Below are 70,865 nucleotides of genomic sequence, written 5' to 3' on the forward strand. Positions count from 1 at the left end.
TCAAACAAAGGCTGGAGTGTAACAAAAGCCCACCAAGAGTTTTGCCTAGACCTTTCCTGGCCCTTAAATCATGACAAAATAATTAAGGAATTCTTAACAGAACCCGTTTAGGATTAAACAAGTTTTATTGGGGGTCTGAAAAAACTCTCCAGGCCTCCACAAACAAGTTTATTGGGGGTCTGAAGAAACTCCCCAAACCTCCGTAATTTAGCAGGAGACAAGATAAGGGTAATCACCCCAGCACCTGGACCCATTTAGATTAAATACGTTTACTGAGGCCCCAGTGACAGTCTTCAAGACTCAGACCTTAGTTACAGATTAGAAGTTAATCACGCATGTCTTTAGAGAAATGCACACTTACATGTGTACATATAGCTTAGAAGGTATACAAACTCTGGAAAACTCTGTAATTTTGAGTTGGTCTGCAGATAATTTCCAGGTCTTCTCCCTGTAACTGGTTACAGAAATTAAAACTCCCTTCTCTCTCAGTTCATCTGCATCTCATTATTGGGCTGCAAGAATTAGCAGCCTGACCCTTGGTTTGATCCGGGAACAAACTCAAAAATGTGTGAGCACATACACGGTTTTTAAAAATCCTATAAGGGGATTACATAAACAAAAATGTTTGAAGAGTATAATTCTAAACTGTTTGATCTTTTACCTTTTCCGATCATGTTCAGGTTATCACTTGCTGTGTAAGAAATATAGAATGGCATAAAACAACAGGTACATATTTTATTGTAGATAGTTATTATAAGTATTTTTTTTCTTATAGTTCTGCAGTGCTGGGGTCACTGGCCTCAGCCAGGTGTTCTTGCTCAGGTCTTTTAGGCAGGTGTGGTCAGGTGGTGCCCGGGGCTGGAGACATCTCAAAGGCTTCCTCACACAGACGTCTGATGGGTGGCGGTGGCTGTCAGCGGGGATGGCAGCTATTGGTGGCAACCGCTACTCAAGGCCTGTCTCTGCAGCCTGGGCTTCCCCACAGAATGGTGGTATATACCAAGTAAATGATTTTTGAAACGTCCAGAGAGAGAACCAGGCAGAGGTCACGTTACCTTTTAAGACGTAGTCTTGGAAGGCACAGAGGGTCACTTCCTTTCATTGCATCTGTGAAAGGGAAATAAATCTTGGGGTCTCAAAATCACTAAGCTAAAGGGAAAAGTCCAGCTGGAAACTGCGTAGGGCAAACCTGCCTCCCTTTCTATTCCAAGTCACCCCTCTACTCACTGGGGTAAATACAAATCTGACTGCCTCCTCTGGAGAAGCCCATCAGAAACTCAAAAGATGCGACCATTTGTCCGAGTCATCCCTCCTTTGCTTTGAGTTGTCCCGCCTTTCTGGACCGAACCAATGTCCCTCTTATGTATGTGGGTTGATGTCTCCTGTCTCCCTAAAATGTTTAAAACCAAACTGTGCTCTGAGCACCTTGGATACATGTCCTCAGGACCTCCCGAGGCTGTGTCATGGGCGCACATCCTCAACCTGGGCAAAATAAACTTTCTAAATTAACGGAGACCTGTCTCCAATATTCGGGGTTCACACATCCTAGTGCAGGTAATCACGAAGTCCAGCTCGGCTTCAAGGGCAAAAGACACAGACGCCTCGCTCCTGTTGCAGGAGTGGTGGCGAGGTTCTAGAAGAGCATGTGGGGCCAGAAATATTTTTGCGGCCACAGACATACAAACGGCCACAGATCACTGCAGGGAGAAGGAAGACAAATGCCTCCTACGGACTGATTCCCTCGTGGCAGAAAATGGAACGGAAAGAGACCTCCGCTCCATGCTGGATGTGCCTCAGCTTGATTTTCAAGAGCTGCTCATCTAGAGCAGGAGGGGGAGTTACAGAACACGGAACGGAGCTGAAAGGATCCCTTCTTTTGCTTCCAGTGAGACTGAGCGCCAGGTTGTGCAAACGCTCGCTTGCACCTGACAGGGAATAGCCGAGAAAGGGGTAAGATGCCAAGAGCCACGATCGCTACCACCGCTGTCACCAGTTTTGTGTCTAACGTTGCTTCTGTGGGGTTAGCATAGGGCAGGAAACTGTCTTGGTGGAAAATATTTGAAATCAAGTAGGAATTTTCCTTCAACACGGAGGCCTGCAGCTTCTTTTGGTGTCTAATTGCCTCCATTCACTTCCCCCGGCCCCCCGTGATTTTCACTTAGTTGGAAAATGTCACTTAAAATTCACACCCTTACTATAGTGAAAGAGATGTAAAAAATAGCAATGGCGTTCTTTCCCGACACTGTCACCGTGTCTTGCATGTGGCTTCCAGTAAGAGTGTTTCTTTCTTTCTATTTCACTGATGACTTGGCTGTGGAATCTCAGAAATCTTGGGCTCTTGCCTATAACTAAGAATATAAAGGCCTTCCACGGAAAATGTTGAAGTATATAAAAATCTTCAATATATGCTATTTTTGGATTGCATATCAACATAAGATTTAGGATTCAACTGCCTCGCTTTCTCTATCTAGATGTTACCAGAAGACGACCACCTTCCTAGGCTGGAACGTGTGGAAATGGCCCGTGGCATCTTCACCATTTCCAGAACGTGGCTCCTTTTGTCCACGTTGACCAAGCACTAGTCGTGAAGGTGTCACCTTCAATTGTGAGACTGAAGAATGCCATCAGCTGTGTGTATGTTTCCAGTAATCAAAAGATTTCCCCACCACAGAAAAGCTTCATGCATAAGGCGGGTACAGAACTCCTGAACTGTATTCCTGGCTATTATACCTCGAAACTCATTTCACCATGTCATTCCACTTATTCTTAGGATAATCATTTCAAGAGCAGAACGTCTTTTGTTTTGTTTTGAGTGGGACAGGGCCTCACTCTGTGACCCAGACTGGAGGGCAGTGGTACAATCAGGGCTCACTGCAGCCTCAACCTCCCCGGGCTCCGGTCATCCTCCTACCTCAGCCTCCTGAGTAGCTGGGACTCCAGGCACACACCACCATGCCTGGCTAATTTTTGTATTTTTTTTTTGTAGAGACAGGGTTTTACCAGGTTCTCCAGGCTGTTCTCAAACTTGCCCAGCATTGCTCAAGCAATCCTCCCGCCTCAGCCTCCAGAAGTGCTGGGATTACAGGCATGAGCCACCAGGCCTGGCACAAACCATTTAATAGTATGGTTTTCTACATAGAAATATATACATTCTATTTACATATGTCTATACATTTTATAATGGCAAGGAGAGTTTGGGCATATCTGAAAGATATATGACAAAATAATATATATCATATTTAGTAATATAATATAAATTATATATAATATAAATATAATAAAAATACGTTTCTTTTAGATATGCCAAAATTCTCTCTGCCACTGTAGAAGCAGAAATACTATATTATTAACTACGTCAGCTCAAGTTCCCATGGATAGGTGTTTCAATCAGCTGGGGTATATACTTGGAAAAAGGAAAAGGCTCTAATGAGTTATGATATCCACAATATGTGATCACTTAATATGCTGGTTTCTTGGGTTAAAAAACAAGTTAATTGTGATCTGGTAGATAAGTTTGAAATATCTTGGCTACAACTAAAAAAGACACATATAAGCCATTGACATCTAGACATTTCAGCAGCTGGAGGGAATGTCAGAATAATTCCTAAATCTAGAGTTTTAGTGACAAAGCAAGATATGCCTGGAGGAGTTGCATGGCCAAAATTATCTCTGCCATTTCCACCAAATGTTTCTGCAGAGCATTTAAAATGGTGTCTGCAGGAGGAAGTCAGCCATTTCTTAAAGAGGCATTTCCTGCTTGCGAGACCCACGGGATACAGCACTTGCTCGTGATTATGGGGTGTCTAGGCGGAGTTCCATCAGCAGTGAAGGAATCCGGGACGCCTGGCCTGGTCCTGATTCCATTCCACTCCACAGCCCAACGTTTTTCATAAAAATACCTGTGGTGGCCAGCCTCCAAGATGGCGCCCCTGTCTCCTGCTGTTCACAGCCCACACCCGACATTCCAGGGTTGGTCTGTGCCACCAACAGCGATGGTAGGGCACGTCTAATATTAGGTTGTAAAAGACTACAGATTGGGCACAGTGGCTCATGCCTGTAATCCCAGCTTTTTGGGAGGCTGAGCTGGGAGGATTGCTTGAGCCAAGGAATTCAAGACCAGCCTGGGTAACACGGTGAGACCTTGTCTCTACAAAAAAATTTAAAAATTGGCCAGGCCGGGAAGTTGAGGCTGCAGTGAGCTGTGATTGCACCATTGCATTCTGTCAAGGGCGACAGAGTGTGACCCTGTATCAAAAACAAGGGTGAGTGAACTATAAAGGAAATAAAGGTGCTTTGCTTTCACAACACACACACCCCACACACACAACACAAAACACGCACACCACACACACACCCCACAACACACACAACACACACACCACACAACACACACGCACACCACACAACACACACACAACACATACACCACACAACACACACACCACACACACACCACACACACACACACACACAACACAAAACACACCACACACACACCACACAACACACCACACAACACACACACAACACACCACACACACCCCCCCAGGCATGTTTTGTCAGGGAAGCTACATGAATCAACTCTTTATTATGATCTGGGGACTGGAATATAAGCACGGGCTTGTGGCCACAGGTGAGTCTGGAAAGACTGAGCCCAGATTCGCCTGGACCGCTAATGCCTGGAACACTCACGTGATAACCTCAACGAGCCACTGTGCCAACCATTACGTGTCTGAAGCAAGGTGGAATCCAAACTTAGGACCAGTCACCCATGGTCCACATTCTTGCAGCACAGTCTTTATTCCTGCAGGGCACACACGCTGACTTGCATGGTTGTCAGTTGTGGTGGTATCTCTCCCCACACCTGACCTCCTTATGCTCATCTGACACCAGGACCCTGGGTGCTCAGTGTTTGCTGGGCTCCAGGACTCATTTGAATGTCACCTCAGGTCATGGCAAAAGTCTCAGGTGCACTGTGCAGCTAGAATTCAGATGGAAAGGGCCTTGAGGAGTGAATTGGAGCTTGAGCTTCCATCTCATGCAGGAAGCTCTTCTTCTGCAGCATCCCCAGTGCAGGACCCTATGGCCCCTCCTGGAGCCTGTCTAGGGCAAGAACTCATGAAGTTCTGATTCAGTCCAGCGCATTTATTCACACACTTGACACCTATGTATTGCCTGCTTACCATGTGCCAGGCACTGTGCTAGACCCTGGGATATAGCAGCCTGTTAGGCAGACTGAACTGCTGTCACCTGTTAACCTCAGTCAGGTGTGGAACTTCATTACTGTGGCTCAATTGTGTCTCCCAACACTCATGTGTTGAAAATTTAATCCCCAGTGAAGCAGTGTTGAGAGGTGGGACTTTTAAGAGCTGATTAGGTCATGGGGACTCTGGCCTCATGAATGGATTAATGTCGTTTTTGTGGGAGGGGACTTAGTGGAGGGTGGGTTTGTTATCCAAGCAAGTTTGACTTGAATTCACCCTCTCTTGCTCTCCTACTCTATTAGCCCATTCTCACATTGCTATAAAGAACTACCTGAGACTGGGTAATTTTAAAAGAAAAGATGTTTAATTGGCACATGGTTCCACAGAAAGTATGGCTGGGGAGGCCTCAGGAAGCTTATAATCATGGCAGGAGGTGAAGGGGAAGCTGACACGTCATATCGTGTATGGAATTGGTTCCTTCCAGTGGGTTCTTGGTCTCGCTGACTTCAAGAATGAAGCTGTGGATCTTCGCAGTGTTACAGCCCTTAAAGATGGTGTGTCCAGAGTTTATTCCTTGAGATGTGTCCAGAGTTTCTTCCTTCAGGTGGGTTTGTGGTCTCACTGACTTCAAGAATGAAGCCACGGACCTTCACAGTGAGTGTTACAGCTCTTAAAGGTGGTGTGAACCCAAAGAGTGAGCAGCAGCAAGATTTATTGTGAAGAGCGAAAGAACAAAGCTTCCACAGCGTGGAAGGGGACCCAAGCAGGTTGCCACTGCTGGTTGGGGTGGCCAGCTTTTATTCCCTTATTTGTCCCCAGCCATGTCCTGCTGATTGGTCTACTTTACAGAGTGCTGATTGGTCCATTTTACAGAGTGCTGATTGGTGCATTTGCAATCTTTTAGCTAGACACAGAGCGCTGATTGGTGCATTTTTACGGAGTGCTTATTGGTGCATTTACAATCCTCTAGCTAGACAGAAAAGTTCTCCAAGTCCCCACTCGACCTAGGAAGTCCAGCTGGCTTCACCTCCCACTATATGGCTGGAGCAGGAGAAGAGAGTGAAGGGGGAGGTGCTACACACTTTCATACAACCAGAGCTTGTGAGAATTCACTCACTATCACAAGAACAGCAAGGAGGAAATCCACTCCCATGACCCAGTCACCTCCTGCCCGATCCCTCCTCCAACATTGAGGATTACAATTCAACATGAGATTTGGGTGGGGATGCAGATCCAAACCATATCATCCACCTTCTGCATGGGAGGACACAACCCTCACCAGATGCTGGTGCCGTGCTCTTGAACTTCCCAGCCTCCAGAACCATGAGCCAAATAAATTTCTGTTCATTATAAATTACCCCCATCTGTGGACAAGATGCTCATTACAAATGCTAAATTATGGAGACGAACATCTTCTGTAGTTGAGGGAACTCCCAGCTTCCATGCTATGCTTCCTCGTGGCAGTGGAAGATAGATAGCCTCCCATTAGCCCATCACATTCCTGATCCTCACTTTAAAAAGTGGCAGGTCCTCAGGCCACCCACATCAGAACCTACAATGCCTGAGGCATTGGGAGCTGCCCACCCTTCCTCTAATGGAAGCCCCAAAGTGTCACAATCTGCAGAAACATTCAGGACATAAGAGACACACTGCTCTGTGTATGGATGTCAGGCCAGGTCTTTCCTGTTACTCAGGGATCTTCATGAGAACTTGCTGTGAGAAGCCAGTTTCAAGGTCCTCACTGACTGATTGTGCAGGCTTGGTTGCATTTCCCTATGAGCAGGGGCAGTCATATGCATTGGTTCTCAGCCTGCATTAGTTTTCTGTCACTGCCATTATAAATCACCACAGACTGAGCAGCTTAAAATGACACAAATTTAGTGTCTTACAATCCTGTAGATCAGGAGCCTTACACAGGTCTTGCAGGGTGTGGGCAGGGCTGTGCTTCTCCTGGAGGCTCTAGGAGAGAACTTGTTTCCTTGCCTTTTCCCGCTTCTAGAGGCCGCCTCCCTCCATCTACAAACCCAGCAGTATTGCAGTATCTGACCCTTCCTCTGTGGCCTGCTCTAACTATGGATGAAAAAGATCCTCTGTTTTTAAAGACTCCTGTGATTAGACTCAGCCCGCCTGATAATCCAAGAGAATCTCCCCAGCCCAAATCTGTGCCCTTTGTCTCGGTTGCAAAGTCCCTTTGTCATGTGAGGGGAACACATCAGGAGGTTCTGCAGAGCAAGGCATGTGCATCTTTGGGAGGATACTTCTGCCTGCCACACGTGATTGTTTTCCCACCTCTCTCACTCATCTCTGCAGCTTCACTGCTCAGGTTTTACTCCAGAATCCCATTTACTCCCAAATCCAAATTCAGGAAGTTTCTAAAGGATCACTTTACCTGCATGGCATGGCCACTCTGCCCCTGTATGTCCTGCGAGCCCATGCTGGTCTCCCTCCTCTTCTATCATCATTTCGTTGCCTCCTCAGGCTTCTGCCCCTGAAGTTCCCACCCTTTCCTCGTCCAATGATTGGCCAGATGCCAGAGCCGCTCACTGAGCTCAGTTTTGATGCCACTCACCTGGTGGTGTGTGTTTCACTGTGTTCTCCACTCCCAATGGCTCCATTGAGGCAATTCTTGCTTCCTGACATGTAATCATGGGTTTCAAGGCTGAGAACTTACATTCACTCTCTCAACATAGCACAGGGCACATAAATCCTTAATATTCGCTTTACTTTTTGACTGACTAACCAAAAAAAAAAAAAAAAAAAATGATAAGAAGAGGACAAAAGGCCTGGGGCAGAGATTCTGAGGACCAGGAATCATGTTGTATAGAGGCTGCCTTAATGTTTATTCCTCATTCAGTCAATCAGTGCTTGTGGTTAATTTCAGTACATAAAATATTGGTTGATTATAAAATAATGCAAGTTAAATAACTTTTTTTTTTTTTGAGACAGGGTCTCACTTTATCACAGAGACTGGAGTGCAGTGGCACAATCATGGCTCACTGCAGCCTCCACCTCCCAGGGCTCAAGTGATCCTCCCATCTCAGCCTCCCAAGTAGCTGGGACTACAGGCAGGGCACCATGCCTGGCTTTTTTTTTTTTTTTTTAAATAGAGATGGGGTCTCATTTTGTTGCCCAGGCTGGTCTCCAACTCTTGGGCTCAAGTGATCCGCCTGCCTTGGCGTCTCAAAGTGTTGGGATTACAGGTGTGAACCACTGTGCCCAGCCAGGAATTTTTAGTAAACATTAAAATTGAACATTAAAATCACCCATAGTCACACAAAGGGACCACTATTAGTTTCGAAAAATGTTTTCCTCCAGTCATATCTTGCTCCTACCCACATGTGCCCTTTCTGTATTATACACAGAAAAAAAGTGGGCATTTATTTAACAAAAATAGAATTAGACCATTTCATGGGTGATTAATGAAACAAAGGGTGGAATAATGTATAAGAGAGTGCTATTGCAAGAAATTTTAAAACTGAAAGTGTGTATTCTGCAAAGGGAAAAAGTTTTGAGAAAGAGAAAGTTGAATTATTTTTGAGTCCCTAGCATGACAATAGAAATGTGTGGTCAGGATGGGCACAGTGGCTCACACCTGTAATCCCAACACTTTGGGAGGCCAAGGCGGGTGGATCACCTGAGGTCAGGAGTTCAAGACCAGCCTGGCCAACATGGCGAAACCCCCTCTCTACTCAAAATACAAAAATTAGCCGGGCGTGGTGGCACACGCCTATAATCCCAGCAACTTGGGAGGCTGAGACAGGAGAATTGATTGAACCCAGGAGTCGGAGGTTGCAGTGAGCCAAGATAGTGCCATTGCACTTTAGCCTGGGTGACAGAGCAAGACTCCGTCTCAAATAACAAAAAAAAAGAAAAGAAAAAAGAAATGTGTGGTCAATGAGCCATTCAACTTTAGGGTACATTGCAGCCTGATCATGACAGTTACTAAAACCCTAAGAGAAATAATCCAAATGAAGTGTGGAAACAAATTCGCCTAACATGCTGAGTTTGTGCAAACAATACTTACCTTCAGTTTAGTAACGTGGTCTACTTTGCAACAGTTTCTAAGAATTGTGAAGCATGGCTTTTTTTCTTCCTTTCCTCCCAGAAATTGCCCACATGATTCATGATTGCTTAGTGAGACAGTCCTCTGAGGAACGTCTTCATTTTACTCAGCCCTTCTGACATAGCGCTCCATAAAAAAGCAGGGACAACCTGTCCCTCTATAACAAATGGGGTAAGCACTGGCAGAGGTTCCTCTGATGCACACTGTTCTATTCATTTCCTTAGTTATAATACTTACGTTGGTGCAAAAGTACTTGTGGTGTTTGCCATTAAAAGTGATGGCAAAAAACCGGAAATAATTTTGCACCAACTTAATAATTACCAGGAATAATTTCAGTTGCTGCAAAGCCATTGTGATAAAACAAGTTGTGATTTAAATTTTATAATGTGAAGTTCGGGTGCCGTAATTTTGACAACTTTATATTGACACAGTATTATTAAATCAATAATAACAACAAATGTGTAACCTATAAATGAGAAACATTAAAAGAAATTCGACTGCTAAATAGTTTGATTCCATCACTCCCCTGCGCAAAGCTTTCCAAGGTCCCAGCTTACACAAAGGCCAAAGCTCTTAGACAGCCTGTGAGGCTGGGTGTGATGGGCCTCCCCGATCCTGTCCGTTCGTCTAGCACTGGGTCCCTGGCTGCCTTGCTCCGGCCCACTGTCCCCCACCAGCGCCCCCCCAACTCCCCCACCACTCACCACTCTCCCCCAGCCTTCCCCCAACCAGTCCCCATCCCCCCACCCCCACCTCCCCAACAGCCCTCCCCCGCCCCTGTACCAGCCCCCAGCGGCCCCCCACCGGTCCCCTCCCCCACTGTACCGGCCCCCTCCCCGTGCCCCCCACCAGCCCCCACTACTTCCCACCAGCCCTCCCCCACTCCTCGCCAGCCCTCACTGCCCCCACCGCCCCCCATCAGCCCCCACCAGCCCCCAACCCCCTCCACGCCCCCCCCAGTCACCACTCCCACTGCCCCTCACTGCCAGCAGGTGGGACTTCCCTGGATCGCTGCTGCCGCTGCCGCTGGGCCTTTGCACGGGCCGCACCCGCTGCGGATTCCCCTTCCCGCAGATTCTGCGCGTTCGGCTGCTCCTGTTGTCCACGGTGCTCTCATGGAGCCTGGGGTACCAGTCAGGGCCCTGTCAGGAGACAGAAACCCCCCGAGCTCTCACAGAGAGTAAGTTTGCTAACTAGCTAGCATGTGTTAACTGCGGGGCTGAACAAACAGCACTCCAAGCTGTCACCGAGGCAGTGCCGCAGGCAGCATCCCCGCTAGGATGAGGGAGCAGAGGGGAAAGGCGGGAATGACTGAAGCTCAGAAGCTGGAGGAGGGTCCCCGTGCCCAGGACGCAGAGCCTCCATGCAGGGGCCGCAGGCTCCGGGACGGGGGCATCAGGCTTGTCCTCTGAGCGTGGGGAAAAGCGCAGTCTGGATTCAGGCGCAGCCACAGGGAGGCCAGGGTGAAGAGGTGCTGGGCGGGGTTGCTGAGACCCCCAGGTGGACGGGAAGCCTCCTGGGAAGCACACGGGCTACGGCCGCTCCCTCCTCCCGCCGCCCCCCTGCAGCTGCTCTCTCACGCCCCCCACGGGCCATGCTAACACCGACTCAGCTGAGCTCGGCAGGGTCCCGGCAACCGGAGGTTGAGGACGGAAGACCTTCATACTTCATAGCTGGTCACCTAGGATCTGTCTCCTCTTTCCCTGCTTTATTTGTCTTCGAATGCATACGAGACACACTCATGGTCTGTCTCCCATTGCTGGAATGCAAGTTCCCTAGGGGCAGGGATCCCGGCTGTTTCATCCCAGTGTCTGCAGCACCTAGAACCACGCCTGGCGCAGTTCCATGCATCTTTGCCGAATAAATTGCTACATCAATGTAACTGCATCGACAGATCAGAGACTTCCCATCGGAAGAGGGGTCCCCTTGTTTTTGCAGGAGCAGCTCGCTGGGGTGGATGTTTTGTTCCTGTAGACAATTGATTATACAACAAAAATAATTAGCAGGAAGAGTCCTGCTTTTTACCCCTTGGCCTGTGTGAGTTGGCATTGCCCCTGCAGCAAACGCGGTTTGCAGGGAGAGCACTCAAGGGCATCTACTTGTTTGGGGACGATTCCCTAAAAGTCATCGTCAGGTACAAAGCCAGGACTTGACAAACTTGTCCAAAAATTTCCTTCCCAGTCAAGATATTTTTAGATTGGATCAACTTAACTGGTTTGGATTAAATTTAAACTTGAAAATTTCACTCTTTAAAATATTTTACTTCAGGCAATTAAAGTTTCAGTTGACATTTTTTAGGAGTCTTTTTTTTCCCTCCCCTGGTAGGCTTTGGCGAACTCGGGTAAAATTACAACATTAAGAATGGCCTTGCCCTTTTCTCTGCCTGACTTGCTTCCACAGGATTTTGAAACATCAAATATTGAAGAATTGTGTGTTTAAGAACTTTCTCTCAGAACTGATGAAACTTATTTAGAGCTTATTTAGAAGATTATGTTTGTAAAATAAAAGTTAAAAGCGTTGTCCCTAGGTGGAGAATTACTTAAAACTAAGACCACATTCCAAGAGGTGGCATAATCATATACGTGGAAATACGCACGCCATTCTACTTATAATGGCAGCGGGCAGAACAGGAAGGGAAGCCAGGACATTCCTAGGCCTCGGCCACTTTTCTTTGCTGCCAAATGCTAAGATCCATGCTAGGCGCCCCTGTCATAGCGATGCAGCACCTCAGTAGGTGTGAAAGTAGTTCAGAGCCAGAAGGGTGGGGAGTTCAACTGCTGTCTCAGTCAAGGTCAATCTTGAGGAAGTGAACGAGGGTGCCAAGCAGGGTGTCAGGAGGCCGGGGCCTTTTCAGAGAGTTGGGCAGTGGGGGTATCTCTGTGTTCCAGTAGACAGAGGACTGGGTTATTTTTCTAACTTACTTGTCACAAACATTCCCAAACATATGCAAAAGGAGTGAACGGAGGACACCTATGTGCCTGTCACTCAGCGGTGACAGTGGCGGCATTTCACTATATCTGTCTCATCCAGCCCTACTCCCTTTTTCTTTTTCTGGAGGATTTTAAAGCAAACATTATATAGTATGTCATTTCTCCTTACAAACTTCAGTATGCATCTCAAAAATACCAATTTGACACATAATGAAACAAAATCTTTAATATTATATAATACCCACCCCTCACTCAAATTTCCCCAGCAATCTAAAAAAAAAAAAAAAAGTCCCTTTAGAGTTTCAGGATCCAGACAAATCCCATTCATTGCATCTGGTGATGGTATTTTAAGTGTTTTTAGTGCTTGGCCTCTGCTGCTTCGTCGTCGGCTTCTTGGGAAGGTTGGGCCGGTTGTTCAAGAATACCCTGTTCCGGGTTTATCTGAAGGCTTCCTGCGATCCCATTTTGCTTGCTCTCTCCTGTTTCCCATAGACAAGAAGTTAGGTCTCAGGGATTGATGTTATCCCAGATTGAATTTTTACTCATTTCTCTTCCCTAAGAATACTTCACAGGAAGTGTCGCGGATGTCGATCATGTCCCATCAGGAGATACCTCATGGCCAGTTGATTGTTTTTTAGAGATTGATCAGTGGGTTCAGGTGATCATTTCTTTATTAACAGCCTGATTATTTCATTACAAAATATCCTGTCAACCTTACACTTTCTGAGTTTACTAAATTTTGACGATCATGGTCTAAATCAATTACAACTTTAGTTACCACGTTACAGTGACTACACTCATCGTTAGGGATTCAACATGGCGACTTTCTAACTCTTTCGATCGTGGTTATCTGAAATCCAGCTCGTGCTGGAAAGGCAGGAAAGTGCTGAATTATTTCTCTTTAATTCTCCATTTTTAGAATGTGCTGGTGCCCTAGAAACCTCCATTGGTATCCAAAGCGTTTTTGCTTTATTTTTGTCTCCTCTTTATTTTTAGTTTTACTTCCTGTCCTAGATCGGGAATCAGCCATTTCTCCAAAAAACTCTGGTTTCTTTTAGTGGTGAGTGGTATTGGATGGTACAAACTGGTGTAAGCGGGTGCTTATTATCACCTGGATGTCATTGCTTCTGGCATTTTCAGTGGAAAGCTATAAAAAATTTTTTTAAAAAGAAGAAAAATACATTTAAGTTGATATTTTCAGTTCAAATATAAGATTTCAGAGCTTTTACTTCTTGAACATTATACTTATGTTTCATTTCTCTTACATTGAAAATCTTGGTTCCTAATGACATTAGTATAATTACTTCTTTGCTTATCCTACAATATACATATAATAGTTCAAAAGTAACAATACCAATATTATTACTAGTGATGTGACTACTAAATGAAGTTTATGATTTCTTTGCAGTTCTTTTTGTCCTTAGAATAGATTCACTGGGAATGTACAGTGAAACTGTCGAAGGTCAGCTGGGGTCATTTTTCCTCTGTGTGCATGTTACTAACTTGAGACATAATTAGGCCCATTTGTTGTCATTTTTTCCTACTTACATATTGTTTGTAAAAGTTAATTTGTAAAAAGCACTTACATATCTCAAAGTCAAAACCATATGACAATATGCGTTCAGAAATACCACATTTAATACAATGTAATTGTAAAAATGGAGAATTAAAGAGAAATAAGTAAGCATTCTCCTGACTTTCCAGTATGAGCTGGATTTCAGAGAACCATAATTGAAAGAGTTAGAAAGTCATGGAGTCTTTCTCTGTTGCCCAGGTGGGAGTGCAATGGTGCGATCTCAGCTCACTGCAACCTCTGCCTCCTGGGTTCAAGTGATTCTCCGGTCTCGGCCTTCTGAGTAGCTGCGATTACAGGCTCACACCGCCATGCCTGGGGGCTAATTTTTTTTTGTATTTTATTAGAGACAGGGTTTTACCGTGTTGCCCAGGCTGCTCTTGCACTCAGAGCTCAGGCAATCCATCCACTTCAGCCTGCCAAAGTGTTAGGATTACAGGCGTGAGCCACCACACCTGGCCACCATGTTGCAATTTCTAATGACGAATGTATTCACTGTAATGTGATAACTAAAGGAGTAGTTGATTTAGACAATGATCGTCAAAGTTTAGTAAACCCATTAAATGAAAGATTGACATGGAATGTACATCCAGAAATACTACAGTTAATACAATACTCTCTTTCTAACATTGCTTCCCCTACTCTATTCTAGCCTCTCCCATCAATAACCATTTTTATTTATTTTAGTTTTTTCTTCCACTTTATTTCTCTGAAAATATAAACAAATATGAATCTGTGTGTTACTATTACACTTTCCTTCTCATAGAAAAGCTAGCACACCATATACACTGTTCTGCATTAGGCATTCTTCATTTGATGCTTTGTTCTGGAAAGCCCATATCAGTATATAAAGATCTCCTCTTTACAGTACGTCACCATGTATTAGTATACTATGTATTAGTATTCACCATGTATTAGTATACTATGTATTAGTATTCACCATGTATTAGTATACTATGTATTAGTATTCACCATGTATTAGTATACTATGTATTAGTATTCACCATGTATTAGTATTCCAAACAGTCCCAAATTGGGGTTGTTTCTAGTCACTTGCTATTAAAAACAATGCCAAATCTATTAACCTGGTGCATATAGTATTACATACTTTTGCAATGTAATTTTGGGATAGATTTCTAGGAGTGAGAAAGCTGAGTTAAAGAGTAAATGCATATGCAATTTTGCTAGATATCACCACATTCCTCTGCACAGGGGTCAGAGTATTTTATCATCAACAATATACAAGATTGTTTCCCCCACAGTCTTGTCAACAGGGTATATTGCCAAACTTTTGGATTTTTGCCCATTTGCTGGGTGAGAATTGTTATATAGTTTTTCATTTGCATTTGTCTTATTATGGGTGAAATTGATCATCTTTTTGAATGCTTATAGGCTGTTGATTACTTTATCTGTGAACTCTATTGCTACTGTTTTCCTATTTCTAATTGTGTTGGATTTTTTTGTCTTAATTTTTAAAACATGTATATGTGGGCTGGGTGCAGTGACTTATACCTGTAATCCCAGCATTTTGGGAGGCCAAGGCAGGAGGATTGCTTGAGCCCAGGAGTTTGAGACCACCTGGGTAACATGGTGAGACCCTGCCTCTAAAAAAAAAAAAGAAAGAAAGAAAAAGTTAATCAGGCGTGGTGGTGCACACTTGTAGTCCCAGCTACTTAGGAGGCTGAGGTGGGAGGGTCAACTGAGCCCAGGGAGGTTGAGGCTTCAGTGAGCCGTGATCAATGCCACTGCACTCCAGCCTGGGTGACAGAGAGACCCTGTCTGAAACAAAACAAAACATGTATATGTGCAGAATATTAGCTTGACTAACAGCCTTTAAGATATGTCTAACATTTAAGTTGCTTGAATGTTTACTGTGACAGATTCCCTTCTACTGCCACAACCAGTTGGTACAGTCTGCCATACTTGTTGGAGTTTCTCTCTCTATCCTTTCTGTCTCTTACCTTGAGTTCATATTTATCTTATCTTTATCTCTCTGTGCTCATTCTGTGTAATTTCTTCAGGTTCATCTTCCAGTTCATTAATTCTCTCTCCAGTAGTTTTTAATCTGGGTTTTATACACCATTGAGTTTTCAACTTCAATAACCATATGCGAGCACTTTGATGTTGTTCATTTTCAAATCTGCCCATTCGTTTATATATAATACTGTATATTGTGATTTTTTATGTTCTTGCTTAATTTTTAAATTTCTTTAATCATCTTAGTTGTGCTTACTTTATAGACATTTTAGATCTTTTGTTTCTAATCTTTCTCTTCCTTTTAGCTACTGATTCTCTCATGGTAAATTGTTTTCAGTGTTTTTAAAATATTTGAATTATAAACTGCCTTTCACCCAACCATGAAAATGTGAGAATGAGGAGTTATTTCAGAAATGCATTCTGTGTAGTCTGTATTGAGAAATTTTCTCTCCAGAGAAGCTTTGCATGTACCACTTCCAAGCACTCTAGGGGTATCACCAGCCAGAAACCCATTTGTGTTAATTTCTCAGCATCAAAATTTCTCAAACCAAGTGGGTAGTACATATTTGAATCTCCATTGCCCATAAGGGCATGTTTATGGGTAAAAATTTTCAGAGGAGATTTTCATTTCCCTCTTGAGCTCAGGCTCACACACAAGCTTCCTTATGATCTTCCTGAGCTAGTGAGTATTATTTTTTTCTAATCTATAACTGAGATTTCAGGCCTTCCAGGGTCCTGGGTGGCAGTATCAGTTTCAATGCCCTGCTTCACAGGGTTGTAAAAACTTTTCTGTAATTCCTGTTTGGCCAATGCCCTAGTTTACTGGGATTGGTGCCCTCATTCAGGACTGCCACAAATGTGTGCACGCTCTTCCCACTTTCTACTGCATCTTCCTTCAGGGCCTCTGGAAAATCTCCTTCCTGCCTTACAGTCTCAGGCGGTGCTCCTCACAGTGTGGTGCTCAGGCGGTGCTCCTCACAGTGCCTACTTTAGTCAGCAATAAACAAAACACATGTTGTTGAGCTTCTCAACTTATGCTGCCTCTGACTCAAATTATCTTTAATTTAATTAATTAATTTTCTGAGACAGGGTCTCGCTCTGTCACTCAGGCTGCAGTGCAGTGGCACAATCATGGCTCACTGCAGGCTTGACCTCCTGGGCTCAAAGATCCTCCCACTTCAGCCTCCTGAGTAGCTGGGACTATAGGCGTGCACTACCTCACCCAATTAATTTTTGTATTTTTAGTAGAGACGGGTTTTTGCCATGTTTCCCAGGCTGGTCTTGAACTCCAGGGCTCAAGTGATACACCCACCTTGGCCTCCCAAAGTGCTGGGATTACAGGCGTGAGCCACCGCCTCTGGCCTTCAAATTATCTTTACGATGAAATAGAAAAACATCCAACACTTAGACAGGATCAGCATCCAGAAAGATACTCAAAATCTGAAGCCCCTTTTCCAGTAGCAGAATGCATCAAAAATTGGAAGGATGTGTGGGATGTCAAAAATTAAAGAAAAATTAAAACAAAATTAAACAAAACCTCTAGGAAAGAGAAGGGAAAGCATTCTGAAGGGATTGGGATGGCTCTGCACCTGCCATGCAGAGAGCCACATAAATTATTAGCTGTGGATTTTAAAAACTCTATAAAGCAGCTCCTTATTGACAAGAATATTATTTTCTATTAGAGTCCTACATCTTCACCCTCTACTTGAAAGTCCCTTTTATGTTCCTGAAAAAGCGCTGGACTGAGTTCATCTGTCCACTGCCTGGTTGCGTGCTGTTGTCTACTCACTGCTCACCTCTGAAATAGACAGACTACATGTTAGCCTACCTTCAAGGATATAGCCATGGTTTTGAAAGCTAAAATTAAATGTAAACTGACCTGCACATTTGTTGTTTGAGGTTAGTGTGATCTTGATTCAAAAACCAGTTACAGACAATACAAGAAAGTAAATCACAGTTCCATTTCATTTTCAAAAATCTCAAATAAAATATTGGCTAACAGAATCCACGGTGGATATAAAAAGTAATGATACATGATGTTCATGTAGGAGTTATTTCAGAAATGCATGGCTAGTTCAGCATCAGAAACATCAGTGTAATCCACCAGAGAAAAATACTCAGTAAATGCAGTCAAAAGTATTTTACCAAGTTGACTCACAAATTATGATTTAAAATTCTAAAAAAAAAAAACTCCTTCCAACAAGCCTAGCAATTGAAGGGCTCTTCCAAAAATTGAGAAACAGTATCTATTACAACAGAGGCCTACAGCCACATCCTAATGAATGGAGGAAATGTGATTGATTCTCATTAGGATTTGGAATAAGAAAAGGAGGCCGACTGCCACCTCCCACTGCTTTAACTAACACTGGGGTTCTTGGTTAATAGTTATTAAGCAGTTCAGAAAAATTAAAACAAAATTAAACAAAACCTCCAGGAAAGAGAAGGGAAAGCATTCTGACTTTCATGTGACTTCACAATTCATTTATCCCCACAATCCAAGCATAGTCTCTTAGAGGCCAGGATCCTGTCTGATCTTTTAAAAAATCTCCGGGACAGCACCTAGCTTAGAGGTTGGCAGCAGGTACTAATTTGCAAAAGGGGATCCTGTCTATGCTATGCAGTAGTAAAGATGACATGAGATCCACACGTGGAAACGGCTGTAAACACGCTGGAGCAGCACTCATTTGGAAAGGCCGCACTCCCCGGCGTTTTCTCCCGGGACCTCCTCCCACGGATTGCTCCTCCTGTTCCCAGTGCCCAGGCCCCAGGCCCACCAGGCCGCACGCGCGAGCCGCCGTCCTCGCACTGGCCAGCAGGTGGCGCCCGGGCTCCACGGCCGGAGACGGGTAGCGCGTCGGGCGCCGCGGGAAGTCGCCTCCGAGAGGGGCCGCTGCGCCTCGGCGGCGGCTACCCGAGGTCCCGGGGCCAACGTCGCCAGCCGTGCCCGGCAGGGGCTCGGCAGGGCCCGGGTCGCCCCACGGTCCCGCCCGCACTGCTTCCGTCCGGGGACGCTCCCCAGGGCCGTCCGAGCGGACTACGCGCGGGTCCCTGTGACTGGGGAGCGAGCGTGGGGCCGGCGTCTGCGCCCCTCCCGGAGGCGAGGCCGGGGTCGGGTTGGGACCAGCGCGCGCTTCCCTCCCCGCCGCGCAGGGGTCGGCCAGGGCCGCGGCTGGCGACAGGTGGCGGGGACCTGGGGGACAGGTCCCCGGGTAGCCTGGGGCGGGGAGCCGCCCCCACGGCCCTCAGAGCGCCCTCCAGGTATGATGATCAACCACACGACGGCCCCGCGCTGGCCCCGGCAGAGCCCCGTCCCCGGCGCGGGTCCGCAGGGCGATCCGGGCGGCCGCGGCTCCACAGCCCCCGCCCTCCTCCAGCGGCAGCGCCCGCGGGGGCCGATCGGGGTCAGGGCGGGGAGACGCGGGGATTCCTCGGTGGCGTCGCCCGAACACCTGCTCGGCCCCAGGTGAGCCCCAGGTGAGCTGCTGCCCCACCCGGACCCCTTCCTCCCCGGGTTCGCGTCCACCTGGGACCCGCCTTCCAGAGCCCTGTCAGCCCACCTCGCGCCCTGGGACCGAAAACGCAGACCGGTCCGGAGCACGTGGCCGCCCGCGGTCTCTGGCTTGGAAGGGCTTCTGCCCGCTGCCTCTTCCTTCCAGTCCAGGGCGGCCGTCAAGGCTGAGGGCGATTGAAAAGTCCGGGAAAATGCGTCTGGCCCAGCCCGGTCTCCGGAGGCCTGGGGGTGGGTGGGGTTGGCGGGGGGGCTAAAGGTGTGGACAAAGGCGAAGCCAAGGAGGCATCAGGAGCCTGGGGCCAGGTGACAGCTTAGTTCCCTGGGCAAATAGTAACCCTCGGGTGTTTCTGCCTTCCCTTAAATCTGAAATCATGTTCTGAATTCTGTACAGCCTCTTTCCTTCTCCTGATTAACTTTCATTTACTCCGGAGAAGCGTCTTAACGCCCACTCACACAGGTAGTCCTTCCACACTCCCAGACTCACAACCACAACTCATTCTTGGCTTTAAACTCAGCCCTAAGGCACAGAACCAAGCTTTCCCTTCAGGACTCAGAGGCATTTCTGTGCTCAGAGCCTCCCCAGTCCCTGTCAACTCAGCACTCTGCCTTACCACACATCTGATAAGGAGATTCTCTGTACACAAGTAAAGGCTTCGGGGATGCTGGTGGGGAGATGAGGGAGAAGGGGATAAAGAAAATGTGTGTCGGGGTGCGAGGGAGAGAGAGAGAAAAGAGCGAGTGAGTGCCAGAGAGATCTTAAAAACCACTCGGAATTCAGGTACTGACTTCAGACATGTTTTATTATAATCTTATACAGTCTACATAAATTTGAACTTGTATTTATTTGGGTTCAGTTATAACATAGCATAATAAAAATCAAAGCACTGGTCCTCTGAAATAAAGCAGGCAATCACCATTCAATAAACACACTTGATTTATTTTGTATAAAAGGGTTAAGTTTACAACTAAACTTTTATAAAAAGTTTAGCATGAATAAGTACATCATTACACTTTTTAAAGCAGAAATAGACATCTCTGCCACTATACAAGAAAACTCTAATTAAAGAGTTCACAAGGTTTCACTCAATAGATATATTTATATATAAATATATACACAGCATTCAGTAGGCTTGTGTCAAAAAGGTAATTTCTGACCAAAAGACTTCATTTAAGTGACTGAATACTGGATCCTTCTGGTATTCACGCTCCACCTTTGAAAAAAGGCAAAGTCTGCTTAGATTGGGCAATTCCTTGTGATTTTAACGTTTTCGCTCCCCATGGTGGGAATAGTATATAAAGAAAACCTTCCAACTGCAGAAAGGGCATTTAAAAGTCTTTTTCATAAATAACGAATATCTCAGTCCAGGTGAGAGAACACCCTGGGAAGATGATCATTCTTAGTTTTCCTTCCATTTTTTTTTTTCTTTTCAAAAAGGTCCGTTCAACTTGTCCTCCTTGTGAAATGGTTGAAAAGTTCAGCACTTAAAAGATTCTGTGGATTTGTTGTTGTTGTTGTTGTTGTGCAAAGAAAAAAAAAGAAGTCATGAACACCTGCAAAAGATTGGGAGAGAAAGGCATGTTTAAGAGAATGTAACCTAAGGGCAGAGGCGGGCAGACTGGCGCCGGGAGGAAGCCACAGTTTGAACATTTAACCAAACACTCAAAGATTGGGCAAACCCTGGCGTCCAGATGCAACACACACACTCGCCTCGACAGCGCAAATTAAACATTAAAATAGCAGAGACTCAAGGGAAAAACTTCCCAACCCAATCTCCTATTTGGATCTCCAACAGCAGTGCTACAGGCGCCAGTCTGCTTCTTGTAACAATTATTTGATTGAAAACAGCCCTTTAGTTAACAGATAGGGAAGTCTGGGATCCCACATCACAGGGTCTAAGGCACAGGGTAGCAATCCTCAACTAGCCCAGAGAATCCCAGAGGACTATAGTTTTAGGGAAGCAGGATCACTGTGGAATTTGTGGCGATAAGATTAATTACAGTGGAGGTTAGTACCTCATAGTAGTACCAGAGGAATCGTAGGAAGAGCCAGGGCATTACATTTGCTACAAAGCCAATACACACGTTCCTCGGCCGCCTTCGTAGTAAGTTATTGGCATCATTTCCTTTTAAAGGAAAATGTTCTGTGATCTCGAGTACCCAGAACTACAAGCTCCTTCATGTCTAGTGAGACAATGTAGTACGGCTAACACCGCGAAGTAAGCATGCATTTACCAAATCAGACATTTTACAGATACACAAGCAAAAACACATGCGCGCACGCACACACACACAGAAGGGCAGTTTACCCACGGGTGGCACAAGCAAACACTCACCGCTTATTCAGCCACACAGTGCTTTGCTGTCATTTGACATTAACTCAGAAGGGAATTCAGAAGCCTGGAGAGAAAGAGGATAAAGAGTACGAGGTTAAGACAATGTTAAGTAGAAAGGGTTTTTGTTTTGTTTTGTTTTGTTTTTTTGAAGTAGTCCACAGACCAGCAAGTTCCATTAAACACGTTTATGGTAACAATTCAGATTCAAAAACAGACGCATTAACATGTCAGAACTTACTAGCAATTTCACGCACAGCTCAATCTACGGCAGATTCTTATGAAAATAAAGTTAAATAGCTCATGCGAAAGTCACCGTCTGGGCTACGTATCTCCTAGTGACAACCCAGGCGACCGCGGGAGTGTGCGGCGGCGGGGCGGGGGCCCCGGAGCAGGTCTTACCTGCAAGGACAGGATGCTGATGTCCGTGTTGAGGGTGGTCAGCGGCGTCCTGGACGCCTGGTTCTGCCCGGGTCTCTGGTGATGGAGGCTGACAATAGTGGGATGCGAGTCCAGGGCGATCTGCAGGTCCAAGATGTAGTCGATGACGTGCTGCAGGATTTCCATCTTGCTCACCTTCTTGTTCTGGGGGATGCTGGGCACCAGCTCCTTGAGCTTGGAGTAGCAGTCGTTCATGTTGTACAGCAGGCTCATCGGGTCGTCCACCGGGGTTTTGCTCCGGGAGATGCCCAGGCTGTGGTCCGACAGGCTGTTTTTCCTAACGGACCTCACGGGACTGAAGGCTTTCATGCTGACCGCGAGGGAAGGCGAGACCGGGAGGGAGCTGGCTGCCCTGAAGCTCAGGCCGCCGCCGCCGCCTGCTGAGCTAGCTGCGCTTGGCACTGGGCTCGGCTCAGAATGAAGCCCGAGCCCGGCGGGGCGGCTTTTATCCGCACTCGCCGGGGCCACACGCTCGGGCTTCCCTTCGTCCCCATTGGTGGAAGGAAGCGCGTCCATCAAGCCGAGCGGGCGCTTTCATTGGCAAGCACGGGCGCGGGGCGTGGGCTCGGTTCTTCCGCGTTCGCAGCCAATCCCCGCGGGGTGGGCGGGACGCGAGCCCAGCTGGGGTGGTAAATAGAGTACAGTACAGTAAGCGCGAGGCGGGCTGGGGGCGGGGAGCGGGGAACCGGGAGCGGGGAGGCGGGAGGCGGGAGGAGGAGGAAGGAGGGGGGGAGGAGGAGGGAGAGGAGGGAAGATGGGGGAGGGGAAGAAGGAAGGGGGAGGGGGCAGACCCTGGGCGCCTAAATGTGCATTCTTAATTCTAATTCCAAACGCGCGGCAGGACCCTTGCCCTGGGGGTGTTCCCAGACCAAGCCTTGCACACCTTGGAGCTGTTGGCAGCCCTAAAATCACGGCTACACGGGCGAGTTCAGCACCGCAGGGGGAAGCCACAGTTCACTGCAACCCATCGGAGGGAGAGCGTGAGGAAAGATAGAAAGCATTTCAGAAGAAAGTGAAAACGCAAATTAGGTTGTCACTGAAGAGTCACGTTTGTAGAGTGAGTTCGTCTCTTCAGATAAGGAAAAGTTATGTTAACACAAACAAACCACCCACGCATGCATTCGACGACAGGCTTAGTGTGGGTTTTTGCAACCCGGAGCAGCGCGGGAGGCATTACTGTAAACTCAGGAAAATGAGTACTTATTGGAAGCCATGCCCAACCTCGCCGGTCGCTAAGGAGCTCTCACAGGGCGCTTTCAGGGTTCCTTTTCAAGAAGGAGGCAGGGCTATTCTAATGATAGTATTAATCGGAAATAATTAGGAGAATTTGCATTTTGAAACTACATTTACATACACTGCCCTTGAAAGGCTGCCGGTCTGTGCCCTTCAGTGTAGGTGGCAAAGTAATGTGATTAATTATGCAAGAATTGTGATTTCTGGTGTCACATTCCAACACCTAGAGGAGTTTCAAAGCTTTGTGACAGATAGGTGGCCCTAGCCATTGATTAACATCTTCACACTAAGAAAAAAAAATACTGTCATATATGAGGTTTGGAATCTTTTCAGCACTAGTGCTGAATACAGGTTCAAGGTTTTGTTTTGTTTTGTTTTGGCTGAGAATGTTTAAGAACTCAGTCTAAATTTTAAAAAGTTTGCAGCTATTTACTCAAATACCTTGCTAATTCTCACATAATTCTAGCTTATCTAGAATTCTGTCCTGATCACAGTATGTCACCTTCTTGTTTTGAAAATATTTTCTCCAGAAAACAATGAACTAGAAAACCCCAGGAAAGGCAATATTCAAATCTTATTTACTTTCTGCCTCAATCTCTACCTCCTCTGCATTTCAGAAAGAGGAAGGGGCAGGCCTAGAGGCTGAAAGAAAAGCTCAATAATGGGGAAACTGTTTTTTCCTTCACTTAATGATTAATTTATCAGCTGGTGGGGCCAGCGGTCTCTGGCTGTCACGTGACAGCTGTGCGCCCCAGGACGCCTCTCCAGGGAAGCAGAGTGGGTGGCGCTGAGGTGGAGATCACCTTCCTGAAATCAACCCCCCTCAGTTTGGAGGAAGGAGGTGAATGGTTTCCTGTCCAGCCAGAAATTTGCCGAGGGCCTTCCCAAGGCCCGGCAATGCTGCCTGCGACTCTGTCCCTGACAGCGTTGAACGCACCGTATCTCTTCTGATATTAAGTCTGGAAGTGATTTACTATCCGAGTCCTCCCACAGTTCGAGCCTTTTGATGTACTTTGTGTGCATGTGTTTCTGTCACATACGTGCCACAGTGGAACAGATTTTGTTTTGACACTATTTTGGTTCATGATGTTATACTTTGACTATTTTACAATAATAGCCAATGTAAACAAACATCTTTGGGATTCTCAAATTATTACTTATGATTCTTGGACATTGCAGCTCTTCGATACTGACGCATTCCTAGCTTTTTCCAAGGACACCGTATGTTAACATCCGTGCCAGCCTCATTATCCCCACAGCCAGGCTCTGGGCTGGGCGGTAATGAGCATTGTGCGGTTTCACTTTACACTTTGCAAAGTTGATTAAGGCAGTGCCTTCTCCCATGATCATTTTTGTACCCTGATGTAGTAAAATGGCTAAATATGGTGAAAGTTTTCTGGTGTTTCTTTAGCTGCCATGTCAGAGTCCAGTCTGCCTGGCTGTGTTGAATTCGATTCTATTGGCACGCTACCCAGTTTTACATTCATTTAAAGATCATTTAAAGGGGATTACGAAGCTGTTAAAGTTAATGATTTAAACAAGGCCTAAGTTACTAATGTGTCTGTTTCAGCACGCCCAATATGAAATCACCTTAAAAATTGCTTTCGTGGGGGAAAATCGTGTTGCAGCATTTTCGAGGTGGTTTTAAAGGCACGTCAAAATCTGTCAATTGGTGGCTTAGGTGGGTTTGCATTTGAGGCCTCCAAAGTTCAAACGGCCCCAGCTGGAGGGCGGGCTAGATCCGCGGACGGTGGGAAGGTGTGCAGGGCTTCCGCTGGTAGGTGTTGGTGCGGTCCCCCTCGACTCCGCACCGGGACGCCCCCACCCCGTGGCAGCGACAGACCTGCCCGTAAGGTCCCCCAGCCTGGCTCCAGGGCTCACTCACTCCGCCTCTAAGGCAGGCCCCGCGGCGGCTCTCGCGTCCGGGCCCCTTGCGGTAATCAGAAGCAGCTCCGGGCGGGGAGCTCGAACGCTGGCCAGGCCGCCTTTGCCACCCCCGCGTGATGCGCCGGGGGGCGGGAGGAGCCTGCGGGGGCGGGGGGCGCGTCTCAAGGTCCTCCCTGCACATCTGGCGCAATGGGGAGCGCTCGCCTTTCTTTCCCGGGTTTTGTTCTCACAGCTGTGTCCATTCCGCCCGTGACCCCGCGAGTGATCCCTGACAGGTGATGAATTGGCAGCGGCGGCGGCGGCGGCGGCGCGCGGGCCAGGCCGCGGCGGGGCCGGAGCCGGAGCCCCGGAGCAGACTCTCTGGCGCCAGGCGCGTGACGCCGCCCATTCACGCCGCCCTGCAGCCTTGTCCTCGCGGCGCCGCTCAGGCGGCTGCCATGGCAACCGCGCCGTCACTCAGCGCGCGCGCCCAGCTGATCAATGCCTGCGAGGCCCGGCAGTCCCAGGCTCGCCCCGGCCCGGCCGCCGGCCCGCGCGCACCTGCAGCCGCTGCACGTCTTAAGTTTCGAGTGATTTCGGGAAGGAAGGAGGACCGAGAAGAAAAGAAAAGGGTTGAGGGAGGGCGGGGTGAGGGGAGGAAGAGAGGACGAAGGAAAAATGCCGGGAGAGGGAGAAGAAAGAAATCTTCCTTTTGCAAAAGGAGGCATAATATGGCTTAGAGGTTGCCAAAGCAAAAGGTTTTGCTTTATTTTGTTTTTGCAACCGAGGCGTTCGGGGTGGGGCTGGCGCGAGAGAAGGGTGGATGGGGAGAAGGTCACTGTCTTAGCGCATGGCGAGATTTATTTGTTCCTTTGGATGATTTCAGTTTCTCGCCGGATGGCTTTGATGCTGGACTCCTAAAAATACCTTTGAAAGACTGAAAGACCCCACCCCCGCCTCCACACCGTCCTACTGCCTAACTCCTCGGAACCCTGGGAGGTTGCGCATAAACCATTAATTTTTTTTTTTTTCCAGAACAGTCCCTTTCTCTGCCCTGGGGGAGCCGGGAAGATGTGCAGCCCCAGCCCTCGTCCTCAGCGGAGCCTCGCGCGCGCAGAGCCTAGCGCGATTCGCGCCCTCATTACCACTACAAAGCGCGGGCCAGACCAATCCCCTTTCTAATGCACCATTTTCGCCTGAGAACATCAAGAGGCCAGAAACTTCCAAGTCAGCTTGCAGACGCAGACGCCTCCTGGGTCCTGGCTTTAAGAACCAGATGCCAACATTCCCGGACAGTTTATGGCATCCGGATCCCTCAAGGGTGCTCATCTGCAGTTGAGAGTGTTAGTAGCAATTATTTATCGTCTGCCTTGGAGAGGAGTTCCTGAACATAAATGTCCTCTGCTGGCTCTAAAGCTGGGGGCGGAGGCTGTGTGTTGTGGGGTGGGGGTTGGGGGGCCGAATGTTCCCGGTCCTGTTATCTGGTTTAGCAGCATTTGTTGTGGTTTTCGAGGAAACGGCATCTGGATTACATAAGGATTCAAGTTTTTGCTTTACTTGTTTATTTAATACCTTGGCAAGAGGGAGCCCTTACCCTGAAACCAGATAACCGATTTTGGGTTTAAAACAGGCTTAGATGAAGGGCCACTCCAGGGGAAGAAAATGAGCAAAGCCACAAAAAGCAAACGAGGGAATGTTTATTTTTCTCTTTTTGGATATTTTTGAAGACCTGCCTAACCTCTTAAACTTCTTGTCGCACACAGCTAATAAACGGCATTAACAAAGCGTTTCAACGACTACCACGGCTTAACAGTGGCTCCTCCCCTGCCCTGCCACCATTCGGGCCGTAATTCCTTCCAGGATTCCCGCACCGTCCTGTGTGCCCAGAGTTCTCTAGAGCACCAGGTAGAACTCCGTGCTAAATCCAATTGCTTGCAAACTTCTGATCCCCTTTTAGGGAGATCACTTTTCAGCTTGGTTCAAAGAAAGCAAAGTTTGGGAAGTTTGGCGGAGGGGCCGATTGAACTACGGGCACTGCAAATATTTTGTTACAAGTGCTGTGAAGTGCCCCGATTTGTGGCTGCGTTTAGTTTTCACAAAGGATTTTCCTGTGTCTTTTATTCCGGTCCCCACATTAAAAAAGAAAATTAACTTGAGCGAGAGATAAGGTCTTGGAAAACAATCTTGGGCCGCCTGCGAGCTGGCGGGAGCAGCGCTGGCGTCGCCGAGTCTGCGCCGCCCTGAGGCGCGAGTCTTGGGGTCCGGCCACCGCAGGGAGCCTAGGTCCTGTAGGGACCCCCCTCCATCCGCTGTGCGCCTCCGCGCCACAGCGCAGCACCCAGGCCGCCCCCCTCTGCCCCCCAGCACCCGTGGGAATCCACCCCAGCCAGCGACAAGGGCGGGCTTGTCCGGAATCAAACTGCATCTTAATATTATAATGTGGCACCAAAAGCAAAACCCGAGGCCCGGCTTGCAGACCCTAACAAGAAACACATTGTGTGCACTTTTTCTTTTTTGGCTCAAGCGACGTTCGCGCGCCGGTCCCTCCGCAGCGAGCCAAGTCCATGACTTCAGTGAGGAGGAACCCGCCTGCCTCGCACCACGTGCGCTCCCAGCTGGGGCAGCCACCCTGCTGCGCCTTGCGAGCCCTGTCGCGGTCCCTGGGAAGGGCTAGGGCCTGGCCGGGACGCACTTGTCATGGGCACAGGACAGGGCTTTGGGGCACAGCCCTTTCTCGGCCAGGGAGGCAGGCGAACCCATCGCCCGGGCACTGGTATCACCCAGGCGGCGCCAGCGCGAGTTGGCTGGTGGACAAATTTTTCAATAGTTTGAACTCCTTCTTCCCGTTGCCGCATCTTTAAGGCGTTTACTCCCAGATTCAGCCTTCTTTTAATAATGACAGTTTGCAGACTTCTCCTCTCTAGTTAGAGGGAGTGCGTGCGCGGGTCCTGCAACACTGTAGCTGCGCGTCACCCTGAACCATTCTGCGGGAGGGGCAGGACCTAAGGCTGCATCTCCAGGAGGGAACGTGGAGAGACATCGTGGGCGGAGGGGACTTGGAGGCGTACCTGGAGGGGCAGTCCTAGGCATAGGGCGAAGGATTTGCGCTCTAGCTGGTGGAGCGCACATCGCCCTGGTTAGCTCTGTGGTGGGTCCTGGGCTCTTCCCCGCCTCTTCCTGCCTCCGCTGACACCAGGGACTGCCCTTCATCAGTACTCTGCAGAAAAGGCTGGGTAAATTAAGGCGTACATTTAATTTTAACTATCATGCCTGGTTTTCTAGGATTCTGTGTGAAGAATACAGAGACAGACGTTACATTTCAAAGAAAAAAGGGCGATACGACGGCCCTCTTTAAGGAAAGCGTAAACATGCACTTTAGGTAAAAGCTAATCGTTTACACGCCTGTGCACGGCACACCTCTTTTGCTGTTCGCTTTGACCCCGAGTTTGGAAAGACTGCCCCCATTTCAGAGAGTAAGAAACGCAGGCACACATGAATGACAGACGACTCTGTGGTGGCCTAGACTCCAGCCGACACTTCTGGGACAACCTGCCATCGTGCATGGGTGTGTAACCTTGACTGCAGGTGGGGCATTGATTACTCTTTTAACCTTGAAATGTATTCCAGTCTTGGACGACTGGATTGCCAAGAGCCAGGAATCTGTGAAAACAGTTTGTTCTCATTTTTCTCCTAAGTTAACACTGAGTGACTGAGTTTGACCCTTTGTTAACTAAAGGTCAACTGACATCTTAGGACTTTTCAAACCTTAGTGTATGTAAGAAGCCCATGTTTACACCCAGAGTTCTGTGACCACCTGTATAAATTCTGGTTCAGTAGGTTTGGTGAGCAGCCCACGATATAGCATTTTAAGCAAGCATGGCAAGGAGATGCTGATGCTGGTGGTGCGGTGACCACAATCTGAGAAGCTTCAGACGAGTAATTGGCCTCTTAAATGAGCCCTGGATAAATAATTGGCCTCATAAATGAGCCCTGCAGCAGGCAGACTGCTGGGTGAGAATGAGCCTACTTGGACCCTTTAAGGCAGCAGTCCCCAACCATTTTGGCACCAGGAACCAGTTTAGTGGAAGACCATTTTTTCAATGAGGGGTTGGGAGGGTTGACGGAGTGGGGCTGGGGGATGGGTGATGGGTACTGGGGGTATGGTTTCAGGGTGAAACCCTTCCACTTCAGATCATCAGGCATTAGATTCTCATAAGGAGCCCACAACCTAGATCCCTGGCATGTGCAGTTCACAGTAGGGTTTGCGCTCCTATGAGAACTAATGCTGTGGCTGATGTGACAGGAGGCAGAGCTCAGAGAGTAATGCTCATTCACTGCTCACCTCCTACTCTGCCTGGGATTCCTAACAGGCCACGGACAAGTACCAACCAGCCCACTGCCTGGGGTTTTGGGGACCCCAGCTTTAAGGAACTGTACACTTGTTTCTAGAAATTCAAGAGAAGGAAAATATGTTATACTTACCCACATTTTCTCTTTTTCATTTGTTGTTTTTTCCTTCCTGATGTTCCATTATTCTCTCTTTGATTAATTTCTTCTGTTTCAAGAGCATTTTTTGGACAGTCTTTTAGAGTAGGTGTGTTGGTGACATGTTCCCTTAGTTTTCCTGCATCTGAAGTCTTGTTCTTCAGTCCTGCAGAGTATTTTTGCGGGATATAGAATTTGGGGTTGACAGCGTTTTTTCCTTTTAGCCCCTGATATACTGTGGTGCTTTCTTCCTTCTGTCAAGATTTCTCATGATGAAATCTGATTTCTCTTACGAAATCTGCTGTTATTTGAATTGCTTTTTCCCCAATGTAAGTAAGGTGTGTTTTCTCTCTCCTTGATTTATTTGTCTTTCATTTTTGGAAGTTTGCCTGTGATCTATCTTGGCATGGATTTCTTTAGGTTTATTCTGTTTGAGGTTCTCTCAGCTTCTTTTGCCAAACTTGGGAAATTTTCACCCATTATTTCTTCACATACTTTTTCAGCCCTGCCCTCTTTCTCTTCCCTTTCCAGAACTCCAATGACACTGATATTAGATCTTTTGTTATAATCCCAGAGGTCCCTGAGGCTGTATTAATATATTATTTAAAAACCTGTTTTCTCTCTGTTGTTCAGTTGGGCAATTTCTGTTGTTCTATCTTCGGGTTCACAGATGGTTTCCTCTGTCCTCTCCACTGTGCTTTTGAGTCCATTCAATGAGTTTTTGCTTTGGTTACTGTATTTTTCAGTTTTAAAATTTCCCTTTCATTCTTCTTTACATTTTCTGCTTCTTTGCTGAGTTTTCTATTTTTCATGGTTTTTTTGCCTGTTCGTAATCACCTGTTAGAGGATTTTTCTGATGGCCCCTGCAGAGTCTTTTTCAGATTATTCCAACATCTGTGTCACCTCAGTGTTGGCAACCGTTGATTGTCTTATCTCGTTCAAATTGAGCTTTTCTTGGTTCTTGGAATGATGAATGATTTTTTCTTTTTTCTTGAAACATGGGCGTTTTGGGGGTTAGGCTATGATCTGGAGCTTATTTAAATCTTCTATTATAGTGGCCTCTGCTGCCACCACCCTGGCTTGGGAGGAGGTGCTCCTCACGTGGCCTCCACTGGCACTGTGGAGTGGAGGCGTCTTACCACTGGAAGGTGACGAATGTCCCAGTTCTTACTCAACCTTGACAACCCCAGTGGGGAGAGGGCAGTGCTGATTATCCCCTGGGTGGTGGATGGGGTGGGTAGTGTAGGTGTTCAGGCTCCCAGGTGGCCTCTGCTGATGCTCTGTTGAGAGAGCTCGTTGCTGTCCTGCAGGGATGACTGTCTGCTCCCCGCCGTACCTTCTCTGACACCATCATGTTGTTCAGGGTGGCGTCTCCTGCAGCAGGCTGAGGGGGTCTGTCTAGCTTTCCACTCCTCTTTGCTGATGGGGTTAGAGTTGGAGCCACAGTCTTTTCTCTGGTGTTTGGTTGTAGTGGGATGGTTATGGTCTAAAAGGTTTTGGTTTCTTGGCTTCTCTCTTACAGTCACCATGTGTAACAAATGCAGACATCTCTGAGATCACCATGTAGTGAGGAAGTCCAAGCTGGTGGCATGAAGAGGCCACATGGAAAGGGCTAAAAAAGGGGCCAGCCTCAGTCATCCCAGCTGAGCACCTGGCTAGGAGTAAAGGAGGACCCCATGGATATCCAGCCCGGTAAGATGACATCAGCCCCAACCACCAACTGACCATGCACACAAGACATCGTGAGTGAGGCTGCCCACTGGAGCCTGGCCAGTGGGACTGTAGAGTAACTCATTGTCGTAAGCCAGTACGTTTGGGGGTGATTTGTTTCATAAAGTGGCCCCCAAAAGAGGAATTGGGGGTATAGAGTTTCTAGGTACAACCTTGTGCATTCATTGTAGTTGTAATCATTGATAATTTATTTGTGTGTTTTTCCTGAAAGTTTTATAACAACATGATTTATAGTGCATAAAAATATCCCTACATCCAACAAACCTGCCTGTTTTTTTCTTTTCTTTTTTTTTTTTTTTTGAGACAGTGTCTCACTCTGTTGCCCAGGCTGGAGTACAGTGGCATGATCACGGCTCACTGCAGCCTCAACCTTTTGGGCTCAAGCAATCCTCCCACCTCAGCCTCCCAAGTAGCTGGGACTACAGGCATGTGTCACTGCACCCAGCTCTTTTTTCTTTTTTGAGACAGGGTTTCACTCCTGTCACCCAGGCTGGAGTGCAGTGGTGCAATAGCTCACTGCAACCTCTACCTCCTGGGCTCAGGCAGTTCTGCTGCCTTAGTCCCCCGAGTAGCTGGGACTATAGGCACATGCCACTGCGCCTGGCTAATTTTTGTATTTTTTAGAGACGAGGTTTTGTCATGTTGCCTTGGCTGGTCTTAAACTCCTGAACTCAAGTGGTCCTCCTGCCTTGGTCTCCCAAAGTGTTGGGATTACACATGTGAGCCACTGCACCTGGCTAATTTTTGTATTTTTTTGTAGAGATGGATTTTCACCATGTTATCCAGCTGGTCTTGAACTGCTGGGGTCAAGTCATCTGCCTGTCTCAGCCTCCCAAAGTTCTGGGATTACAGGCATCACTGCACCCCGCCTAAAGTGCCTGAATTTTAAAAGAAATACAGGTTTTATTTGTCATATGTCTAGTATATTCTCAGAATTTTTTTTTAACTGATAAGAACTCCTACCAGCTATCCCCCAAGATATAGAATTTATAACCCTATGCGATGACTGTATGTTTTGAATCAAAACCAAGTATGATGAATGGCTACCAGCTCAGGGGCCCTGGAGACACAAGGAAGCCTCACTGGTGAGAGGTGGCTGCCTGTGGGCCGCACGGTTTCCCGGAAAGGCAGTGAGAGCATCTGGTACCTCCAGACACTGCAGAAACAGTGTCACAGAAACATCTCAGAGGCGTCACTTCTCTTTATCAAGATTTTAAAGTGATTTCAACATTAAAAAAAAAAAAACAATGTAAAGAATTTGAGTGTGGAGTGATGATCACGCTTCCAGGTTAGGATCAGGCTCTTTCTCCCATTGTCTTTTTGATTGAAGGTGCAGGGACTCCTGGGATGGTGTTGCCCAGTGACACAATCCCAGTGTGGCATTTCTGATCCCGAGAAAGCAGTCAGGAGTGGGTGGCTGCAGTTACAGTTCATGAGTCCTGCTGGTTCAAGTCATGAGTCCTGAATTCCCTGGGAGGAGCCACTAAAGAAATGCAGAGGAGGGAAATCCTTGCAATAAAGTGGGATGAGGTTCTTTGGTTGCTGCTGTTACGGGGATGGGGTGCATGTTGGGGCCTGGGGGGTGAGGCTGAGGGCTCCCCCAGTCTGTCCCTCCCTGAGCCTGAGCTCTTGGTTCCCACCCAGCCTGTTGTTTCTTTCTTCTCTGGGAGCACCTGCACCCCCAGTTTGCGGCGTGTCCTGGGGTGAGTCACTGTGAGCCCCAGGTTCCCATATGTAAAGGGTGGGTAACGCTCCCTCACCTGCTTCTGCACTAAGCCCTTACAAAGCCCTCAGACGGAGACTGCTGCTTTCATATCTTGCAGGCCATCAAACTGCCAGTGGGAAGGGTGCCCAGGTAACCTGCCCACGTCAGGACGGCCAGGAGATGGCGGAACCAGAATCTAAGCCCACTCCCATCTGACTTCAACGTCTGTGCCCCTGATGTTTGCACCGAGTCACCTCCTAAGACTTTCTAAAACTGGATCACATCCATTTATCTCTGAGAGAAATGCAAGCTTTAAAAAAGGAAATATTTACTATGGATATTTTACAATAGTTCCAAAACATGAAAGTTTTAAATAAAACATTCTTAACCATCCTCACCACATCTTCAGGTTCCCTTACAGCTACTATATTTTGATGATTGCCCATTAGAAAAATAGACTATGCTTTCTGTAGGTTTTAAAGGAATGGTGGTGAAATAGGGAGCATTCCTTGAGCACATCCTGCCTGTGGGCATGCCTCTGAGCACTGGACCAGGCCAGAAGAGCCAGGCTGCTTTGGGATCCCGGCACTGCCAATGGCAGGTGGGCTATGACCCAGGGAGAGAACATAGCCTTTTGCATTCTGTTGCCCCATTTGAAAATGGAGATGATAGTGGTGCCACCCTCAGTGTTATTTTGAGGATTTGAATGTATCTCAGACGTTGTACCTGAAAAAATATAAATGCTCAGTAAATACGGTTGCCAGATAAAATGCAGGAAACCTATTTAAATTTAAGTTTTGGCTGGACAATGAATAGAATAATTTTTTTTTTTTAGTGTGAGTATGTCCTTCTATTTTATCTGCTAAATTTAGCAACCTCCTCAGTAAATGATCACTACAATTGCAAAAACTCCTTGTGACAAATATAGTAAATCTGTAAAGAAATAGGAACTTGCATTTATTTTTACTAAGCTCTGACTGGTTAAGATAACTGGGCAAGAGAAGATATATTCGACTAAACTTGCAGAATGTAGAGTACAGAGATTCAAATTTGAAGTCCTATAGGACTGGATTGGCCAGAGGCGAACTGTAGAGAGCTTATGTAAAGAGTCCTGATTTCAAAAGTTCCTCAGAGACTTAAATGGGCCCACAGACCCCTGCTGTGTCTCTGCATAAGCCAGCTCGTTATATCAGTTATAAATTGATTTCCAGAGAAATGTACCCTGGAGGTCCCTCTCCCACTTGAAATAGGACTGGCCAATCTAGATGTCCCCCAGGTTATGTTGACTCAAGTATAGCTCCATACATTGGAGAATCTATTCAAGAAAACAAGCAAAAGTATTTGTGACTGAGTTAGCTAATGCCAGCTGGTATCTTGAACAAATCCAGATCTCTAACATGCTAGTTTATTTCTTAGTGTAAAATGTGTGTTATTGATGGGCAGACAGCTCTCATTCAAGCAGTGACAGATGCAAGCTCTTCCCATTTTTGTGGCCTCGTTGTATTCAGTGTGTGGCTTCCAAGGTGCCTGGGATCGTCTCCACCAAGACTAAGGAAGAGGAAAGAGCTTGGAGAAGTGCACTTGGCTGGTTTTTACGGATCAGGCATGGAATTGGCTCCAACACGTTAGCTCACATTCCATTGGTTAGAACTGGGTTTCTCAACTATTAGTACCGGGTGAGTGTAGGGTTTTGGCACCATGGGCATTTGAGCTGGCCAAAGGCTAACCAGGGTTAGAACAAAGCCACAAAGCCTGTGAATGGTGTTTATTGTTGTGAGGAGCTGTCCTGTGCATTGTGGAATGTTCAGCAGGATGCTCTCTGGCCTCAGAGACTCAGTAGCTTCCCATAGAACTCTCCTCTCTCTTCCAGTTGTGACAACCACAGATGCCTCCTCTCCAGACATTGCTAGATGTCCCCTGGGAGGCAAAATTATCCTGGTTGAAAACCACTGTGTTAGAACTCGGTCACATGGCCACACCTAACTGCAAGGGAGGCTGGAAGATCTAGACGAGTAGTATGCCAGGAAGAAAATAAAAATGATTTAGAGGCTGCTGGCCAGTCACTTTCAGTGACCTTCAGCATACTGATTCCTCTGCAGCTATGGGGATACTTGTGCCTGTTTCTGACTGTTTCCTGTGTGAGGGGACATAGAACTGGAGGGGTGACATGTTGGACTTGGGTAGGGTGAAGAGGATTGGAAATCACCATCATGTTTGGCAGCATTGAATGTTTATGACTATTTGAATAGTTGTGACAAGGGGACAGTGAAGGAGGAAATAACCATTTTTGAATACCCTTTTACAATTTGCAAGGCACTTTTAAAGGTAAAAATGAGTTCCTAGACCATATTAGGGTGAGAATGGACATTGTTGGCTCCCATATCATTGGGCAGGGGCTTTGAGATCTTTGTCTTAAAAAGGCAGATTGGATTTGGAGTAGAAGGAGAAATGTAAAGACCTGTATCTGAGTGTGTTTGCAGAGGAGAATTGTCATTTGGAAGCACAAGAAAGGGAATGGTCCATTGGCACATATGGTACATTGTGTTTTCATATAATTATACCTGAATGAAAGCAAGAGGAAACGTGTAGGAAGCTGTTTATGTAGTCCTTTTAATAATGTTTACGTGAGTTAATGAACATGCAAACGTATCTGATGAAAACATGTCAGTAGTGAAACAGCCTTGTGAAGAATCGGATCTTACCTCAGGCTGGAAAAAAGGACAGGTTTTCCAAGCTCACAAATTGCAGCCAGTGTGAATAGTAGCACAAATGACTTTGAGCTTTAAGACATCCATCCATCCATCCATCCATCCATCCATCCATCCATCCATCCATCATCCATCCCCTCATCCATCCATCCATCCAGCCATCCATCCATCCATCATTCCATCTGTTCACCCATCCATCCCTTCATCAATCCATCTGTCCGTCCGTCCTTCCTTCCTTCCTTCCTTCCTTCCTTCCTTCCTTCCTTCCTTCCATTCATCCCTTCATCCATCCATCCATCCACTCATTCATCCCTTCATCCATCCATTCCTTCATCCACTCATCCCTTCATCTGTCCGTCTACCATTCATCTGCCCCTTCATCCATCTATTCATTTATCCATCCATCCATCCATCCATCCATCCATCCATCCATCCATCCTTCCATTCATCCTTCCATGTGTTCAGCAAGTATTTACTGAACACCTATTATGTGCCAAGCACTCTCCTCAGAACTCAGGAAATACCAGTAAACAAAACCAACAAAAATCCCTCACCACCTAGATACTACATTTTGATGGAAAGAGACAAATAAAACGGGTGAGTGAATCACATAGGTTATTAGAAGGTGATAAAGGTGTAGGTGATAAAGGAGAAGTGCCAGGAGCAAGGATTGGGTACAGTTGTGAATAAGGTGGCACCAATAGGTTGCATGGAGAAGGTGACATTTGCACAGAGACTTGAAGAAAGCAAGGAGAGAACATGACTATCTGGAGAACAGCATTTGTGGAAGAGGGGACAGCCAGTGCAAAAGTTCCAAGGCATGAGTGCCTGGTGCGTACACGGAACATCAAGGAGGCCAGCGTGGCAGAAATGCGGTGAGTCCAGGAAGAGAATAGGAAATAAGTGTAGGAAGGTAGTGGTGTACAGTGGGGTGGCGTGGGGGTGGAATTGTGGCAGACAGATGGTGTTGGTATAAGGCCTCTTGGCCCTTTTGTTTACCATGGCGCAACAGACCCATGAGATCGGCAAAAATTAGAAAGTCTGACAACAGAAAATCTGGAAATCTGGTGAGGATGTGGAGCAGTGGGAATTCTCCAGTACTGCCAGGGGGCATGGGCATCGATCCCACCACACTGGAATGTAAAGGGGCATTCTGAGTAGAACTGAACATCTGCCCATCCTTGACCCCACAGTTCCAGCCATGGGCGTGCAAATGAACGTGCACACGTGTTGACTGCGGCATTTGTTTGTAATTATGAAAACATCTAAGTTTCCATATACGGGAGAGGGGATAACATGGGAGTGCCCTACAGTGGAGTTCTAGGGAGCAGTAAAAATAAATGGATTAGAGTTGTACACGTCAAAATGGATGAAGATAAAAGACATGAGGATGAGAGAAGAACACCTGGCCACAGAAGTATATGTCCCGTATGACGCTGGTATATCCAGAGCGTTCAAGCAAACAACACAACACTACTCATTGTTTCCAACATGAGTATGAAAGTATGGAGCAGTGCAGAGGGCCAGGAGCGCTGAATCCAGATGGTTACCTCTCCAGGCAGGGGCCGAGGACCAGGGCTGGAGGTTCACTCCAGGAGCTTTAGTGGCGCATGCTGAATGTGCTGTTTCTCGGGCTGGGGGACAGAGACGTGCATGCTGTTATACACTCTATACTGAAATGATTATATAACAATATGCTAATTTATCGTGTAGTAAATTTGACCAGAAAAAAAAAAAAACTATTCTGTGACGGCTTCCATGACTGGATTCCACATTGTAGGTTTCTAAGCAGAGAATCCAAGAAAACCAAAGGAGCGGCGAAGGAAAGCCCCTCGGGTGTTCTGGGAGTGCCCCTTTGCTTGGGTTACTCTATTAGAGTCGAGAAAACCCAGGACTTGTGACAACTGGAGTCAACCTGGGATCCTGGCACCAAATGCCAGCAGAAACAATCCTGCGCCCCCCGGAAGATGAGATGAGGTTCTTTCTGGAACATGAGTGCAGTTGGAGAGCTTCAGGTAGGAAGCCCAGTCGTCCTTACCCTGCGTGGCCCACCAGGATCATGAATGGCGTCAGCCTCAGGGAGCTATGAGCCTGGTGTCTGAGACACAGCTTGGGCCTTTGTACTGCTGGAAGCACAGGGAACGCTGAGGGTTGATCAACTGCCTGGCAGAGACAAACTGGCATGCTCGTCAGTGTGAGAACAAAGCCACAGACCTAGGAGTGGCATTTTGCAGATCTGCTGTTTTTCAAAAAAAACTTGTGCTTGAATGTGTATAACATAAAATTTACCATTTAAGCCTTTGTGTGTGTGTGTGTGTGTGTGTGTGTTTTCGAGACGGTGTCTCGCTCTGTGGCCCGGCTAGAGTGCAGTAGCTCACTGCAACCTCCACCTCCCAGGTTCGAGTGATCCACCTGCCTCAGCCTCCCAAAGTGCTGGGATTACAGGCATGAATCACCACGCCTGGCCCATGTAAGCCATTTTAAAATGGTCAATCAGTGGCATTAAGTGCATTCACATTGTGCCGCCATCACCGCCATTGACCTCTGGAACTTTTTCATCTTCCCCAATGGAAACTCTGCCCATTAAACACCCACTCCCCGTTCCCCTCCCTCGCAGCTCCTGGCAACCAGCCTTCTACTTCCTGTCTCCATGAATGTGACTACTCTAGGTGCCTGTAAGCAGAGTCGTACAGGATTTGTTCTTTTGTGTCAGATCTGGGGTTCGTGTGCTGAAGGAAACTGCATGCAAACTTCTGTGTGAGTGGAGAGAGAACCTGTGTCTTGAGTGTCAAAGGAGTTTCTGCCCCAAGAGAACTTAGAGTTACCAGGGCGGAGCCTTGACTTTTTGGAGGAACGTGTCAGAAGATGTGCTCACTCACGTCCCTGGATTCATTGATATTGCCAGTGTGAGAATGGCAAACCCAAGGCCCAAGTGTGGCCAATCTTCACGCAGGCCTGGTGGAGCCTTACTGCTGCTCAAAATCCTCTTTTTTTTTTTTTTTTGAGACAGAATCTCGCTCTGTCACCCAGGCTGGAGTGCGGTGGTGCGGTCTTGGCTCACTGTAAGCTCCGCCTCCTGGGTTCACGCCATTCTCCTGCCTTAGCCTCCCGAGTAGCTGGGACTACAGGTGCCCGCCACCATGCCCGGCTAATGTTTTGTGTTTTTAGTAGAGACGGGGTTTCACCGTGTTAGCTAGAATGGTCTCAATCTCCTGACCTCGTGATCCACCCACCTCGGCCTCTCAAAGTGCTGGGATTACAGGCGTGAGCCACCGCACCTGGCCCAGAATCCTTCTTAACACACTGTGCGGGCAGCCACAGCCACCTGATAGGCCCTGTGAAGGAAACATTTGCCATCTGTGGTCTGTGACATGTAAGTTACTTTGAAAACTGGAGGTAACACAGTCTGAAGCATTCACATGACTTCTTTGGGCCCTTAAGGTAAGTCAGCGGATGTGTGACAAGTGCTTGGAACCTCCCCGGCTGGGGGCTCCCTTGCCTAGAGACCAGCTCCTTCCCGTGCCATGCGTGTCTTCCAGAGCCCGTGACTCCAGGTCTCATTCCATGAAGACGACACACTCCCTTTCTCCTGGGTGTTTTTTTTTTTTTTTTTTTTTTGAGACAGGGTCTTGCTGTGTCACCCAGGCTGGAGTGTGGTGGTGCAGTCATAGCTCACTGCAGCCTCAGCTTCGTGGGCTCAAGTGATCCTCCTGCCTCGACCTCCCAAAGTGCTGGAATTACTCCAGCCTCTCCTGCGTCTTTGAGGTCTGTGCCTGTCCAGGGCTGATGCTCAGCTAACCTGGAAGTTTTCTCGGCAGTGTGAGTAGTTTTTCACTCTCCAGCGGTGATGCTAAGTCCCCTTCATGGAGTTTGCTGTTCATTTCTCTGCTCACAGGGATTAGAACTTGCTAGCAGTGAGGAGGAGGGTGTCAGGCACTGGCTTGGCCGGCACGAGGGGTGCACTTAGCCCTGAGCACGCCCTGAGGAAGCAGCTGCGCTTCAGGCTCCATGTGACGTGAGGAAGAAGCTGAGAGGCAGAGGCGAGCAACACGTCTGAGGCCGCAGAGCCACCAAGAGACCAAGGAGCAAAGCCACAACACCTGTCCTGCTCCCGTTTTTCAGTCAAGTATGAGGAAAATAGTGAGGAAAGTTATTCTTATGTGGAGCAGGACAACAAAAACCCATAACAACCTTCTCATGTCGACTCAGAACTGACGATCATCTGGACGGTAATGGGATTTTACTCTTGTGTTCTTGAAAGCTCTGCCAGGAAAAACCTCCCTAGAATGGCCGGGAAGCTGCTGGAAAATATGGATTTGTAGGCCCGCCCCCACCCCTGCCTATCCCATGAGAATCTGTGGTAGAGTAGGGAGTAGGCCAAGGAATTTAAAATTTTCACAAGATTCCTGGGCACTCCTTGAATCATGCCCGGAGAAACGCTCTGCAGACCCTCAGCTTCTTAACGGAGGTAGTGATACTGTTTGGCTGTGTCCCCACCCAAATCTCATCTTGAATTGTCATCCCCATCATCCTCATTATCCCCACGTGTCAAGGGAGAGACCAGGTGGAGGTAATTGAATCATGGGGGTGTTTCCCCCATCTGTTCTCCTGAGAGTGAGTGAGATCTCGCGAGATCTGATGGTTTTACAAGTGTTTGGTAGTTTCTCCTGCGTTCATTCTCCCTCCTGCCGCCCCGTGAAGAAGATGCCTGGCTTCCCCTTCACCTTCTGCCGTGATTGTAAGTTTCCTGAGGCCTCCCAGCCATGCTGAACTGTGAGTCAATGAAACCTCTTTCCTTTCGAAATGACCCAGTCTCGGGCAGTTGTTTATAGCAGTGTGAGAACAGCCTCATACAGGTGGAAGTGTGGCTTTGGAACCTGCATTTTAGACAAGATTCCTCAGCTGATTCTTAAGCGCACACCACCTGGGAGCCCCTGTCTTCAGGCACTCATCAGGCACTCAGCAGCAGCGGTTTAGCTTTTCCTGACATTTTGTGCTTATCGCTAGTCATGGCCATATGGTGATGGAAAGTGGCCATTTTATGATAGAATGGAGGTCCTAACTGGTGGGGACATTGCAGGAACTGCAGGAATTAACCTGTCTCATGTTTCATTGAAAAACATAATTTATCATCAAAATGAGTAAGTTCTCTCACTTTTGAATGTAAATAATATACTATGAGAATGAAGGATACATTTAAAAAATACTAAATTGAAGCGATCTTTGTGTTTTGATGGTGACTGAGTGCTGCTTTGCGTTTTTGTTACCATTTCGATCCTTGAGTTTCTTTGGTCCTGTTCATTGCCCTGGCTCCAACTCGGCTTTTTCTCCTCTGTAGGCAAAGTTCTAGTGCATACAATCCCAACACGATCGTGGTGCTCTGTAAGAGCCTCTGTGCTGCAGTCAGTTGGGGCACCCATCTGGGTCTGACTCCCAGCTCTGTCTTTTCCTCCTTCAGGAGGCGGGGCGGCACCGTGCCTGACCCAGCCGCCTCTAATGACCTCCCTCAGGACTTCTCTAGGTGAGACTCAGCGTGATTCAGCAACCAGACTTTTTCTGGGAGCCAGAATATTTTGCCACACAACCAACATATGGTAAACATTCACGCTGCCTGAGCACGGTAATTGTAAATTAAACATGCCAGGGAAACGAAAAATGCCTAGATCTCCTCACTCTCAAGCGGAGAGATCCTCAGCTCAAGAATGAGAACAAGTTGACAAAGCCATCCCCCGCCGCCACCCCCACTCTGCTCCATGGAGCTGCTGAGGGGCTCTGTTGCTCAGAAGGTGGCCCTGAGAGAGCAGAGAAGACGCAGGACGCCAGGGTCTATGTGGAGAGGGGCGGAGGGACATGTCTCCTCAGTTTAAAGACAAAACAGATGTGGTCCCAGCTCCTCTGGAGGCTGAGGCAGGAGAATCGCTTGAACCAAGAAGGCAGAGGTTGCAGTGAGCCAAGATTGTGCTCCTGCACTCCAGCCTGGGTGACAGAGTGAGACCCTGTCTCAAAAACAAATAAAAAGATAAAACAGAGTGCTAAGAAGGAAGCGGCTCTGTTTGTCTGAAGTACTTGCCACCGTGGCTGGATCAGCTTTATATATTTGCAGGGAGCAGTACTGTTATTCCCAATTTTTAAGTTTGGTGGACTTTCCCTTTTTTCTCTTTCTCAGCCGTATGGAGGTATGGCAATTGAGAAAGACCAGGGCAGACACGGACATTTGACGGCCTCCACAAATGGGATTTCAATGCTGTGAGTCCTGTGGTGGGGCCGTCCTCCTGGTCCTGCTCTTTGGAACGTAGCTGCTGGGAGCCCCTCTTCTCTCTGCATTCCTAGGCTGATGGTGGTGTGCCTCTGGGAAAGGGCAGCCTGTTAGAAGCAGCTGGTGCGGGCCGGCTTCCTCGTCTGAGATGCCTCTTGGCATTTGGTGTTCGCGTGACAAAGAACGCACACTGTATCCCCACCTTTCAGAGCCTGCAGTTTTCTTCCCCTGAAGTAGTTTGTTCTGCTTTGGAAGATGTTGCTTTTTAGGTTCTAAAGTGGAGTTTGAAGGTTGGAAGAGTTTGTGTTTTTGTTATTGTTTTATTTTAAATGTCTTGGCTCTGTGCTGATGGTTTTAAGGATCTGGGAGTGAGGAGTAAGAGAGAGAATGTGTGAGTGGAGATGTTTTGAGGGATGCTCCAACCTCACGGTCAAGGTTGGCCATGAAGGCAGGTGGCTTAGGCGCCCTTCCTGGGTCATGCTGTCCCCTGCCGGCCTGCTGCGGCTCTCAGTCCAGCACCAATGAGCACTGGAACGCTCCTGTATAATAGGTTTCCTGGAAGAAGGGTCTCCCTCGTTTGCCCTTTACAACCCTGTTCCCCTAACGTGACAGGGCATGGCCCAGAGCGTTGAAGGAATGAAGGCAGGAGATGCACCTGCAAGGCAAATGGAAAATCCTCACATGCACCTATTCACTGATTCGCTTTTTTAAAAAAAGAGATCAGTGTCTCCAGTGCACCCCAAGTCAGTGAGCATGGGACATTGAGAAGGTCCAAGTATACCCTAGTATACTGGAAACTAGTTGGGCAAGGTAAGCCCAGGCAGGAGGAAGAGAGGAAGAAGGTGGCGTGGACACGGAGGTACAAGACCCCCAGAGCTGCACGCAGGCTGGAGCCATCTACACGTGGGTCTGCAGCACCACGCAGTGACACCAAACATTGTTTGATGCTGTAGGGAGCAAGGAAACATCTGTAATCAATTGCCTCTTTAAAAGTGTGGTACCCACAGGGTCGGAGTTTTATTTTGTTGTTTTTTAACTGACAGTACTTTTCCTGAGTTTGTTTTAGGAAAAAAGAAATGTGAGTTCTGATTTTTCTTCCCCAGTTGACCTGGGGCTGTGCCCTCTTCCCTGTGGATAGTCACTCCCACCCTGGCCTGAGATTGGATGTCAGCCCTGCCTCTGTGAGCCCTGCCAGCACCCCCTGCTCACAGCAGCTGCACTCTGATGTCCAGACCCCTCGGCCGGCCTGAAGCCTGTCAGGGTCCACCCAGCCCACTGTCCAGCCTCAGCTTCCATCTGCTGCTCCTCTCCCATGATGCTCCAGCCACACACACCTGCTGTTCCCGGGACAGCCCTGGGTGGATGTTTACTCCTGCCCGCTCCTCTCTCTGGAACACCGTTATCCTCCCCTTCACTGCTTGGCTGACCCTTCTCTGTCCTTGAAGCCTCAGATACCACTTCCTTTGAAACCGTCCCTGCTCCCCCTGGGCTGGATGCCCCTGCCTATGCTGCTTCCCTGGAGCCTGGCCTGCACTGGGCTGGGCTGGCCGCTTTCTGTGAGCTCCTGCAACAGTACTACCGTGATGGGCCAGAGCAGAGGGCTTTTATCCCAGACATGGCAGGTGGAGCAGCGTCCAGGAGCCAGAACTACCTGTCTCCTGGATGCTTGAGGGCGGCGGTTTTTGAGTGTGGTCCAGGATGTCCAGACCACTGGGGAACCCGTCAGCAATGTGGACTCTCCAGCCCCAGCCTGAGAGGTGGGATCCAAGCCTCTGGGGACAGTCCATGGTCTGCTCCAACCTGCTCTCCCGGGACTGTGCCCCTGCCCAAGTGGGGGAGCCCTGGCAGCTCTGCAGATGGGCAGGTGGGCGACGATCCAGTCCAACCCCTTGGGCAGCCTTTCCTGGGCATTCAGACTTCAATGAGGGTGACATCGTGTCCTGAAGGCACACTCAGAGGACAGAGAGTTCGTCATCTATAGCTTAAAACCAATGTCAGCCAACCACGGGGGTGAGGCTGGGGCCGGCCTGCAGAAGAAGAGGGGACTGTGCGTTCGTTGGGGGCTCCAGCTAAGGGTGGCCAACCTTGCCTGGGCTCAGAGGCCTGGAGCCACACATGACTGGGTTGGGAGATGACGCTAGAGGCCTGCTTAGCAGCCAGGGTGCGGGTGAAAATCCAGGGCCTGAGGGGTGGATGCTGCCCGGAATTCTGGGGGTGGTGCTTGCTGTTTTATCAGACCAGGACATGGAGCTTGTCATGTTCCAGACTTAAATGTTATCGCCAAAAAGAAGCCCTGAACAGGCCACTGTGTCCTGTTTTTTTAAAATTACAGTTGAGAAATAGAGGTCTGAAGTGATGACAGGATGGGCCAAGGCCACAGGCTGCTGACGAGAGTGGCACTCTGCCCTGCCCCTGCCCCCAGGGCAGCCCGGGTCTCCAGGAGCAGTGCCCTTAGAGCCTCGCTCAACTCTGGGGACACGAGGGGCCCCCAAGGTTGGCCTGCCCCTTCCTCTTCTTCCAGGCTGACGGGGGCCATCAGGAAGTGGGGAAGGGGTTTGGAGAAAGCCTCCAACTCCAATTGATGGAGGCTTTCTTAGAATTTGGGGTACATGGTTCTTTTTCTTCAATTTCTGTCCATTTCCTGAAGGGGAAGTGTGCGCCCCATGTCCACACACTGAGGCCTGTGCCACACTGAGAGATACAGAACTGGACGCTGGCACCCCTCAGAGAGCCTGGGAGCAAGGTCTCGTGGGTGGGCGGTCCCATGCCCAGTACACGCATCGGATGCGTTGAGGAATCCTCTCTGACGTGTTCCAACCAGGCATAAATAACACGTGACATTGTCCTGACAGCAAATAGAGCTGACCGTGCCCTGTTGTCTCAACACTATCTGTGGACACCATTTAAAAACCTTTTTGGAGATTTTGCCGTGTTGCCCAGGGTGGAGTACAATCATGATCGTGGCTCACTGCAGCCTTGAATTCCTGGCCTGAAGTGATGCTCCCACTGTAGCCTCCCAGAGTGCTGGGATTACAAGGTATGAGCCACGCCTGATGCGTGGCCACTGTGGGGCACCATTTATAGGGTGACTTGTGGCCCTGCAGTTACAGGTAAGTAGAATTGGACCTGAGACACTCTGGCGCTAGGGCAGCTGTCAGCTCTGCCTTCAGGGCCGCAGTTGCGTGTTTGGGAGCTTCTGGTATCCTCATAGCCAGTCTATTCCACACAAATGAGGCCAGAGGAACGCCCTTCTAGTGGACGGGGCTCCTGCCACCATTCTGAGCCGAACCACAGGGCAGCCCCTGCAGTTGGCAGAAGAGGGCAGGATTCTCACCCAGGCTGCTGGGGCTTCCTCTGAGGCTGCACTGGGCGTCCCCTCCCAGGTTCCATCTTTTCTCTGCCAGCCCCGATATACTCTGGGCCCCTTGCCTCTTCCCACTTGCAGCCCCTGGGATTTCCTTGGGGTCTTCACCCCCCTCTTCCCAAAGCCTGCTTGCTGCCCTCAGACAGGTGCGGCCCATCACCTTCTTGCTGCTACATTTTGTTCAATGTCAGAGCGTCCTGTGGAGCCACCTCCTCCCTGCTCCACCGTACGGATGCCTTTGAGTCAGATGTCTTTCTTATCTCGTGTCCCCACAGTGAGCACACAGAGTAGCTGATTCGTGAGTAGCTGTGAATTGCTTGAATTTCCTGTTTCTCCAAGGAAGGAGGCCCTTTCCTTTCCCTGGTGCCACCTCCCAGGGTCTTCCAGGGATGGAGCTGGGACATGAAGAGTCACGGGCACACCGGGAAAAGGCATGTTCACTCTGGGTGGGGTGACCTGCTCTGGAGCGCGCGGCGTCTCCCTGGGGCTGACCGTGGCCTCTGCCTCCGCGTGGGTTTGAACAGAGGCCGTTTTCACTGCCGCCTCATTTCCTGGCGGTGCCTGGCACCATGCCGTGCCTCATGAACAGTGAGCAGTGCGTACACAACCCTGTCCCCTGTCTTTTTCATCTGTCACTAGAGCAGGTTTTCAGAAACTCAGATCTGGGCTTTCACTCTCCGTGGTTTCCCCAGCTCTTGAGGACAGCCGCTCCAGTGCCAGCCCAGCCCTTGCCTCTGCAGCCTGACCTCTCAGCTCATCCTCCAACCTGCCAGAGCTGTCTCACCTCGGGGTCATTGCCTTTCCACAGACCTGGGGCCCTCATGACCCCGTCTAGCCTGGAAGTTCTCTCACTTAAGACTTAACTATACAAAGCCTTTTGTGGTTGAGCCCTTCATTAGAAGTGGCCGTTTCCTCCATCTTCCTACCCTGCCCTATGTGGATTCCTGGCGAGGCAGGAAAATGCTCAGGGCTGAGCTCGGGGTAGGGGGAATATCTGACAAGTGTCTGTGGCTATTTCTGCTTCCTCCTCCTGCCCAGTGTCTCTCGTTCACTGTATTGTTTCCCAGCATCTAGCTAGGAAAAACACATAGAAGTTCTAATTGAAACTCATTGAATGAATAAATGAAGTTACTTCACTCTCATCAGAAATGAAAGGAAAATGTGTAAAGACACATACACAATTGATAGGTGTCCATGACATCATAAGAAACAGAAAGGCCTCTTTCTCTGGAGTGAAGACTGACATCACATTTTGATTGACTTATTACCTTTTTAGAGTCAGGGTCTTGCTGTGTCACCCAGGCTAGCGTGCAGTGGCATCATCATAGCTCACTATAGCATTGAACTCCTGGGCTCAAGTGATCTTCCTGCTTCAGCCTTCAGAGTAGTTGGGACTACAGGTGTGTGCCAATACACCCAGCTAAGTTTTCTACTTTTTTGTAGAGACAGTGCCTCATGTCCAGGCTGGTCTTGAACTCCTGGGCTCAAGCAATCCTCCCACCTCACAAAGCTGTAACCTCAGCCTCCCAAAGTGCTGGGATGACAGGTGTGAGTCGTCGCACCTGGCCTCGATTGACTTATTTAATTGGCACACATTTTTTACCTCTGAGATGCCTCTAAGTTGGGCTTGAGAAAGCCAGGTCTCAGCCACCAGGTTTGCTGGCTACATGTGCTTTGGCCAGTAGGCCAAAGGTTGAGCGGGGAGAAGCACACAGCTGCTCTGAATTTGTGGTGCCCAAAAAAGCAGGGAGAGAAAAGTACCAACATTCGCTAGCCCTTGTTGATTTAGTTGGTTGGCTCTGTAAGACTGCAGGGTATAGAAGTCAGCTTTTCTTTCTGGCTCCTGACTGACTCATTTGCCAAAGCAAGACAGAATTGCCACCTGCTAGGCATGAAGGTGCTGTGTGAATCGTTGGAGTGGCTGAGCTTCTGTAGATTACATTTTGCTGTTGTGTTGCTCAAAGGTACTTGGCTTTCGGAAATCTCCTATCATTGCCGTTCTTAATTTTCAGTGTTATCGCTGCCATTTCAAAAGAGAGGGAGAAACACATTTTGTTTTTCATTAGTTTGAATGTCACTCCTTGAAGTTTGTTCCTAGGGAGCACTCCTAGGATGCCCTGAAATTTCTGATTTATCACCTAATGAAAATCAGCATTTTTGGAGCCAGTTCATGACTGATCGAGAAGTTGAGCCTTTTCTCCGGGAGGTATGCATCACTGAAATTTACATGCAAATGAAAATCTTCATGTTTAGCCCCTCCCTTCACCTAGAAAATAACCCCACCCACAAATCCTGCTGCATCTTCCTACATTTAAGATGGAACCAGCCCCTTCTTTGCTTTCTCCAGTGTTGTGAACATTTCTTTCCACTTGCTGAGTTAATGATCTTTTGAAGAAAGATTAAGGAAATAGGGTCACTTAATTGAGGGAGAGGTTGGGGTGATGGCCGAACATCGTCAAGGGGTTATCAAGGATTCCGAAAGCTCCTGTCCTTCTCTGCGGGAAACCGCTCCAGTAGTCAGTCCGCCCCAGTACTCAGTCCGCCCCAGTACTCAGTCCGCCCCAGTACTCAGTCCGCTCCAGTAGTCAGTCCGCCCCAGTACTCAGTCCGCCCCAGTACTCAGTCCGCCCCAGTACTCAGTCCGCTCCAGTAGTCAGTCCGCCCCAGTAGTCAGTCCGCCCCAGTACTCAGTCCGCCCCAGTACTCAGTCCGCCCCAGTACTCAGTCCGCCCCAGTACTCAGTCCGCCCCAGTACTCAGTCCGCCCCAGAAAAGCAAAGTGGCAGGGCAGTGCTCATCAGGAGTGTTTTGAGACAGTTTTGGCCCATGTCACTGTCCCTAATAGACTGAAAGCAAATAAAGCCATGGAGCCAAGAGGCTCAGCTGAACCGTGGTCAGGAAATTCAGACCCCAGCCTCTTTTCTGAAGCATATGCTTGAGACATTATTTGTAGAGAAAATCAAACCCTCCTGATTTCGGAACAAGTTGATGGGAATTGTTAGGATCAGGCTGCAGCGAGACAGTCAGTGTTCTGGGGTGGATGGAGAGCCTTAGAGGCAGTGCAACCAGGTGGTGTGGACGGTGGTGACAGTCAACTATGGGCTCTGCTTTAGGTCAAAGACAGATGGGATGAGTGAAGACTGTAGCAGAGAAGACACAGGTTGGATAAAGAGTAACTATTGTGATAATCACAGCCTCCAAGCCTGTGGGAACAGGCTGCTGAGTTAACGTCATCATCAAATATCTTCAAGAAAAGGCTTGACAGTAAACTAACGTGTGTGTGTCCACTATCGGATAGATGTGTTCATTTATTCATTAAATTTGAACATCAACGCAGTGGTAACTAGTAGGATAGCAGTATGGGAAACAAAGATAAAAGATATAAATTTGTCAGGCAGATGACATATATATACATTGCAATGTAATATGGCGAGTCTTAAGATGAGAGGCAAGCTTGAGTGAAGCAGGCCTAACCCAACCAGGGGAGCACTGGGTATGGGCGATGAGATAAGACTTCCTGGGGAAGACAAGTCTTAGGAGATGGTAGGTGTGGTGGGCAATTCATTTTTTTTTTTTTTTTTTTGGGACTGGGTCTCACTCTGTTGCCCAGGCTACAGTGCAGTGGTGTAATCATGACTCACTGCAACCTTGACCCTCTGGGCTAAAGCAATCCTCCTGCCTCAGCCTCCCCAGTAGCTGGGGCTACAGGCATGTGCTGCCATGCCCATCTAATTTTTAAATTTTTTGTAGACACAGGATCTTGCTATGTTGCCCAGGCTGGTCTTAAATTCTTGGACTCAAGTGATCTGTCTGCCTTGTCCTTCCAAAATGCTGGGATTGCAAGTGTGAGCCACCATGCCTGGCCATGATGGGCAATTCTAATAATAATTCTAACAGTGATTCCAGGTAAGCAGATAATACTGGCCATGCCAGGGACTGTGGTCAGTGCGTCAGGTGGCTTCCCTTAGGCACTCCTTACTTACAACAGCCTTTGGAGGTGGTTGCTATTACTTGGCAGTTTGAGCCTAGGTGGCGTGTTGAAGCAGAGAGAAAAGGCAAGGCAGGAATAGGCAGGGGGCATTGAAGAGCTGCTCCCACCTCGTCTGGCTGCTATGATGAGCATTCAGGCCAGGACCTCAGGCCAGGCCATGTCCCAAAGGACTGAGTGTGGAGCCGACCCTGTGGGCAGGGGTGCTTCTGATGGGGTAAGCTCTCAAAGGGAGTGATCAGTGATGATGTTGGAGTAGGTGGGTAAAAAGGCAGGATTCATTCTGTAGCAAGATCCCTGTGTGGAGAGTGCCTTGTTGGGAGGGAAGAGGAGGAACAGTCAGGAAACCAGAATCAGTGTGCAGAAGTTGGGAGGGAGGGCATGTCAGGGCAGTCCTCTAGCCCCAGCCTTGTCCTGATGAAGACACTGAGGCTCAGAGTAGACCTTGGAAATAAGCAGGTATGTTGCAGTGTTCCAGTGCAGCTTTCTGGACTCGGAGCAAGCAGGCTTTCTACCATGCCATAGACACTGAGTGTGACCTTTTGTCCTCTCTGTTTTGTGATTTTTGTCTAAATCTTTCCATCCAGCCCCTCAGGCTACAATTGGGTCTCTTTCAGGGTCAGAGAAGAGAGAAACCCTTCCCTCTGAACTTTTCCTCTAAGTTCTGCTTCAGCAGGCATTTGTGGTCTTTGAATGGATAACCAGGCTCCTGGCTTGTGTGGCTTAGCTGGTGGTTCTGAAAACAAATCAGCTCCCAAGTGTGGCCCGCCACGGGGCTGCTGCCGGGGTCCCTAGAGGCCTCTGGTACACAGCAGACAGCCGCTTTCTCCCCGTCTCTCAGACACGGTCTAGGTGGCCCTCTGCTTTCTGCAACCCGGATCCTCCTTGTTGTATTTTCAGCCTGCAGAACTGAGCTGATTCACTTTTATGGAAATACACATTTTAAATATTTAGTTCCTCATGGAGAGTTTTGTTTAAAATTACTTGAAATTGGAACCTTTCAAATTGGAGATGTTTGAAAATCTTTCTTAAACTCTGAAAATAAGTTCACTTCTTGGCTAGGATCCGAGAGTAAGAAATTTCATCCAAAACGATCATTATCTTGAAAAGTGAAGGAGTCAGGAGCGATAGATGAGAGGGCACCTTGCTCACAGGTCAATGTTGGGCGATTCTCCAGGAGGACCTGGGCTCAGGGCCTGGCTGCCCTGACTGCTGGGACCTGCCCAGCGGCTGCTTGGCTTGTTTCGGTCTGCGCCTTTAAAGAAAGTCATGGGAGCATTCAAGTTGCCTCCTCCCTTTTTCTTGAAATGTACACTAATGCCATTAACTATCAGAGGCATTCCCACGCACCTTCGTTTGATAAGCCCAGTTATTCTGGCCAGCACTGTTCGGCCACTGTAGAGGCCCAGCATGAGCTTCTGGCAGGATGCACAGGTATCCGTAGCCTGTTCTGGTCAGCGCCCAGCCCTGGCCCACACACGTGGCTCACCCTTAGGTAACAGAGACAAAGGGCGTTGAGTAGTACTCAATGAGAAGGCAAGCTTCCAGCTCCTGAACTGAAATATTAAGTTGAAAATGTTTTAACTTTCCAACAGGTAGAAGAGATTTGTAGGCAGAAGAGTTTGCTGGACACCAACATGGGAGTGAATGAGCCTTGTGTTGAAACCACCACCTTCCTATTGAATTTGACCCCCAGTGTTGCAGGTGGAGCCTGGTGGAAGGGCTCCTGGGTCCTGGAAATGGCTCCCTCATGAATGGCTTGATGCCGTCCTACAGAAATGAATGGGTTCTTGCTCTGTTAGTTCCTGCAAGAGCTGCTTGTGAAGAAGAGCCTGGCCCCTCCCCTCTTGCTCTGTCTCTCTTTTTTCTTTTTCTTAATTTTTGAGACAGGGTCTGGCTCTGTGGCCCCCACTGGAGTGCAGGGGCGCAGCCTTGGCTCAGTGCAACCTCTGTCTCCTGTGCTCAAGCCATCCTCCCACCTCGTCCTCCCAAGTAGCTGGGACTACAGGTGCATGCCACCATGCCTGGCTGATTTTTGTATTTTTTGTAGAGATGGGGGCTCACCATGTTACCCAGGCTGGTCTCAAATTCCTGGGCTCCAGCAATCCACCCGCCTCAGCCTCTCAAAGTGCTGGGATTCCAGGCGTGTGCCACCGTGCATGGCACCCTCTTGCTCTCTTGCTTCCTCCCTCAGCATGTGGTCTCCACACACCGGCTTCTCTTCACCCTCCACCATGAGGAGAAGCAGCCTGAGGCCCTCTCCACATGCAGATGCCTGATCTTCCAGCCTGAAGAACCCTGAACTAAATATACTGAAAAAAAAAAATGATCCAGTCTCAGGTATTTCTTTATAGCAACACAAATGAACTGAGACAGTCCTCATGCTGTACATTGGATCCCTAGTCTTGTTAGTACCCTTTGGCCTGTAGTTCCCCATCGCCCTACACTTTCATTATCACTCTACTCTGTTTTGATGTATGTATGATCCTGCCTTTATTTAAAAATTTGGTATTTTCTGCGTCATGAATTATTTTTAAAAATTGTGTATGCAGAGGGTACCTGTGCAGGTTTGTTACGTGGGTATATTGCATGACGCTGAGGTTTGGGCTTCTAATGATCCCATCACCCAAGTAGTAAACAGTAACCAACAGGTAGTTTTTCAGCCCTTGTCCTCCCTCTCTCTCCTCTTTTTGTATCCCCAGGGTTTCTTGTTGCCATTTTATGTCCATGTGTACTCGGTGTTTAGCTTCCACTTATAAGTAAGAGCATGTGGTATTTGGGTTTCTGTTCCTGTGTTAATTCGCTTAGGATAAAGGCCACCAGCTGCATTCGTGTTGCTGCAAAGGACATGGTTTTATTTTTTATGGCTGCATAGTATTCCACGGTGTAGACATACCACATTTTTTTTTCCAGTCCACCACTGATGGCCACCTGGGTTGATTCTGTGTCTTTACTATTGTGAATAGTGGGCCATGGATTTTTGCAGTAATTTCAGTTTCTTAAATATTGCATTAAAAGATGATTTCTCTTGATCACTGATTTTTTTGACACCTCATAAATTCTGCATTCAAGGTCTCACTGCTCTCAAGTCATCGCCCTGATTCTGGCCCTGAGGTTGCTCCACTGTGCCCTTCGATGTCAGCATCACTTAGCACAGGTTTGGCGCTGAAGTAAAGGAGAGACTCCCTTCAGGAAATGGGACCCACACGGCCCGCTCTTATTCCAACTTTCCAGGCTTTTTCTCTTTCCACACACAGGATTCCTGTCTCTGGGTCCCTGGGTCCTGCTGCCTGTGACCCCTCTGCCCCACCTCTATCTGGCGAATCTCCTCCTCCTGCTCAAATGTGCTGTTTGCTAATAGCCTTTCTAATTGCCCCACCGAGGACCCTCGGTGCTCCCACTGCATCTGTGTGCCCCTCTGCCCTGCCCCAGTGGCTCAGCTTGGTACCATTCCCTATGGCTTGTCTGCAGCCATCTTCCTCACCAGAAGGTGAGCTCTTCAAGGTCCCATGCTTTATTTATGCCATGCATGATTTTCTTAGTGCGTGCGGGTGTATTGGTCGTGAGGGGCATCCATTAAACAATTAAAATAGTGTTATTGGATGCTTGAAAGGTTTTGCTAAGTATTAATATACTGTGAGTTAGAAAAAAGTCACTGGCCACAGGTGTGCCCTCTCCTCTATTCCTGTGTATCCTGGGACCTTCCGTGGGTCTCTTCCGTGGGTCCACCAATTGCCAGTTTCTGGTTGGCTGCTTGTGGTGGGGCCAGGGAAGCATGGAAAGGTTATGGATGAGATTGCAGGAAATTTGGAAAACCAAGGTCAAAATAGGAAGTCTTGTGGCTGGACGGGGAGAAGGGGAAGGAGCTAGGGGAGGTTCTTGGAGGGTACCCCACCTTCCCCATCCCCTGCAGAGCTCATTCAACAAATACTGGTGACCAGCTGCTGGGGTGAACTGGATTGGAGATAAAGGAGTTGTGCTGTCACATTGGACAGGAAGGAGGAGCCGCCAAGAAAGGCTGGGTCCTGAGGGAAGGAGGGCGCTGAGGGGAGTGAGTGAGGGGTGGCATCTCAAGGTACCCAGTGCCTGGATGGGGGAGATACTTTGACAGAAAGAAGGAAAGTGGTGATTATGTGACATTTCCCTAAAAAGTAGATCTTCAGAGTGATCTGTGTGGTGTGTGTGTGCATGCACATATGTAATATATATACACACATATTAGACATATACACATATATACACACAATATACACATTATATACATATACACACATATATAATATATACACATACACATTATGCATGTATACATATATAGACATACACACATATACACGCATGCATATATGTAATACATATATACACATTATACACATAATATATACACATATATAATACACGTTATACTCATATACATATAATATGTACACGTTATATACATATACACATATACACACATACATATGTACACATGCATATATAATATATACATATATACACATATATACACATACATGTTATTCTCATATACACATGTGCATATACACACATATACACATGTATATACATACGTATGTATACATATACACATACACGAATATATGCATGTTATACACATACATATATAATACATATATACACGTTATATACACATATATAGTATATAGACACAATCTACTCACACTTATACACACATGCATATATGTAATATATACATGTTATACACATATGTAATATATACACTCATATATACACACATGCATATATAACATATACACATGTATACACACGTTATACACATATATAACACAATATACATGTTATACACTCATACATATACACATATACACACATGTATATATATACACCCGTTATACCTATACACGTTATACATTCATACATATATACACACATGCATATATATAATATATACACACATGCATATGTATAATATATACACATATATACACACATGTTATACCTATACACATACACACATACATGTTATGCACTCATACATACACGTATATAACATGTACACATATATACACAGATATATATAATGTATCTAATGTATAATTTACATGTTACATATAAAATATATTTTATATATAAATATATATACAAATTATTAAATTTATATACATATAAATATATACATTTATATATAAACATGTATATCTTTCTTTAAACTCAGGTCAAAGAAATAGGAAGTTAAATGTTATGGGAAGACTATTGGTAACTCCAGCCAAAGTAACTTGCTAATATTTTTAGTTTTACTCCTCTGGAATGCTTAAGGAAGATAATGGGTTTTATTCTGACACTCCAGTGCACAGATTGGCTATTATATGCTGGACTTCAGAGAAGCAGTGAGCAATGATTTGGGAAGGTCATAAATGGGGAAAGCAAAAACCAAAACACAAACACTGACAAATTGGTATCCAAGAGGTGACTGGGGCCTGCTAAGGATGGTTATCTGTTACTGTATGACAGAGCCCCCCTCAAAATGTAACAGCCTGGCATAACAGCCGCTTCAGGGGTTGGTGTGTGGGTCAGCAATTTGGGACAGCCGGACCTGCTCGAGACCAAGAGGCCTCTGGGGGCCTCAAGGCTGCTGCTGGGGAGCTGGGCCATAAAGGGGGCTCTCTCTATGGACTTTTATCATCCCGAGTCCACCCTGGATTTCTCTACCTGACTCCTACCTTCCAAGACGGCAAAGGTAGAGGCTGCCGTCATCCCACTGTCTCACTTTGCCCAATTGCAGCAGCCACAGCAGCCGCAGCAGCCACAGGCCAGCCCAGATTCAGGGGATGTGGATCCCCCTGGGATGGGAGCAAGGGCAAAGCTACGCTTCCCACAGCTGAGCCCACAGAGGGGATCTTTGGAAAGGGGATTTCCAGAGGAAGGCAGCTGACAATTTCACCAGAGAGAATTTGGGGTCCTAAGGGGAGGTCTGAGATGAGGGTGCACATTTTGGGTTTTTCATGGGGAACAGGGCAGTCGTGGAGTTCCCTTGGGGCCATGTCCCCCAGCAAACGCCCCTCACATATGCACAAGGGGTGGTGTGCCCCAACTTCCACTTACAGGCCCACTGCCTTGCTGTGCAGGACATGGGCTACTGGAAGGAAGCTCATGGAAGGAAGTTCTGTAGACTGGAAGGACGTGTGCAGGGTGAAGGTGGAGAGACCCAGAACAGGCATCAGGTAGTCTCACCCCCTGGAAGAAAATGTGTCCCCAAGAAGCTTCTAGGCCACTTAGGAGGCAGTGGCTCTGAAGTCTAGGCAGGGCCCTCACGGTGTTACAGGATCTTTAGGGTGTTGCTTTTCTGGTCAGAAACCTCTGTGGCTGGTGGCGCCTTTGCCCGAGTTCTTGTCCTGTATCCAGGAGGAATGGGGTATGCAGACAGTGGAGGGTGAGCAAGACAAAGAGAAGCTTTATTGAGTGTTAGAGCAGCTCTGAGGAGGCTGTAGGGGGCAGTTCCTCTCTGTAGGCGGGTAGTTTTGTCCAGTGTTCAGCAATCAGCAGACAGGAGGCCCTGGAGAGGGTGGTTCCTCTCTGCAGACAGGTCCCCATTGACTTCCCAGCTCTCAGCAGAGAGGGTAGGTCATCTCTGCAGTTGGTCCTCCAGTGCCCAGTGATCTCTCTATCCTCTCTGGCCTCTGCCCTGCTCTGGCTGAGCCTGGGGCTTTTATGGACCTCAGAGGGAAGGAGGTACATGCTGATTGGTTTATGAGTGGCCATGGGTGGGGCCACAAAAGGCACCACATTCCCCCACTCTGGTCCAGGGGTCTGGCAGCCCTTGGTCTGAAGATGGGGTCTTTCCAGGCACCTGCCCCCTTCCACCCAGGAGTCTGCCTGCCTCCTGCTGCTGTTCATGGCACCCCGGCTTGGTCCGGACTTCGCTCCAAGATAGGAGCAGGTATCAACAGCAGAGAGAAGCCAGGCAGCAGGAGCAGGCACTTCTGGCCCTGCAAGGGCAGGGGGGCCTTCCCAGGTTCCCAAGAGTGCAGAGATGCCTGAGGTTGAAGCTGCTGGTTTGGGTGGCTGCAGTGGCACCTGGGAGGGTAGGGCTCCTGCCTGCTCCTGGCCCTTCAAGACCATGGGAGGTCCAGGTCTACTGCCTGGCTTGGGAAGCTGCAGACATGCTTGTGAGGATGGGGCTCCTGCCTGCTCCTGGCTCCTGCTGGCTCCATGGAGCATGCAGCCCCAGCTATGCCCCCTTGCAGCCTGGGGTGGGGGCTCCTGATCCTTGCTGGGCCCCAAGCCAGTGTCTGGGGCAGGGGCGACATCACCACGAGCTCTTCCCATTGCCCTGGTACTCCAGGATGGCCTGGGATGGAGTGGATCTCGAGCCCTGGGCTCGGCCATCACAAGTGGCCAGCTTGGCAGCCATCTTGACTCAGGGTACAGACCCCAGGGACCCCACCCTGGATGGTCTGTGCAGAGCCTTTTTCTGAAGTGCAGGAACCTGGCACCCTAGGTGGTGTGGGCACAGTGGCTGTGCCACTGGCCAGGTCCCCAAAGTGGTTACCACTTCCACTTCCTGTCCTGGATCCCCAAAGTGCAGCCTCAGCTCTGCACTGGGGCCCCTTTGTGCCCAGCCATGCTGCTCCCCTGCTGTGCTGCTCCCCCTCCCGAAGGGGATTGGGCCCAACCCCATTGCAGCCACCCCCAGGGCAGTGGGCTGTGGGGGGGCCCTGTCCACCTCCTCCCTGCACCCTCCCTGTAGCAGCTGGTATGATGGTAGTGCCACACCAGACTCTCATTGCTGCTATCAATCCCTGCTCTGAAGAGGTACTTCTAATGGCCGTTGGGATAGGGACGATGACTGCTCTTAACTTACAGGCCTATCTGAGGGTCCCCAGTGTAGGAAGTCATTGTCCGCCATTTGCATGGTCATTTGGAGTTTGATGGCCCATCCCTTTCTTCCAAACTGCTGTCACAGATCGCTGGTTGGTTCACCCCTACAATGGCCAAAAGCTACAAATAACTCAAAAGCTTCCTTGATTCTGGAAAACAAAACAAAGGATCAACCATGTCCCAAAAAGTCAAAAGAAGATGACTTCAGTCTTCCATTGGTTCAGTTCACTGGGTCAAGTCCCGTTGGAAATCTTCAGTTATCAGAAACCTACACTGAGGGCTGAAGACGGTCCTTGAAGACCGTCAAAACTAGACAACACTTGTCCAATCGTCAAAATGTCCTAGGGTAGTCACAGTCAAAAACACGATGGATAAGGAACTGTGGTCGCCTCTGTAGTCTCCAAGAACCTAACAGTAACAGTAATTATGATTGAGAACACACAGTCCGATAGGATTTGAGGAGGCCCCTACCATTTTGGAGCACATATTAACATGACTCACTAAAATATAAACACCTTATTTTGACAGTTGGGGGGATTGTGTTTTTTTCTTTTAAAATCAGTATGTGGCCTGAACAGGGAGGAACCTGGGCGCCTTTGAAGGGCGCGCTGGGAGGAACCAAGAGCCTTTAGCTGGGGCTGCCCCGAGGCGCAGGGGCCAGGCTTCCCAGGGCCGTGACTCCACTGGAGCCTCCAGGCGCTCCGGGCACAGGGGCAGATCCCGGGGAAGGGGCCAAGGGCAGAGCAGGGCACGCATCATTGTCTCAGCAGCCACCCTCTCGGAGGCCCTGGCTGTGGTCCTGCTGGCGGCTCCAGGCTGAGGCCAGGTGGTCGCCGTGCCCGGGGGCACGGAGCCTGGCACGGATTGCGGTTTGGGAACGAGCATGTGGCCCACGGGGCTCCTCTCGGTTCCTCCCCAGGCAGACAGGCAGGCCGGGAGCAGCCCCCAGGAGTCACCCGTGGCCTGGGCTGGCCCGGGAGTTGTGGTGACTCGGTGGCCTCGCCCCGGAGGAACAGGAGCCCGCGTGGCTTCCCGGCGCCTCAGCCCCAGTCGCACTTTGCAGTGGCCTCGCCCGAGGCTCCCATGCCCCAGGCACCGAGGGGCAGCAGCCTCACCCTGCTGACGTCCCGCGCAGTGCTCACAGGGCCTCGGACAGAGGGCGGAGTCTCAGTGCTTGTCGGAGGGGCTGGGGGTCCGAGGGCACAGCAATGGGGCAGAAAGCCAGGTTGGGGCTGAGCAGTGAAGCTGAAGAAGCAGCGTGATGGGAAAGTCGAGGAGTGAGGATGCTATTCTAGACCCACAGCTGCTCCTTCTCGTGGGAACAGATGAAGGCAGCAGCCGGGGTGACTTCCGCGCCCTTCTCACTTGGCATGAGGAGCAATGATGCGGCCACCGGGAAGCATGGGGAGGAGCGGGCCCTCCTGGTGTTCACATGGCCGGGGGCACTGGGCCAGTGGGGTCCCTGGTCTGTCCCATCGTCCCCCGCCCGCCTCTGGGTCTGATTTTTCTGCCACGGCAAAGGTCCTGCAAGGGGCCTGCGGGTTCTCAACTCTCAAACCCAAGCTCCTGCCCCACCCTCCTCCGAGAGCTGGTCCTTGGAGTGTAGCCTTGGAGGGCGGCCTCACCCCCCGGGGAGGACACTCCCAGGGAGGAGCCTGCCCAGGCCCTGGCAATGAGGCCAGGCCCTTTGGGCAGAGATTTCTGGGCTCCCAGGTGCCTAGGGCATGGTGTAGAAGTTGGGGCACAGGCTTCCTGTGGACCAACCCTACAGATCCTGCCTGGGTTTGCTAGGACTACCCACTTAACAAAGCACCACAAACCGCGGGGCTTGGGCAACAGGAAGCCCTTGCCTCATAGTTCTGGAGGCTGCAGGTCTGGCAGGATTGGCTTTTCAGAGCACCCCTGTCCTTGGCTTGGAGGTGGCCATCTTCTCCCTGTGTCTCTTCACATTGCCTGCCTTTTATGTGTGTCCGTGTCCAACTTTCTTTTTTCTCTAAGGACGCCAGTCATATTAGATAGGGCCTACCCTAATGACCTCACTTTAACTTGATTACCTTTGCGAAAACCTGATCCCCAAATAAGGTCATACTGTGAGATTCTGGGGGTCAGGACTTCAACATCTGGATTTTGGGGGAAAACATTTCAATCCATAACTGATTCAGTCTGTAGCCTGGTTGGGAAGGGCTCAGCCAGATGTGGGCTGAAGCGAAGCCCTCAAAAGCTCAGGGCCCAGGAAAGGGTTCTTTTCCTAAGGACCCTAGAGGCGACGGGCAGTGGGGAGGGATGAGATGTGATGGGAGATGAGCCCAGAGAGGTGGGGGCCTTGATGAAGGGGTTGGCACATGGGTGGTGGTACAGCAGGAAGTCTCTGGAGGGCTTTGGGAACGGACAGCACAGTGACCATATCTGCACCCCAGAACCCTGCCTCTTGGTCCAGGCTGCACCCCAGACTGGGATGGGACCCCGTCAGTGTTGGATGTGTAGGCACGTCTGTGAAGCGCTGCTTTAGAAGCCTAGCTGGGCATGTGATGGTTAATTTCATGAGTCCACCTGACTGGGCTAAAGGACATCCATGTAGCTGGCAAGACGTTATTTCTGGGAGTGATCCTGAGGGAGTTTCTGCTTGTCTTGGAGGTCGGCAGGCAGAGTACTTCTTTTAAAGACAACTGAAGGGAAAATATCCACCAGCAAGGCATTTCCTAGTCCTGTGACCAGGAAATGATCAAGATGGCTCAGTCTTGACCTTCAAGCTTTAGCAAGGTGTTGGAAGAGGGAATGGGGGCTGGAAAAGCCCAGGTCATGCTGGCCTGTCTCTCTGTTCCCTGCAGAGGAAGCAGGGCCTCCTGGACACCTGAATGAAAGAGACGCTCTGTGCATCCCGGTTATCAGCCAAAAATGCATCTCATATGTAATCAGGAACATTTTATCCAAATCCTTGCTCAGATGTGGACATAGGGGAAGAAAGCAAAACAAGCCTGGGCACCCAGAGCCATATGGGCCACAGACAGACCCTGTGAGCACTCATCAGAGGGGCCAGTACCATCACCCCAACACCGTGTGACCCCTCTTCGGGACAGCCCATAACTGTTTGCGATGCAGTGAATGTGACATTTATTCTCAGCTATGTGCAGAGGCAGGTGAGGTTATAGCAAACAGAATATAGAAATATTCATTTTCCTTCCAAAAAGGGCTCCTAAATGTCAAATCAAATGAAATGGAATCATTGTATTGGGGCCGAACACATATAGCTTGCAGATAGTGCAAACTCTCTATATGTTCCCCCAACCTCGCTGCTCCCTGTAGAAGCAGTTTATTGACCTAGGACAGTTAAATAAAGTTCATATACACTTATTAGTTGAGCAAATGTCATTTGCTAGAGTCTGACCGAAATTCATTAGCTAACTTCTCGTCACTTTCAGCTCCTCCCGCTCCAGGAACCGCACACTTTTTGTCTGGTTTTCTTTGCCGGACTAATTATAAGGTTTTCTGACAGCAAGTGTACATGAAATAGTTGAACTCGGTAGTGCACCTTTAACACCTGAAAATGATCACACTAAAATTCCTGGCGCGCAGCATCCAAACGTCAGCATTTCTGGGCCCCGAGGCTTTGGGAGTGCGGAGGCTGTGGGAAGAGCAGGAGGGAGGCCTGGGGCTGCTAGGCTAATGCCCAGGAGTGGCTGGACCAAGTGAGTGGCAGCCTGCCCCACCCTGAGAGAGCCGGTGCAGGAGGCTCAACTGAGCAATAAACATGCCCAGCTCCAAAAGGCAGGCCTCTGTGCACAGATGTTGTGATGTTATGAGATAATTTTCAGGCCTCAATGGGGTGAAAGGGTGGATTTGCCAGAGAGGGGCATACCTATGGCGGTCTTTTCACTGAGCAACACCATGATTTCATTACCATGTCAATTCTGGGAGAAGGCCCTGATTTAACACAGCAGTTGGCTGAATGCATATGGAGCGGGTGGACCTCTGAATGAATAGTGAATGGAAAACCGGCTGGAATCTGCCTTCAGCTTTGTTTCAGGATGACCAATGTAAGGGACCCCAGAGCTTGCAGCACAGATGGTAGGAGGGGACAGGGACTCTGCTGGGCTTCTCTTCTTTTCTTTTTTATTCTATCACTTGAGGGGGTTCCTCTGTACTTGTGTACATATTTCAGTTGCCTAACTAAATTTGCTGTGATTTCTCATTCTACTAAAGCAAAATTAGCTTTGAGGGGAATTAGAGATGAAGCACAATAACATATGTAGCAATAAACATTAAAATTTTGTGCTGTTAAAAATTGGAGTTTCAAAGACTCAGTTTTGTGAGGTTTAGAAGTAATTGAAAATGTAATTAAGAAATCATGAAAAAGACAATTAAAAGTTTGAAAGACAAGTTCAGAATGACTTCTGAAGTTCTCCAGTGTGAAGGGAATGTGCGGATTCTCACGTCGGTGCCTGCGTACATCCAGAAAAGAAAGGTTACGTGCTTTCAGAGGGCAGGGTGGCGTCTGAAGGGCAAGTACTGTAAATCAAAGGACTCTCTGGCATTATCTAGCTTCCTTTCTGCTTTAAAAGTTAGAACAGATGTCACAAGAGAGGACAAAGTGGATTTTACCCACCAAGAGAGGCTTTTCTTGCCATCCTTAATAGGAAGCGCCTTGAAATGTTAATGTACACAGTTTGTGTTGCCGGGGTTTGCATAGAGATGGTGGGAAACAGCTCTGATCCCAACAAAACCTTTTGTTATTAATCAAGAAAATCTGGTCCGCTGAAGCAGCAAAGAGCTGAAAATTAGTGAGCCCACTAGCAATGAGGCCAGTGAGCAAAAATGCAGCCTAGGATTCCGATGCTCCCGGAAGACCTGGTGGTGGGGCCATGCTAGATCCCATGTGTCTCCCTACGCTCTGCGGTCTCCCAGCCTCCATATTTAAAGGGGAAGGAATATTTCTCTTGTATCTTGAGCTTTAAAATCGTGTGTTTTCTTTTTCAGCAATTTCAAGAAGCAGGCTGGAGAACATCCATTAAAAGCACGCTAATGAAGTGGTGCTAAGAAAAGAAAGCTAAACACCAGAAAATCAAAGTGGAGCATTTTGCTTGGCTAATGGGCTTGATTATGAGATTTTACAGGCCCTTTTATAAACTTGAATTTTATTTTGTGCTGGGAAACAGGAAATTTCTGTTTGGCTTTAAACATACACGATCACACCACCAAATATTCCTAATTTAAAACCGTGAGAGTAGAAAGAGATTTTTATGTCTAAGAGAGGAAGGGGCAAAAACAGCCCCACCCAGGGTAGTGAATAAGCACAACCTTCAATACTTTTATTTTAGAGAAGGGGAAATTGAGGCCCCGAAATGAGGTGTGTAGCTGCAGTCACCCTCAGAGCCTCCCTTTCCTCTGAGCTTCCATGGCTCTCATAATCAACAACTAGTTAGAGGGGGTCTACCATTGTACCTACAGTTCCCAGGTGAGCCTGCTTTGCCGGAGGGGTTCTCAACCCTGTCACTATCGACGTGTTGGACCCGATAATTTTTTGTTGCAGGGACTGTCCTCTGTCTTGTAGAATGTTTAGCAGCATCCCTGGCCTTCACCCACTGGTTGCCAGTAGTATTCCCTCCCGTTGTGACTACCAAAAATGTCTCCAGACATTGCCAAGTATCCCTTGCAGGCCAAAATTGCCCCTAGTTGAGAACAACTGAGCTAGATCAATTACCTGCCATAGGGTGATGGGAACCACACTTGAAACATTCTAACTCCCCAGTGTCCAGCGTGGTGGTGTTGGGCCCAGAGCCATGTGGTGAACACACACTGGTGGAGGAGATTACTGAGAGCCTGCTGAAGGATGGGCAAGTCCATTCCAAATTCCAGATCGGTGCAGTTTCAGTCTATTCCTCCATAACTCCAATGGTGTTGCGTATTCCCTTTTCACCCAGCAGCCAGGCTGGGGGAGGGACAGCCCCAGAAGGAAGTGAGAAGCCAAAGCAGTCCACAACTTGGAGAATCACCTCTGTCTTGGATGCTGATGCAATCAGCTGTATTCAAGGTTTGCATATGCTTAGTTGCACAGGCGGGTGACGTGCTAATAGAACAGCTATGGGGTGTTCTATTGGGTGCCTGTTCTAATCTCTGGCAAGATTTTTAAGTGAGGCTATGCTACTCTTTGAATGATGCTCTATTATCCTTGTAGAAACACCTTGCTGTATGGAATAGTGAATTATGGGAGGGTTGCCTGTATATAGGATCATAAGCATTCACTTATGGAATATGTATTGAGCACACATTGTCTATACCTTTCTGTTAAAAGTGAACCTAGAGCAGATCTGTTATAAAGTAAAACATTTGTTTCCTGGACCGTCATCTTCCTTACCCTCCTGAGTGGACTTAAAATACAGTAGGTCAGACTCTAGAGAAAGCACTAACAATTCCAGTGGTTGCTTGGAGGTCCCGTAGAAATACTGTGATTGCTTTACACATGAGCTCCACGGGAGACTCAAGATAATACACAGGAGTTTACGGGCATTCAGAGGTAGTGGTCAAACCGAGTTACATGATGAGTCCTTAACTGTGACGCTCGGTGTTGATCACATGGACAGGCACCGTCACACATGTGCCACAGGGAGGCCAGCTTCCTTAGCTGTGTGCAGACATGGGGCTTAATGATTTGGGGGTTCCCAGAACAGAAGGTCCCAGCTTTACCAGCACTTGTGTTTGTAAATGGCCACTCTAATTTCACTTCGTCTGTTGAGGAGCCTCTGGCATGGTTGACATGGAGCCATCAGGAGAAACTTGGCACTTTCAGGATATGTGGCGTGGGGGAAGGAAAGAGCCTGTGTAATCAGGGACAGCTTAGAAGAGATGGCGAGGCTAGAACACTGACTGAAGACAGATGCCAGCCCTTCTGCAGTCCCCCGATGCCCACTTTGTCTGGAGAGAAGGAGGGCACTCCCTCTCAGGCTCTCCTTCCTCCTGGAACTGGGCCCTGTTCTGAGACTGTTATTAGTGTGGGAGACCAGCAGCTCCAGGGACTAAGTCAAATTCTGTGGGCTAGCCTGGGATCTATAGGACAGCTAACACGTTGCTTCTGAGGGACAGATGCATTTGGCACTGGAGTTGTTGAACTTCCTAGTAATGTTTTGGACCACAGCTTGCAGCTAGGTTGTGGCCGGCGGGAGAAATGGACATCATCATTTCCATGGAGGTGATTGCCTGGTCAATATACAGGGGAATTAGCATCTCTCCCAGTTGGCCTGTCCCACCCAAAGAGTGCTAGAAACAGGTCCTGCTCAAAACTAACTTTGTTAACTGTCAGGCTTTTAAGAAAAAGAGCCTGCTGGTGTTTGGGAAGTCGAAGAATATCCTCCTTGACTGAGATTTCACCTACGGGGGGTGAGCTTGGAGCAGAAAAAGGCTCCATTATAAACACCTTAAAAATAGCCAACAAAGGGAATACTGACACGCTGGCTGTGGCCCCGGCGCCAGCTCCAGCGGGCAGTTAGGGGAAGGAAGGGTTTTGTGTGGAGTTCAAAGCCCCAAGTGAAAGCTAATGAGGACCTTTGTGTTGGGGCAAAAAACAGTGAGAGAGCTTATCAGAAAGGAGTGTTCAATTACCTCCTCTGTTTTCTGCAGATTTTTAAAAAGCAGCCTTTGGAGCTCCTTGAAGGGGCTGCCGAATGTGTTTCCCTGACGATGGTTTCCAGGGGATCCCCTCTGGAGGGGTTCGTGAGGTGTGTGGGTCTGTGCTCCTAGAGGCACAGGGAGGGAAGAGGGTAGTGTAGAGGCACAGTTACCCCAATCATTGCTTGAGTCTTGTGAAAGTCAATATTGTTGGGAAGCATGAATGGTTTCGGGGGGTCAGAGGGTGTAGGATGTGGGGATGAGCTTCAGAAAACTAAATCAGTGCAAAAACCAAGTGCTGACGGTGCTGTGTCTGGATGGATCTCAAAGGGACTGTACCTCGTCAGGTCTTTGATTCCAAGTTCAGGCATACGGGAATAAAAAACAACTGCTCCAATTTAAAACATTGCCAACATCATAATAGTATTTATTTGCTGGTAGAGGAGATCTCTCTCTTTTTCTCTCTCTCTCCCCTCCTCACCCCCACCTTTCTCTCTTTTCCTGCTCTTTTCTCTCTCTTCCCCCAGCTCTCTCCTCTCTTTCCTCTGCCTTTCCTCTCCTTGAATCTCTCTCTCTCCCCCTTTTCTCTGTCTCTCTCTCCATCCCTCTCTCTCTTCATATATAAATGTGATTGATTATATGTATAGTTATACATAATTTCTAATATATTTTAAATGTATTATATATTTTTTATTATCTGTATATGAATGTAATTTCCCCCCATAGCTGGCAGGGAGGATCTGGGCAGGAGGGGTGAGAGTTCAGGCCTGGCTGTCTTCTGCTCCTCACTCAGTGATCAGTTTCCAGAGCGTGCCGTGGTCTCTGGAAGATGTCTCATTACCAGTGGGGACAGGCACCCAGCCAGGGCCCCACACCCACACTTAGGGAGCCCCCTCATCCTGAGAGGAAAGGTTTCTCTGTGTATTCTGGGCCTTTGGGATTGGGCAGCTGCTCACTGAGAAGAGCGTTCAGCTGGGAGGACCCTGGGACTGGGTGAGCCCTGCTATTCCCAGGTGCAGAGAAGTGCCAGACACCCCTCCCTGGAGGACCCTTTTGGTCTTGCACACACTCCTGTCAGGTTCCACTCCAGGCCAGGATTTCTCTAAACTGCCCTGGAGTCACTCCTGGCAAGAAATCCCTTTATTTTGCCCTTTCACTTTCCCCCATCTATGCAATAAGAAAAACAACAGCAACAAGAGCAAAAAACCTGTCTCATGAACAAAACAAAGCCAACCATGCTCACTTGGGGGAAAAGGACACAGTACTATAAAAGCGGACTAGGAACAAACATGAAAAATTATCACATGAATGATGCGGAATGAATGGTAATGAAAGAAAAGCCGCAAATAACAGGGACGCAGCAACTGGGGAAACACGTCTAGCACTTCAGGACCATTACCCTGGCTGAGTGTGACCATCTCATTAAGACGTTTGCTCCGATTTCCTCTTGGTGCTTCCTCCTATCGGGTCTTACATAGTCTCCAGCTCTGTACAATGTAAACAAAAGGAGCAGAGGCCGCGACTCTCCGGCTGCAGAGAGGAGGAGAGCATCTCAGGAATGCGAGGGAGGAAAAGGCAGCGGAGGGAAGAGAGGCTTGAACAGCTTTGTCTCTTTCATGCTTTAGGAGGTTCTGGGCACAGGAGTTGTGGGGCCTGGGGGCTGGGGCAGTTCCAGCAAACTTGTGGCAGACAGAGGCCTGGAGAGGAGGGTGAGGTGGAGCCAGCGGGGAGAGGGTGTGGGAAGCGCCGAGCACAGAATCTCAATGGCCCAGGGGTCTCCAAAGTCTCAAAGCCTCCTGCTGCATTTTCAGAATAAAATTCGTTAAAATTCCACTTTAGAAAGATGTTTGCTCTCAGTGGCTTGACTGGAACTTGTGGGCATTGAATGGGGCCAGGTTTCGGGGCAGGAGGGGGCTTGTGTGGGAATCTTTCTCCGTGTCAGTCCACGTTGGCTTTGTGTACTCTTTGGACTTTCTGAGTAATTAGCCCTCAAAAAGCCACCCTGATCGCTCACCAGCTCAGAATAGAGGATGGGCAGCAGGGGCCTCGCAGAGCCTGAGAGGTCTCCAATAACACTCAGCAGATAGCCTCTCGTGGAGCACACAGAAGAGAATTCCCACTGGCTGGACTCCCGTGATCATGCTGCCTCTCCCACTCAGGAGAAGCATTTCCACAGTCACGAGAGCAGCTACCCCGCACCGAGTGCTCGGGGTCTGCCAGGCGCCTTCTCAGCCTCACGTGCGTCGTTCTGTCTCACCCCTACAGCAGCCCGAGAGGTGGATGCCGCCTTTCAGAGACAAGGGACTGAGGCTCAGAGAGCAGAAAATTTCACAGACGAGGGACTGAGGCTCAGAGAGCAGAAAATTTCACAGACGAGGGACTGAGGCTCAGTCTGTGAGAAACAAGCAGAAACAGCTTGCCCATGGCTGTGCAGCCAGTTAACGGCGCGCTGGGATTTGGCCGCCCTGCAGTCAGAGCCCAGAGCCTGGGCTCCAGCCCCTGGCCCTGCCGCCCTGTGCTCTATGGAGCCGGGAGAGGACAACGGCTTCAGCAGCAATTTTTTTTTTTTGCTTTAAACTCCTAGTTCTTAGTTGTTTAAGAGCAATGGGTAACAACGGATACATTTCAAGAAAATATTCATTTTATATTATATATTATGTAATTATGTAATAATAATACTCATCATTTTAAGGTGGTAAAGTTTGCCAGTTATTCTTTAATTTAAAAAACAGGCTGGGGGGGCCGGGCGCGGTGGCTCAAGCCTGTAATCCCAGCACTTTGGGAGGCCGAGACGGGCGGATCATGAGGTCAGGAGATCGAGACCATCCTGGCTAACCTGGTGAAACCCCGTCTCTACTAAAAAATACAAAAAACTAGCCAGGCGAGGTGGCGGGCGCCTGTAGTCCCAGCTACTCGGGAGGCTGAGGCAGGAGAATGGCGCAAACCCGGGAGGCGGAGCTTGTAGTGAGCTGAGATCCGGCCACTGCACTCCAGCCTGGGCGACAGAGTGAGACTCCGTCTCAAAAAAAAACCAACAATGACAACAAAAAACAGGCTGGGGTTCAGTGAGGTGGTTCATGTCTGTAATCCTAGCACTTTGGGAGGCTGAGGTGGGAGGATTGCTTGAGGCGAGGAGTTTGAGACCAGCCTGGACAATATAGTGAGATCCTGTGCCTACAAAAAATAAAAATTAGCCAGTTGTGGTGGCAGTTGTCTCTAGTCCCAGCTACTTGGGAGACTGAGGCAGGAAAATTGCTTGAGTCCAAGAGCTGGAGGTTACAGTGAGCTGTGATCCTGTCACTGCACTCCAGCCTGGGTGACAGAGAGATACCCTGTCTCTTAAAAAAAAATTGGCACAGATTCTAGTTTTGGTTATACTATTGTTACAGCTGCTGGGCCTGCAGTTCTTCCCGCAAGGATGTCTTGTGGGCCTTGACAGATAAAGGTCGAGAAAGCTGTGGCAAGAAGTGGATGGGTTTTACCTGCCAGTTTCATGACAGCTTCACAGCTTCCCTGAGGTGGGAGTGCCGTCTTAGAGTTAAGAAAACCTAGACTCAGGCGGAGGCATCACTGTCCGAGGTATGTGGCTAATGCTGTGAGTAAAATTGCATTCCCCAAAAAGATACGTCCAGGTCCTAACCTGGGCACCTGTGACTGTGGCTTATTTGGAAATAGGGTTTTTGCAGATGTGATCAAGTTAAGATGAAGTCCTATGGGTGGGCCCTAATCCAATGACTGGTTCCTTATAAGAAGAGGGAGATTTGGACATGTGCATAGAGCACCATGGGATGGTAGAGGCAGGGACTTGAGGGGCACATCTGCAAGCCAAGAAACGGCAAAGATTGCTGGCAAAGCAGGAGCTAAGAAGAGGCACAGGCGGGTCCTCCCCAAGCCCTCAGATGGGGCACAACCTTGCCCACACCTTGATTAGGCTTCTGGCAACCAGAACTGTGAAGAAATAAATTTCTGTTGTTTGAAGCCATCAGTAATTGGTAATGGCAGCCCCAGGGAACAGATACAGCAAGTGTTCGCCTGGCTCTGAACAGGGCCATGTTAGGTAGTGTGGGATTGCTAAGAGGGTGAGATGCCACCTGCCCCGAGCTCATGGGGTAGGCGGGGGCAAGAGGACAGGGCACTTCAGATGGAGGGAGCGGCCTCAGCCAAGACAGGCAGGAAGGCAGGCACCAGCCATTTGCTGGTGAGCAGGGAGGACCGGGGGCTCGAACCCAGATACTGTTTGGGTCTGCAGAATGGAGCCGGATGCTGGAGCCACATGCCAGGGGGTCTTGAAAACCATGAAGAGGAATTGAGCTGTGGTGTCCTACACAATGGGAGCTTTGAAAGGGCAGGGGTGTGATGAGAATGCTCAGGATATCTGTGTTCATCAAGGGGTGGATGGTGGGGAAGGAAATGGCTTCCCCTGCTGTGCCAGCAGTAGGCCCAGAAGAAGGAAGAAAATTGAGAGTTTCCTTAAGAAACAGGGGTGCTTACAGGTGAAGCGGGGCAAGGGAAGTGATTTGGGCTAGTCGGGGCCTGTGAAGCAGGGCTGGTGTCCAGGAAAGGGATAGGGGCCTGAGAAGCTCTGGTGACCCTGGGAGACTGGGAGAGAGGTGAGGACTGGAGAAGGACGCAAGGAACAGAGAGATGGCTGAGCAGGGCAGAGCAACCTGGAGGAGGTGAGGGATGTCAGCTGCCGAATGGGCTGTTGACATATAAAGTGTATGTGGTTCCTGATGATAAATAACCCTGGAAGGGAATGAAATACCGTGTTGGAAAGTGACTCAGAACCCAGGCACGCTGGTGCTCTTGTCGTGTGGGTGGCCGAGTGATGTGGAGGGAGATGAAGGGGTTAGTATCTCATGACTGTGCGTTGGCGGCTGACTGCACCAGAGAAAGAGTTAATAATTAAACCGGTTGCGCCACCACTGTGGGGCCAGGGCTGCTGCGGGCTCCCTGGGGCTGACCCCACTCCTCACCCACCCCGTTGGTATGTGGTCCACACGAGAAGACCACAGGAAGCTCAGACTGCGGGCTCTGAACGAGGCATTTTCATTTTGGAAGCTGCCAGGACCGGAAATTAGTGAGGCTGATTCGAAAAATCAATTTAGCTTGACTTGAATTAAGTAAGGAGGGGGACGAAGGAGGGGGAAGGATGAGAGAAGGAACTGGTGTTCGATGAGTCCCAAGGGAAGTCCTTGGCTCCCTGGTGAGTGGGAACGCTCAGCTCCTCTTTTCCAATGGGGAAACTGAGGCTCAGAGAGGTTAAGTGGTTGTCAGAAGACTGTGCAGCTGGAAGGGTGTCTGAGCAGGAATGAGGATGACCTGTTGGCCCCAGCACCCCCAGCCGAGTCCTCACAGCTGTGGGACTGCCCCAGGCTTCCAAAGCTGCGAGAGAGGAGGCTCCAGGCCCCTGGACAGGAAATTGGAGGCCCAGATACCATCTGTGGCTCTGCCCACGTCTCAGGGGACTTTCTGGAGAAGGCCACCATTACTTGCTCCGTGCCGTGATGACAGTGTAGCTTCTGCCTTCCTCTGGCAGGTGGAGCAGACCAGATGACATTTTAGGATGTTGCCCTACCCTAGGATGGCAGCTTCTCTGACTGCTGGAGGTCTGAAGTGATGCTCAGAGTCTTTGTGGTTAAACGAGCTGGGGTCTGCTTGGGAAGTCCCTCCCACCAGATATTGAGTATCAGTGTCTCATGCCCAGTGAGCTTCCTCCCGCTCAGGGTGCTGTCCTCCAACCCCGCTGCTTTCCCATGGATCCTGAGAGGGCACCACCACCGTCCAGGGCTCTGGCTTCCTGTCTGGGCTGCTCCACTTCTCGCCCTGCAGTGCCTCACCCTGCCACCCTCTCTCTCCGGGGTCTGCGATGAGAGGTGCTGCCTCTGACACGGGCACTTGTGTCTCAGAGGCCGGCCTGGGCTCCTCGGGACTCACACTTCACACTGAGTCTCACCCACGGTTCAGGGCCCCTCAGTGGGCTCCCTGGGATGTCCTCACTGCCTGAGGATTCCCCCAGCTGGAGCTGCTCCAGGCCTCGGG

At 48.7% G+C, this 70,865-nt stretch overlaps 2 protein-coding genes across 2 annotated transcripts; one reads left to right on the forward strand and one right to left on the reverse strand.

The window, feature by feature from the left end:
- Positions 1-10,630: 10,630 nt before the first annotated feature.
- LOC107127179 (uncharacterized) lies at positions 10,631-38,053 on the forward strand. The gene is made up of 7 exons (XM_065526558.2): positions 10,631-11,011; positions 11,328-11,401; positions 18,425-19,210; positions 26,164-26,471; positions 26,892-27,033; positions 28,411-31,305; positions 33,168-38,053. The coding sequence occupies exons 1-4, from the start codon at positions 10,631-10,633 to the stop codon at positions 26,465-26,467; spliced, it is 1,545 nt and encodes a 514-aa protein (XP_065382630.1). The 3' UTR covers positions 26,468-26,471; positions 26,892-27,033; positions 28,411-31,305; positions 33,168-38,053.
- On the reverse strand, positions 20,041-22,448 carry ID2 (inhibitor of DNA binding 2). Its single transcript, XM_005576613.4, has 3 exons — positions 21,991-22,448; positions 21,592-21,655; positions 20,041-20,809 (listed from the first exon to the last, which is right to left on the reverse strand). The coding sequence occupies exons 1-2, from the start codon at positions 22,336-22,338 to the stop codon at positions 21,599-21,601; spliced, it is 405 nt and encodes a 134-aa protein (XP_005576670.2). The 5' UTR covers positions 22,339-22,448; the 3' UTR covers positions 20,041-20,809; positions 21,592-21,598.
- Positions 38,054-70,865: the final 32,812 nt, after the last annotated feature.

The sequence above is a fragment of the Macaca fascicularis genome, chromosome 13 (assembly GCF_037993035.2).
Source record: "Macaca fascicularis isolate 582-1 chromosome 13, T2T-MFA8v1.1".
Taxonomy (NCBI): Eukaryota; Metazoa; Chordata; class Mammalia; order Primates; family Cercopithecidae; genus Macaca; species Macaca fascicularis.

Bases quoted from the DNA above. Each gene is read 5' to 3' on its own strand.
- ID2 (XM_005576613.4), bottom strand. From the start codon at position 22,338: ATGAAAGCCTTCAGTCCCGTGAGGTCCGTTAGGAAAAACAGCCTGTCG. The intron at 21,656-21,990 runs GTAAGACCTGCT...CTTTCTCTCCAG, and splicing joins TCAGCATCCTGTCCTTGCAG to GCTTCTGAATTCCCTTCTGA.
- LOC107127179 (XM_065526558.2), top strand. From the start codon at position 10,631: ATGCAGGGGCCGCAGGCTCCGGGACGGGGGCATCAGGCTTGTCCTCTG. The intron at 11,012-11,327 runs GTCTGTCTCCCA...TTGCCCCTGCAG, and splicing joins GCATACGAGACACACTCATG to CAAACGCGGTTTGCAGGGAG. The intron at 19,211-26,163 runs GTGAGCCCCAGG...TTTTTTTTCCAG, and splicing joins GAACACCTGCTCGGCCCCAG to AACAGTCCCTTTCTCTGCCC.